The sequence below is a fragment of the Ananas comosus genome, linkage group 10 (genome assembly GCF_001540865.1).
Source record: "Ananas comosus cultivar F153 linkage group 10, ASM154086v1, whole genome shotgun sequence".
In the NCBI taxonomy this organism is placed as follows: Eukaryota; Viridiplantae; Streptophyta; class Magnoliopsida; order Poales; family Bromeliaceae; genus Ananas; species Ananas comosus.
Genome location: NC_033630.1, coordinates 11,415,148 through 11,487,236, shown reverse-complemented (window position 1 = coordinate 11,487,236; position 72,089 = coordinate 11,415,148). Strand labels below are relative to the sequence as shown.

Here is a 72,089-nt window from a genome sequence, read left to right as displayed (position 1 = left end):
CGAGCTGGATTGCTGGTACTAGACATGGTATCTATTTATCTGGAGGATTTATTTTTATAGAGTTTCTACTTAATTTGTTTGTATAGCCTTTTTCAAACAATGGAGGTGGTTTCAAATCCCTCACATGCACCCTTTTTTTAAATCATTAGTTAATAAGATCTAAAATTAACTTCAAGCATTGAAAAGTTTCTAAACTGGTGATGTGATGGTTTAAGATTTCTACTGCCATTGTGGGGCATCAGATTCAGAGGAGATGAGTTTTAAAACATTGTCAGATTTTTTTTTTTTATTTTATAATAAAACAAAGTATCAAATTGATTATATTTGGATGTCGCATTTTCAAATTAAGCCTTAATGTTGTCCATCTCTTCAAATTTCTAGCCATTGTTAATAGGCCTAAGCTGAATCGAGGCAGAAGGGCTGAGATATGTTCGAATCGCAGTTTGCGACGCGGCAGAAGGGCTGAGATTTGTTTTTAGGCTTTCAAAGATCTCTAGTTTGCCTTCATGCTTGTCTGGCGCTGCTTCTGCTTTTAGATGCCATTGCTTTTATTTCAGTGTTTAGCAAAATGGAATGCACTAGAGCTTCCATTATGACGGATAAGAAAACAACATTTTGAGGTTCACAAGCAAAAGCTCTACGTTAGAGCTTTTGATTTTGCGGCAGAGAAAAGCTCATAGCGAATTACATATATTGTTTCTTCTAATAATATTACACTCTACAAAAGGGCCAAACATATCGGGCCCTTTGCCTCATTCCAACAAGGCTCAAAGCATGAATATAGATTCAAATATGTTAGCTATTAATTTACTTGATTAGGTGACTATTATCATTACTGTACCTAAAGCTTCTTAGGCATCTTCTCATTTGTCTCTAACTATTTTGCTCATATCTAACTATTTTTAGTTGTTTTACTTACAACCAAACACCCTTAGTACTTGCCACGGAAAACTAAATGATATTAAGCTGTAAAATCAGTTGCGCACTTGAAAACTTCTGCTTCTGTTATAAGGACGATTTGTTGGAAGGATTCTATATAGTACTTCTCTTAATAGTGTTACTCAAACAGTACTTTATCGAACAATACTATACCAAAAGCAAAATCGCACATGAAAAAAATACGAATTGATGTTAGGCCTATAATTTCAGGTACTGTTTGGTTCGGGTATAAGCAAGAACTAGCTATTATAGGGATAGGTACAAGTATGGGGATAAGAAAAACAGTGTTTGGATGAAAAATGGGTTGTTCCCGGGGATAAGAACAATTTTAGATAGTTTTATATAGAAAATGAAGGTGTTAGTGGGAATAACCGAGAACTACTATTCTCGGATAAAAAATTAGCATTTGGATATAAAGGGAGGATAAGGACCTATTCCTATTCCTATCCCCTAGCCAAACGCTGCCTGTGACAAGGTATAGCTTGCTTGTAATTTTAGAGCATATTTGGCTCTGTCGCAGGCTGCAGTATTATTTGATAAAGTGTTGGTGTCTGTGTAGTGTTATAAGAAAAAGCAATACATCAAAATATCCTTGATAGATTCTTTCTCGAGCATCGAATTGGAGTTTTTACTTTTAAGGCTCAGATCCGGTTGTTGCATTTTGTTGCTGCAAAAGCTGTAATTTATTGTTCACTTTACCAAATATTGCTGTTGCTGAAAATAAAAGCAGAGACTGGGCCAAACATATGCTCTGACCATATGCCTTTGTATTAAATAGTGAATAATTATCAATTCAAAAATTCAAATTTGCCTCAATTAATCCAAAACTCAATAGTATTTTTTTTTATTTTCTTATGTGATGTTATTTATTATGTACTAGATCTGCAGGTGCCAGAGTGGCCAATACAGTACTCATTTACAAAAGATGCAGGACATGTAGACACAGTAGTAATTGTCTCCCTTAAAATTCTATCTTTAAGTAATGCAGTAGAATTATGTAAATTAAATAAAATTGTTCAGTAAACTATTAATTTTGATAGTACAAGAAAAATAAGGGCATGCTTGGTTTCTTGAAAAATAGTAGAAAACTATTTTCTGAAGAAAATATTTTTTTGTGAATTTTTTTTTTTGTTTCTGTTGTTTGGTTCGATGGAAAAGAAAAATACTTTTTTATATATGCGTGTTTGATTGGTAAGAAAAAAAATAATAAATAATTTTTTATTTCTATTTCATTTGTTTTGTTAGTTGAAAATTTTGATATATAAATGCCTTCTACAGAAGAAAGGTGAGATTATCAATCTTTTAAAATTTAACATAATACTCACAAACTATTTATAATATAAATAATAAATAATAAAATAAAAATAAATTTAACTATATTTTGGTATAGGTAATATAATTTGACAAAAGAAATGGAGATGATGGAGATTACAAATAGAAGAAAGAGATGGCTCTTCCATGTACACACACATATATATATATATATATAGGCTATTATACTATTTATTGTACCGGGGCTCCGGTACTATAGTCTTATTTTCGATTTTAGGTTATTCAAATTAATCATCCATATCATCAAATATGATCTAGGGTATATTAAGTTTTTAAAAATAAAATTTTAACTTTTTTCGACATCGTTTACTTAGTAAGTAAATCATGTCAAAATGAACGGTTGAAATTGAGTAATCTTTAAAATTTGAGGATAAAGCTTTTAAATTCAAGATCAAGAATGTTGATCTTCATCTAGTTAGTTTAAAGTATTTTCTATCAAAATTTGAATAAATTTAGATTCTTCTACACCGTTAAATTATAAACTCGTCATACTAGCCATTGAAAATTGACAATTTTGAAATGATTTGATTATAAAGTAAACTTTGTCGAAAAAATATAAAATTTTATTCTTAAAAACTTCAAATGGATTGTTGATTTAAGCATTCTAAGGTTGAAAACGAGACTATAATACTGCCCCCCTACGATTGAGTGAGTTATTAGTTTAATAGTATAATCTAACGGGTGAAAATGATCAAAGGCAGAGATCTAACGGTAAAAAATTTACAAGCACCAAGTGCTTGGTACTTTTACAAGCACCATAGCCGGACTCTATATATATATATATATAGTATAGGGAGATAAAAATGGCGGTGAGAGATGGTGGAAATAACAAATTTAGTGGTATACATACACTAATATAGTAGAATTTTTTTTTCCCACTTTAACTCCTTAAAACGTTAATTTGTAAGAAAAAAGTTTTCGTTTTCCTAAAAAAAAAAGAAAGACGAGAAGAAAATTTTTTCGTGAAATATAAAAATATATATTTTTTAAATTTATTTTTTCTGCGAATCAAACACACGAAATTTTTTTTTCCAGCCTGAGAAATGTTTTCTGGAGTATTTTCCAAAAAACCAAATAGACCCTAAGAGATATATTGTATCTAACTTTTTCATTTAATTTTTTTTTTAGTTGCGAATTGGATGGAGGTTAAGATATGAAATAATGTGATATATACCTTATTCTAATAAAGTTTTATAATTTAATTAATCAATTATTTAAATTTTAAGAACCATTTGAAACCATAATAAAATGCAAAAGAGTAATTGATACCATTTTTATGTAAATAAGATATGGCCTAAGATGTGTAGTTTTTTTTTTTCTTAATTATAATTTGTTAAAGTTGTGGGGGCAAAAACATGTAGTTAAAGGGGCTTTGTGTATATTTACCTGATTAATTTCTCAAGAAAATGATACCTTTACATTCTACATAGAGATATGTATCTTAATTCTCAAAATTAAAGATTCATATTTTTTTTTAAATTTAGTGAAAAAAATTAATAAAACAAATGAATAAATATTAGTGCTCTAAAAATTGGGTCAAATAAGGATCTGAATATATTACTGGATGAAAAGTCACAGATTGAACCAGTGATAATAGCACGAAGTTATAAATATTTAATTATTATTTTTATTTTTATTATATAGATAGATAGAATACGTATACATTATTTTAGTATTATATTTGATTATAAAATATTAATTTTTAAATCAGTTTAAATAGATATAAATTTTTATATTTTTCTTTTTATAAGGCTAATTTATGCTAATTAAAAATAAAAATCAGGTAATTAATCAGATTTTAAGATGTTGAATTTTAATATGACTTGATAAAAAAAATCTCCATTGGTTTGATTAAAATTGAACCTGTTCATCGGTTCAATAGTTGAACCATTATTTTGAACTGTCCAAAATAATTTTCAACTTATCTATAATTTTAAAAAATTAAATAAAATTATTTTATAGACTCGATCGAGTGGCGATCGGAACCATCGAAGTGGCCGATTTAATTTAGTTTTAAAATTATTGATAAATATAAATGTGAAAACAATAATATATAAAATTTACACGAATTTCTATGACGCAAAAGGACAAAGAATCATAAGTCCTTGTCACACACACACATTTTTTATGAAACAACCGTTGTACTCTAAAAGCTTAAGCTGTTAGAGAACGGTATTTAAACATTTTTATATTTAACACTCACCCTCACGTCTGGGCTCGAGACTTTTTAATCGGCCCATGACGTGGGCATGAATTAAATGGGAGGAAATTAATATGCTAGGAGCCTGACGTGACTCGAACTCAGGACCTCCTGCTCTGATACCATATGAAACAACCGTTGTACTCTAAAAGTTTAAGCTGTTAGAGAACGGTGTTTAAACATTTTTATATTTAACATTTTTATGGTTTTTTTTTGTTTCTTTTTTCTTTTTTTTTTTCTTGTTTTTTTTTTTACAAGAAATTGTAATTAAGTGGAGACCACAACTTTAGTTATATTTAACGTTTAATGAACTTTGGGTGTATATAAACTATTAAAAGTAACCCCACTTTAGCTAGGATTAGCTTTGTTGCTTTAGATAGAGTTTGCTTTAGTTTCAATGTGTGGTAAAGGATATATAATTTGTTGGATAAGATAAACTTTTTTAACAATAAGCTTGTTCGCGTGTGTACGCACGTGTGCGCCTGTGCATGCGTGTGTTGTTGTTTTGATATAAAACTTGGGATTCTCTGTTCGCTGTCATATATTAATTTTATCTCTATCCAATAATTCGTTAAATATGTTTTAATATTTATGTCTAAAAATAGTTTTTAAATTTTAGATTTAGAATTACAATGCTTAAATGGAAATATAAGTGACACGTAGTTGTTAACAACGCATCACTGGAAAGCACCCTACTGAAGTTTTTTTCGTTGTTTAGATGTAACATTGTTCATAATATTATTGTGTGAAATCAATCTTTTGAATAATATGACAACAAAATTGATACTAAGCCCTTTTCATCATAAGCCGTTTCCTTTTCGAAAAAGTTCTGAATCTAGCTAAGTTTAATTTTTGAATTCATTATTTTATTTGGATATTTTTGCCTATTTTTTATTTTGAGAGAAAAGTGGCATATTATCTATTTCGTTCTTTTTTTTTAGAAATGAACGTAGTTAGAAATGTGAACAATTAGGTTTCAAACTTGAGACTTTGAGTACCAAACATTTGGCTTAAATAGCGTTAGGGACGGTCAGTGTATATTTGGTCAGGAAATATGAAATAATACCGACCGTACCTAACGCATCTAGCTAAAGCTTGAGGGTTGATATTTGAGATTTCAAATTCAAATCTTAGCAGCTTTGCATTGCTTGCTAAGTTTATTCCTAAAAAAGAAAGGACTTATCCAATCTTCATCCTATACATCAGGAGTGTGAGTTAAGATTGGTCGTAGGCCATGTCCTTGAAAAGAAAAGCACAGACAGCTCCAATTCGAGCACACCTTTTTCTCTGATGTATAGAAATAAAAAATTCAAGTTTTCTGCGCATCTAAAATCCAACCTCCGTGCCTTCACATAGTATGGGTTGCCTACTGAATGTTTCAATAAAATAACAGCGGAACCAACTATCCTTAGAGCAGGTGGCTGCTGGCTATTTATTATTGGCTAATATAGGTCTGACTTTCTGGCTCGTGACAATAGATCCAGGTGATTATTAAGTAAAATTGAGTGAGCCTAATAACTTGAGCGGTCTGCGGTCCACAATAGATTTAACATTAAGAGGTCCAACAATAGACCTAACGTTCAGACGGGTTTAGTTAAGTCAAAACTTGTGAAGCACTGTGGTTAAGCCATTAAGTACGATGGGTGTGTTTTTCCGATGAGACATGCTTTTGGGATCGTTGGCTAATGTTTACGATCCACAGTGGTAAAAAGTTTAATAGTTGATACCCGAGGTTCCATATTCAAAGCCTAATTGTTTTACATTTTCAGATAAGTTCATTTCTCAAAAAGTAATAATAATAAACGAAACAGATAGTATACTATCTCTCTCTCTCCCTCTCTCTAAAAAAAGAAAAACCATACAGAAAAAGCGGTCTACGGTGGACCAGGTCTAGGGAATAATTCCTACACTGTTTTGTAGATGGATGACCTACCACCAACAACCAAATTAAGGGCCCCTCTCCTTTTGATTCCAAACCCCACTAACCCTAGCTGTACCCAATAATGAACCCACAAGCCAAATCACAAGACATCCATTGATACTAAAAACTTAGGGCATATACCTTGTGGTGGCCAATAACCATCCAAGTAAAATTCTTCACATGTCACATCCACATGATGAATATAAAAGTTTGGTATAGTTACATAGGTTTGGTATAATTGGGTCATCAGAAATAAATGATGCAGAAGGAGTCTCAAGTGAATTGATAAGAGACGGAGTCATAGTGAGGCTCACAGTCGCCATGGCCCCTCCTCAACCTTTAAAAATTACATTTAAGTTCTTTATATCAAAAATTAAAGTATTACAAATTTTAGTTTTAGGGGAGCTAATTTATTATTTTTTTCTAATAAAACTCATGTTCCAATCTTTTTCTGAACCCTTCGGTCCTTTTCCTTCAGCTCTTATAGTTTTGTTCATTCTTGAGCACATTTTCGTTGCTGTCACTAGCAATTAATAGATGGCTAGTGAACTTGACAAATCCTTTTTCTTATTATCTGAGGTCGAATTTTTTTCCGCCAAACCTAAATCTTGCCCCTGGTATAGGGGTTGATTCTCTTTCAAGTGATGCTAATTGTTTGAATCGAGCTATTTGAAAAAGACCGAACAATTTATTTGTGATTGAAAGCAACTAGCGATTTCGCATTGTAGCAATATATATATATATATATATATATATATATATATATATATATATATATATATATATATCAAGCGAAGAAGCTTATATCGACTTCCTATTACATGTCTCATAATGAAAGTATATAAGTTTGGTACGATTAAGCCATCAATCAGAAGTAAATGATCGATATGTAGGAGTTGCGAGCGACAGAAAAGAAAAATCAGGCGGGGGAGATGGAAGAGTAAGCATGCGGTGATATTGATGTTGTTTAGGTATTTGTACATTTCAGATAGAAGTGTTATTTTAGCAAAACTATTTGATGAAGGCCCAATAGTTTAATTTTATCGAAAATTAATAACCTAATGACTCTATATTACAACGCGAAACAAAAGGACTAAGTCTCCTTATATCATGGCACTATTTTAATGATTAGTTCACAAATATTTGGTCTAACTACTTAAACACTTTGCTTAATCAATGAAGATCTCAATTAAATTTTGCAAAAAGAAAAAAAAAAAACCCATATCTACTAAAAATTTCTAGTGAAAAAAAATGATTGGAGTCAAAATGTTGTACTAGGTAAAGAATTAAGTTAATTGATTCAAGTTTGGTTAGTTAAATTAAATAATGTTCCATTTGGCACGACCGCTTGTACTCGGTATTATAGATGATGTTTCATGCACCACTACAACAAATCTTACATTTAAGGACACTTTAAATAACAACTAGCGATGCTTTAAAGTGTCGGTAAGAATAACCTCGACGTTTGTAAAAGCGTGGAGTAAGGAATATTTTTAAGTAAATATATTGGGATAAATAATATACCGATACTTTAATATAAATTAAGGTGAAAAATTTCTATTAATATTTGATAAAAATATGTTTATTAGCAATGCTTAATCATGGTGTCGGCATATGTCAAAAATTGAAGACACTAGAATAGAGCGTCGTCTAAAACATATTTTGTTGTAGTGATGGCTGTTACATTATATGTGTACATTGGATTAATTAAATTAAATAACACACATTTACTATACTTAAATAGGAGTAAAGTAACCCTTAAATAATATGTTATGTTATTCGAGGGGAATAAGCTCACTTTTTCTCTTTAATTAAGCTTGTGTGTCCAATAACAAAGACAGAGTCACATATAAGACATAGTCAATGACTAGGGAGTTCCAAACAGTTATTAATTACAAGCCACTTTATTAATATAACATTATTATATGTGTCGATCATTTGGCCCTTTTTTTATTAGCAATAATTGCCGGTATACCCCTCAAAAATTTAAAAATATCTAATTTATTCCTACCTTTTTTTTTTATTTTCAATATACACTGATCATATGTTTCTCCGCTATTCAAAAACACTCCTATAGTTACCATCCGTTAATCTATCTCGGGTTAAAAGTGAGTTAAATATTTACCAGAGTTAAAAAAAATTAAAATAGCTATTTTGACCTTAACTTAAGGACAAATATATAAGAAAAGTTGGTGACGGTAGAGGGGTATATTTGTAAAGACTAAAAATTAAAAATCAGATAAGAAAAGTTGATGATGGTAGGAGAGTATATTTGAAAGGATAAAATAGTAATTTTACAGAGATAACAGCTATTGCAGAATTTAACTGTAGGTATATATTTGAAAAAACTTGAAACGTAAAAAAGGTATTTTTAATATTAGCGTTCTAAGAGGGGTAAATCAGAAAGTCGGAAATTTTTAGGGAGTATACAAGCAATTGCCCTTTTATTATGTACCACTAAGTTCTTTATAAACTTATAAACTTACAACAAACATGGATTATTTGTTCAATTAGTATCTAAAGTAGGACATAGTAATATCCATAATCACGTACTTTCTCCCTTTAATTAAGTCAAAATAAGTTGGATTGGTGTGTATATATATATATATATATATATAGGCTAATGCTGCTATCCTATTAATAGGATAGGAGCACTTGTCCTATCAAGTTGTTCTTGATGATCGAGATTCCGAATCGATGATCGGAGCCGTTGAAGTTGATCTAGAGTATTTGAAATATCTAGAAACTAAATTTCATAAATTTTGATAATAGTTTATATGGTGATCAAAGTGTTGTAAAATCGACAATTTTTGACGGCCTATATGAGCCGTTTGCTTGTTTAACGGTGTAGAGCAATCCAAATTGCTTGAATTTTTGATAGAAAATTCTTTATACTATTTAGATAATGTTTGATAACTCTGATTACGAACTGAGAAAGTCTAACCTTTATTTTAAGAAGATTATTCATTTATGACCATTCATTTTTCAACTCTTAAGATGAATTTGATAGTAATTTTTAAATGTTACAAAATTTGGTTTCTAAACATTTCTAATTGTGTAGATCAACTTTAACGGTGCCGATTATCAATTTGAAGTTCCGATCATTCAAATCGACTTGATAGGACAATGGTCCCAATCCTATTAATAGGATAGTAGCCGGACCTCTCTATATATAATATATATATATTATATATATAGAGCAGGACTGCTGTGCTTTCCGTGCTCCTGAGCCATTTCGATGATGGAATTTTCGAATCGACGATCGGCTCCGTAGACTTGATCTAGCGCATTTGAAGTTTCTAGAAAATATATTTGCGATTTTTCGATATTCATTATCCTAGTGATCGAAAGAATTCAAAATCCATAATTTTTAATGGTTGATATCTGCCGTTTTCAAGTTTAACGGTGTAGAAGTATTCAAATTAGATGAAATTTGATTAGAAAATTCTTTATACTATCTACAACAAGATCTATATTTCTGATCGAAAATTTTAGTGCTATATCATCACTTTTATAGATTTTATTTTCAGCCGTTAAAAATTATTGATTTTGAATCCTTTCGATTGCTAGGTAAATGATATCGAAAAATCGCAAAATTATTTTCTAGAAACTTTAAATACGCTAGATCAAGTTTAACGGAGCCGATCGTCGATTCAAAAACTCCATCATCGAAAACGGCTCAGGAGCACGGAGTCCTCCGTGCTCCTGAGAGCACAGCAGTCCTGCTCTCTCTCTCTCTCTCTCTCTCTCTCTCTCTCTCTCTCCTCTCTCTCTCTCTCTCTCTATATAGTATTAATTATATATATATATATATATATAAGGGAAATTCAAATACCCCCTTGTGGTTTCACTTTTTTTCACTTTAGTACCCTATGGTTTAAAGTGTATCAAGTTAGTACCTTATGGTTTTGCACTTTTTCACTCTAGTACCCTGTGGTTTAAAGTGTATCAAGTTAGTATCCTGTGGTTTCGCACTTTCTCACTTTAGTACCCTGTGGTTTTTATACAGGGCACTAACTTCATACAAAAATAAAACTATAAGGTACTAACTTGATACAAAAATAAAATCAGAGTACTAACTTGATACACTTTAAACCACAGAATACTAAAGTGAGAAAGTGAGAAACCATATAGTACTAATTTGATACACTTTAAACTACAGAATACTAAAATAAAAAATACGAAACCATATGAGAAGCTTTTGAAGTTTTTTCTATAAATAATTACACGTCCAAACTGTATATTCTGTAAAAATATTATTTAAGTAGAATTATTTGAAAAAAAAAAATTATATGTCTTTAATTACGTAAACTCTGTTCGGTATCTGTCACAGCAGAAGAAGCAAAAGTCTTCTAGTTTCGCTGCTACGCCACTACGACAAAACTATTTTGGTTTACGCACACATTTGACCTTTTTAAGCTTCTAGTATTAGGAATATTTTAGTAGGTTAGGTAGGTAAGCTGAGTAACAATTTTGAGTTCTTGTGGAAACTTCTTTCTTTTCTTTTCTTTTCAAATCCGTATGCATCGACAAATACACTGTAACGTTCCAGTAGTTCCATATTAAATGAAAAAATAATTCTATTTAGAATATATATGAGACCTATATGCTAATAATAATAACTGGATTTAAGTATTTTGAATCGTTGGTTTGGATCTGGAGCTAACGAATTATTATTATTTGCGAGTTGTTGGTGGCTTCATAGAAATTTCCTATTTTTCATAAATTTTGCACGAAGACTGATGTTCAATTCCCATACTTCGCAGGTCCTGTTAATTTGGATTTTAGCATAAGTTATTTAAAAATAACTTATTTTTTATTAAAGTTTTATTAAAATTTTCTAATATGATAATAAATAAGGAGTTTGATTTTTTTGCATCTTCAAAGATTTTACTATTATGATTTGATATAACATCATATTTTACCTATAAAATAATTTATTTTATTTTGAACAAATTCAAATCTCATATTTTATTTTAAACAATTGATCACACTTCTTATCAACTAAACATTTAAAATTTTTAAGTAAATTAAAGAGATATATGGAATAAGATATTTATACATCTAAATATTGTAAAGTATTTTCAAGATTGAATATTAGTAAAAAGAAGTACACATGAAAAATGAGTTTAAAATAAAGCATGCCTAGCTAGATACTTCTTGGTTAGCAACCACATGCCAAGTACTCCCATATTTAATGTGTTAATATATATATATATATATATATATATATATATATATATAGAATTGAGCTAGAATACTTTTAGGAGCACCAATCTCTTGGTGCTTCTAAGTTTTTAGCCCTTGGATCACTCCTTGATTACTAATAGCCCTTGGATCAAACACTATTCCACCTATCACCATCATCCCAACCATACATCTCTCCATCCAAAGGCTAAAAACTCAAAAGCACCACTCACATGGTGCTTTTAGGAGTATTCTAGCTCAACTTTCTCTTTCTCTCTCTATATTTATATATAGTGTGAGGCTACTATGCTTTTGGAAGCACGGAGCCTTCCGTGCTTCTAGATCGTTTTCGATGTTCGGACTTTCGAATCGACGATCGGTTTCGTTAGAGTTGATCTAGAGTATTTGAAGTATCTAGAAAATAAATTTTGTGATTTTTTGATATCATTTGCCTAGTGATCGAAGGGACTTAAAATCAATAATTTTAATGGCCGTGGTGAGCCGTTTGCAAGTTTAACGGTGTAGAAATATCCAAATCATATGAAATTTTGATAGAAATTCTTTATACCGTATAAAACAAGATCAATAACTTTGATATAAAATTTTAATATCATATCATCATATTTTGTAAAATTTTTATTTTCAGCTGTTGGTTTTGAGCGACTTCAATCACTAGCCAAATGATATCGAAAAATTGCAAAATTTATTTTCTAAATACTTCAAATACTCTAGATCAAGTCTAACGGAGGCGATCGTCGATTCGAAAGTCCGAACATCAAAAACAACTTGGAAGCACGGAGCGCTCCGTGCTTCCAGAAGCATACCAAACGCACTCTACATATATATAGATATATATATAGAGTAGGGCTACTATACTCTTATAAGTATAGAGCCCTTCGTACTCATAAGTTGTTTTCGATGATGGAGCTTCCGAATCGAAGATCGACTCTGTTAAATATGATTTAGAGTATTTGAAACCTCTGGAAAATAAATTTCGTAATTTTTCGAAATCATAAAAAAGTCTATCAAGCGGGTATAAAATAAACAGTCAAAATTGAACGACATCATAAAAATGGATGATCGGATTCTTTAATTTAAGATCGGAGTTATTGATCTTTATCTAGGTAGTAAATAGAATTTTCTACCTATTCCAATTCTTTTACACTGTTAAACTAGCCAGTATCCCGCACCGGCCGTTAAAAATTGTCAATTTTGTGACCTTTTGATCGTAAGGTAAATGATGTCGAAAAATTATGAAATTTGATTTCTAGAAGTTTTAAATGCTCTAAATAATATTTAACGGTATGGATTGTCGATTCGGAAGCTCTATCATTGAAAACAACTTATGAGTATGAGGACGATCGTACTCATAAGAGTATAGTAGTCGGACTCTATATGTATATATATAGTATAGTAGCCAGACTCTATATAATTTCTAACTTGAATTTTTTGAATTATTGCAATTGAGTTTTATAATCTAATTTAATAAGCAAAATATTGAAAAATTATTGATGTAAAAACTAATGTAAAGTATTGTAATTGATGCTTTCATAATAATTAATATGTTACTTTACTTCATCACTAATTATCATTGCTCAGCGAATTAAATTAAGTTGTACAACTTAATTAAAATGATGAAAAATTTGAAATACCACCCCTGTGGTTTCACATTTTCTCACTTTAGTATCATATGATTTAAAGTGTATCAATTTAGTAGTCTGTGATTTTATTTTATTTTTATTATCTATTTTACTTTTTTTTTTTTCGTTAAATCAGTGACAAAGTTAAAACTAAAGTGTACTAAAGTGAATATTCGATAAATCTAGATGGGTATCTGAAATTTTTTATATATAATTTAACGAAATATTAACGGAGTAGCTGACGAAAAGAAAAAAATGAAACCACAGTGTACTAATTAACTTGATACACTTTAAACCAAATGGTACTAAAGTGAGAAAGTGCGAAACTACAGGAGTGATATTTAAAAATTTACCTTTAAAATAATTCAATAAATTCGAATCAAAAATTTATTATAAATTAAAATTTGAGAAATAAAATATCACGCGTCTCATATTTTTTAGGGATCAAAAAGTTAATTTATCCTATAATGGTCACATATTGGTACATGGTTAATTTGGCAGTGGTTCTAACTTAGTCAACCATGAAATGAGAACAGCAAACTTAGCCAACTTTAGGCTGCTACCCCCCACATTCCCATTAATAATGGACCCAACTTAGTTGTAAGATTCAAAGGCTTGAAAGTGGTAGCTTAAAACAAATAGAGAGAGAGAGCAAATAGAAGAGAGAGAGAGAGAGAGAGAGAGAGAGAGGCTAAAGGCAGGTGGAAAGAGAGTGAGAGGGAGAGAGAGAGAGAGCAAAGTGAAGAGAGAGAGAGAGGTAAAGGGGAGGAGAGAAAGAGAGAGAGAGGGAGAAAGGGAAGAAGAAAGAGAGAGAGAGAGAGAGAGAGAGGGGCAAAGAGAAGAAGAGAGAGAGGGGAAAGGGAAGGAGGGAGAGGGAGAGAGAGGCAAAGGGAAGAAGAGAGAGAGGGGAAAGGGAAGGAGGGAGAGAGAGAGAGAGGCAAAGGGAAGGGGAAGATCTAGAGAGAGAGAGAGAGAGAGCTAAAGGAAGGAGGAAAGAGATAGAAAACCAAGGGGGAGAGAAAGATCTAGAGAGAGAGAGAGAGAGAGAGAGAGAGAGAGAGAGAGAACACACAAAGGGAAGGAACCAAGAAAGAGAGAGCAAAGGAAAGCTAGGAAGAAAGAAAACAAGAGAGAGAGAGAGAGAGAGAGAGAGAGGCAAAGGATGAAGTCCCAAAGGAACCATGCAAGGGGTGGAGATCATCACTCAAGAAGGATAGGGAATATGATCATCATAGCATCCATGCTCCTCTCCCTTTGTGCCCTCTCCTTCATCAAGGCTCGATTTTGCTCCACCCCTTATGGTATGCATATACATACATCCACATACATACACATACATATTCCTATTATTATTATTATTATTATTATTCTATGATAATTCACTTTTCTCATCACTCTCATGTTAAGCATTATCATTACCATTATCATTATTATTATAATTAGGAAAATCAAAAGGGCCTTTGAAATTTGAGGTAGAGATGGAGGAGAGTTTAATGATGGTCACAGATGATGATCAGAGAAAAATTTCTGAATCAGCAATAAAAGGTTAGTGATCTTCATTAATTAATTAATTCCCCGTCTCCTTATACATGAACAATAATTTATTTTTTAAAAAAACTTTTTTTTTTTTTAACCCTAAAAATTAAATTTGTTTGCAATGCTCTGCTATTTCTACCTCAATTTCATCATAATTTGGCTTAATACATCAAATGCATCCACAGTTTTAATCTCTTCACCAAAAATTCCCAAAAGTTAGGAAAATTTGTTGTAAAATTTGCTAATTAATTGTGTTATAAATTTCCCCAAAATAATTCCCCCCCCCCCAAAAAAAATACTTCAAGATAATTCCTACAAAATTATCCAAATTTTACTGCGATTTCTACACCAAATAAATGACAAAAAATTGTTAGCAGTACTACGAAATCAAGCCTATTATACTTCTCAAAAATAAAATTCTACAAAATATATAACTCCCAAATTTTTCTGTAAATATCTCTAGTTTTTTTTTTTTTTTTTTTTGTGGTTCACAGAGGATGTGGACTTAGAAAAATTAGCTAAATTAACCTCAATTTATTTACTGAAAACAATCATAGTTCCAATAATTGGCAAAATTGGTGCAAAAATTATAATCATTACTACAAAATCAAAACTACTTTCCAGTAAAGCAAAAAATAAAATTTACAGATAACTCATTCAATTTTTTCTAAACTATTCTAATTATCATTATTTTTTTTTTCTCAACCTCTTTTTCTTCACCCAAAAAATATCCAAAAAAATGGAAAAAAGCAAAATAATAATAACACCCACAATTTTTTTTTCCCCTCACCAAAAAATCCCAGAAAAAAAGCAAAATTGCTACAAAAAACTACAAATAAACCCCTAAATTTTATTTAATCTTTAAAAAAAAGAACAAAATTTCTCTCACAGAATACGAGGAGATCAAAAAAATAGAAACCAAATCCAAGAGCGAGAACAACAACAACTTCAACATCATCGATGAGGTTGGTGAGGAGGAGGAGGACGACGACTCGGGCGAGGCCACGTGCCACGCGACGAGCCGCCGCTCCGACACGTGCGACGCGCGTGGCGACGTGCGCGTCGCGGGCCGGTCGAAGACCGTCCACGTGCGCCCGCTGCGCCGGGCGCAGCGCATCAAGCCGTACGCCCGCAAGCACGACGCAGTCGCGTTCCGCCACGTCAGCGAGTGGGCCCTCCTCCCCTTCCCGCGCGGCCAATCGCCGCCGCCCCCGCCCCCGCCCCCGCCCGCGTGCACCGTGAACCAGTCCGTGCCCGCGTTCCTGTTCTCCACCGGCGGGTTCACGGGGAACCTGTTCCACGACTACACCGACGTCCTCGTCCCGATCTTCATCTCCGCGTACCAATTCCGCGGCGCCGTGCAGTTCCTCGTCACCGACGTGAAGCCGTGGTGGATCCACAAGTTCGAGAAGATCCTCAAGCAGTTGACGAACTTCGACATCGTCGACGTCGACGCCGACGAAGAAGTCCGCTGCTTCCCCCGCCTCGTCGCCGGTCCCGCCTTCCACAAGGAGCTCGGCGTCAACGCCTCGAAGACGCCCGGCGGGTACTCCGTCGTCGAGTTCCGAAAGGTTGTGCTCTACTCTGCTCTGATACCATGTTAAATAATAATAACGGATGAAAAACTTACAGAACTTAAACTGTTCTGGAAGTTTTGAATTTGGTAATTATAAATTTACTAAAGTAAATAGTTGGCAATTCAAATTTTGAATGATTCATGCTCAGATAAGTAATGTATATTTATATCTAAATAGTACGAAAGTTTAAGAAACTAGGTCGGAATACTATCAACAGGACTAAATTATTGGTGCTATTAGATTTTTGGCTTTTAGATGTAACAGCGAAAACTTCGATAGCATCAAATGCTTGGTGCTATGGATAATATCCTAGCCGGACTCAAATTTAAGATATCAGAGAATGATGTTTTTAATATTTATATTGGACGGGCAGATGCTGCGGGAGGCGTTTGGATTGGAGAGGGCGGCGGCGGTGCCGGGAGGGGACCGGTGGGACATCCGGCGGAAGCCGCGGCTGCTGATCATATCGCGGAAGAACACGCGGATGTTCCTGAACGAGCGGGCGATGGTGGAGATGGCGACGAGCCTCGGGTTCGACGTCCGGATCGGCGAGCCCGACGTGAACACCGACGTCGGCCAGTTCGCGCGGCTCGTCAACTCCGCCGACGTAATGCTCGGCGTGCACGGCGCCGGCCTCACCAACATGGTCTTCCTCCCCGCAGGCGCCGTCCTCATTCAGGTACCTGCGCTTGTCTGCATCATTCATTCATTCATTCATTCATTCCTGAGTTGTTTTCTATCATATCAATTTTAGGGCTGTAAAATCGCGACCTGCTGCCTACCCAAATAAAAGGGATAGCGGGCCAAAAAAGACTTTCCTAATTTATTATAGGGTCATACTTGAAATGTGGATTATTTTGAATTGACAAAATTTCGGTCCGTTGAACTTTGACTTCAAAATTTAAATTAATTATTTACTATAATGAATGAATTATATTACTTATAATATGTAAAGATGACCGATTCATTCAAATTTTAAAGCAAATTAAAAGATTGGAGGGTTGAATCAAAATTTTTAAAAATTGAGCAGCTGATTCAAAATGGTTTCAGATGAGTTATATACATATTTTTTTAAAAAAAAGTATAGTGAAAAGTTCCCCAATAATGTCTATATATATCAAAGGACTATAGATGGAGGGCATTTTATCCTATTTTTTTATCTTAAAATTATTGTTATTTAAAGTTGAAGTTGTTAGAGAACGATGTTTTAACATTTTTTTTTTGTACTGGTCGACGCAGGTGGTGCCGTTTGGGGGGTTAGAGTGGCTAACAATGGGAACATTTGGTAACGCGACTAAGGATATGGAGATCAACTACATGGAGTACAAGATCAAGTTGGATGAGACCACATTGAGGGAGCAATACCCTAAAAATCACCCAGTGTTGAAGAACCCATGCTCCATCCACAAGCAAGGGTGGACCGCCATTAAAACAGCTTACTTAGATAAGCAAAATGTGAGGCCTCATTTGGGTAGGCTCAAAAAGACCCTGTTACAGGCTCTGAAGCTCCTACCCCATTCTCACATGCACTAGAATAAATTATATAATAATAATATAATATATAGGAGTACTGGTTGGTGTGTGGTGGTGGTGGTGGATATAATTGGACCATGAGCTCCCTCTTTTACTTTATTTATTATTTTTTTATTTTGGTTTTTGATGATTTAAAATTTTAAAATTTAAATTTTCATTTGATTTGGTATATTGGAGAATAAACAGTTAAGTGTGTAAGTGTAAATTTAAACATTCATTCCAGTACAATGCCATCAAGCAGATATTTGATTCCGAAATTTTGGTAGCGCTCGTAAATTTAATGCAGTACAAAATAAAAGGAGGGAGATGTAAAAGAGATAAATATATCTTTTTTTCTTTTTTTTATCATATGAAATTGGAAATTTACTTTTTTAAAGAGTTGTACTCTCATTACTACATGTAACTCATCAAAGAAATAGAACTTTTTGTTTGAGTGCGCAATAATTTGGGCCAAGTCAAGTTACTTTTTCTCTCCTTTTAATTGAATGAATCTGGTTGAGTGCATGGTTGGGTGATCCTATCAAAATATGGACCACACAAATTAAAAAGGCAAAAAGAAAAAGGTTGTGGAAAACATTGTCTTCATTACCTTCTCATTGGAATAAAGGGAGGGTGAATTGAGAAAGATCTAGGAACTTCACACATCATTTTTTTTCCCCCTTCCCTTTTGCCAAATGAGGACTTTACACATGATTAAGAAAGATATGGTCTTAGGAGCTTAATGCAATAGAGACGTGTAACGATTCAATTCGTTAGTACTAAGAATTCTAAGTCGGGTTGTTATTATTAGTATTAAAGTTTTTGGTCCTCCGTTCAGACCCTAACTTTATCATCAGGTCTCATCGTTTAGTCCAAGATCATAAGGCGATATGAGATGAATCTCGCTCGTTCCCATCAGGTCCCATTTTCTAATTCAAAATCATCAGATGATGTGATTCATGGCATACTTCTGCTAGCCCAAACTCACTAGTAGCACTAATAACTCGTTAGCCAAAACCGCGGATGAAAATATTTAAATCCACTTGTTATTACCGGAGTTTCTGGTCCTTTTATTTTTAATTATAATTTATTTTTTATCCGATTTGAAATTATTGAGTATTACATTAAAACTAAAGACAGATCATAATCATTTTTTATTTAGTTAATATAATGCTCAATTAGAGAATATTTCACACGATCTTAAGAATATAAATTTGAATAAAATTTGGGCACTAAACCAAAATTAAACTAAAAAGGCTTGATATCAACAAGCAATCTCATAAATCTAAATTAATTGGATCATATATATTGGCTGAAATTAGAAAATCAACAAGAAATTAACAATTTGCCTATAATTTTTTGGTGACAATTATTGTTTAGACCTGGTCCACTCGTGGTCCACTCACCACCTACTTTTTTGTAATCATCCAGAGATCATCATCATCACCATCATTTATTATTATTATTAAGATGGTACGTAATTTTAATTTTAATTTTTTTTTTTTTTTTTTTTGTAACATGTATGTAAAATGATTTTTGATGTAACATTACTCGAATTTAATGTCTCTATGTAAGGTTTGAAACTAGTTTTTGCACGCCACAATAATGATTAATTATATTTATATCCATAAATAATGATAACTTAACTTAGAAATTATTATCGACAAATGCATTAAACCTAATTGACATTTACATAATGAATTTAATAACATTTTATGTCCAATCAAAAGCTTAATTATATCATTTTAACATCCAATCAAAAGCATGTGGAAATAGATGCAATTCACATGAAATTGTGCCGGGATAAACGGAAAATTTCAATATTTTCATGGAAACGGACCAATTATGGAAAACTCCCAACAAAGTAGACAAAAAAAAAAGGGGAAAAAGAAAGAAAAAAAAAAGAAAAACAGGGAGAACTCTATTATTTGGAAAATAACCTTTAATTTTCCTTGATGTTAAAAGGCCGTAATATATATATATATATATATATTATATAATATATATATATAATATATATATATATATATATTATATAGAGTTGAGCTAGAATATCTCTCGATAGTAAACAGGCGTTTTACTATCGAGTTGTTTTCGATGATAGAGGCTTCCAATTGACGCTCGGCTCCGTTGAACATGATCTATACCACTTGAAGGTTTACAAAATCAAATTCAAATTTTTCTTTGCCATCATTTGCCTAATGATCAAAAGGTATATATATATATATATATATATATATATATATATATATAAAATTTAAGGTAGTAGTGTTGTTTTTGAACAAGCAAGTAACGCCAACTTGTAATTAGGTAAACCAATTAGTTTAATTCGCACATGTTAGTAATTGTAGAGTATTTCAAAAAGAAAACAAAACAAGTTGGTAATTGTTTCTTTCATGAGGAAAAAAAAAGTAAAAATATAAATAATTTATCTGAATTATAAACTATTTTGAGTCAGCGATCCAATCTTCCAAAATTTGATTTTACTATTTAACCTTTCAATTTATTTCGTTTGAGTTAATCAACGATATTTTGACCTAAAAATTCGAATGTTTCGTGGCATGTTTGGTTCGAACTATGGAATCGGAATGGAATTTATTGATTCCGATAGTTGCCGTTTGTTTTATAGGAATCGGATTCCGATTCCCATTCCACTCCGGAATGGGAATAGCCAAATCCATTTATGATCCAATCCTGCTTTAAATCCCGGATTGGCTCATTCCAAAGTAAACTATTTAAAATTCTCTTTCATCAACACCTACCTCCTCTCCTTTCATCACTTTCCTCTCTCTTAATCAAAACTATCCCTCAAAAATTTTAAATTTTCATTCTGATTCTCATTCCAATAATGAATCAAACATTTTTGGATGATTCGTCATTCTATTTTCCATTCCAAAGCAATCTAATTCCATTTCTCATTTCTATTCCAATCATGAACCAAACATGCCCAGTTTAGTTAGTATATTAAAGTAAGTAACTAATTTAAATTTTATAGTTAAAGACTGAATTCAAATAAAGAGAGAAATTAAAATTTTGCTAATTCAAAATGATCCAAAGTTTAGTAAGTTCTTTATGTTATTACTAGATCTAAAAGAAAAGGATACAGATCGATTATTAATAGTATCATTATTAAGGTGTGATGAACGATTTAAATTGAACCTTCAAATTAATTAACCTTTTTTTTTCATTTCTTAACGCGCTTTGAATTTGTGGAAGTTGTTCAATAAAATATCCTTGATTAATTTGGATCTAGTTTCATTTTATGTGAAATTTGAGTGTTTGAAGCATATTTGTCAAGTTAAAATTTTTGCTAATTAGGCTACTATATAATAGTTATGTGTCAAAAAAAATATTGCAAAGGTTATTGGAATTTCAACTAACTATGACATTGTTAGGTAGGCATCTCAATTGTCATCTAGTAGATGATGAATCGATCTATGAACTTCATAAAATAAAAAGAAAGAAACAAAAAAAGAAAAGGACATGGTGGGAAAATGTTAAGTAGGAAAAATGGCAAATTTCATAAAAGGACATATATGTACTTGTAATATATAATGTTTTGGACAAGGCCATTTGTAAGACAACAGGATAATTGTGAGTAGAGCTAGAATACTCTCAAAAGCACTAATGGGTTGATGTTTTTGAGTTTTTAGCCCTTGGATGGAGAGATGTAGGGTTGAGATGATGGTGGTAGGTGGAATAGTGTTTGATCCAAGGGGTATTAGTAATTGGGGAGTAGATCCAAGGGCTAGAAACTTAGAAGCACCAATGAGTTGGTGCTTCTAAAAGTATTCTAGCTCTACTTGGATAATTGTTATGCCAAAGTGCGTAATTAGTCGCCACCTGCAAAATTCATGGGAATGAGTCTCCAGTTCGAATCGTGCTTTTACATTGAAAATACGAGTACATATGTGGGCTGGCTACAAGTATAATTATAAATAAAAGATAAAAATGTATGAAATTTATCTGAACTATATATGACCTATTTTGATCCAACTATATATCCAACTTTGATAAAAAATCTTGATTTTGTTATCTACTCTTTTAATTCATTTGACTCCAATCAAGTAATGACTCTTAACTTTAAAATTTGAATATTAATTTCATCGTTCCCTTCGGGTCTAATTAGTATATTTATATAAGTTATGCAACTACATATATATACTTTCATTGAAAAATTGTAATGAGCCTAAAATTTATACTAAAAGACTCATCAACTTTTAAAATATTGAATAGTTGAATCAAAATGGGCGAAAGTTTCGAAAGTTATATTGATAACTATAAATTCTTTGTTAGTTTGGATAACCAGTGTGGTAAATATATATGAAAAGAAGTGCCATGTTAAAATGATCTTAATTAATTAAGCCCTATTTTTTGAATACCTTGAGAAATGGACAAGGGATTTTGCTTTTTAGCAGCTTAAAGTAAGTGGTTCACTGATCTCATGGCATGGAGATGACCATCTTATTGTCTTCTTCCTTGTGTCCAATTTTGAAACTATTTAAAATGGTGGGGTTTATAAAGCATTAGATTCGCATACTATATATTGTCCTTATTTATTAATAATATTCCATGCATTGGTTGTTTTTGCTGTGTCCTTATCAATATATCATCAAATTTAGGCCCCGTTTGGATACCTCTAAAAACGTAGCATAGTTAAACTATGCTACGCTGGTAGGAAAATAATCCTATGAAGCGTTTGGAAGAAAAAAAAATTACGTAATTTTTGGAGTATAGTTATACTATACTCCAAAAAATGGAGTAAACTTACAATCCACTTTAACCAAAGGAAAAAAATTCCACCATTTTGGGCTCCCAAAGATGTATCAATTTCTAAATTTTAAATTTTAACATAAAATTTTAAATTTCAAATTTTAAAATTTCAAAATTTATTTTTAATTTTGATTTCAAATTTCAAATTTCAATAAATTTCAAATTTTGAAATTTCAAATTCCAAATATCAAATTTCAAATTTAAAACAGAAAATCTAATTTAATTTTTAAATTTAAAATTTAAAATTTATAAATATGTAAATTTATAAATTATTAAAATTTTAATTATACATTTTTTAAATTTCAAAATTTAAAATTTTAAAATTTAATTTTATATTTTGAATTTCTATTTTTAATTTTTAAAATTTTATTTTAAAATTTTGAATTTTGAATTTTAATGTTTAAAATTTTATTTTTAAATTTTGAATTTTGAATTTTAATGTTTAAAATTTTATTTTTAAATTTTGAATTTTGAATTTTAATGTTTAAAATTTTATTTTTAAATTTTGAATTTTGAATTTTAATGTTTAAAATTTTATTTTTAAATTTTGAATTTTGAATTTTAATGTTTAAAATTTTATTTTTAAATTTTGAATTTTGAATTTTAATGTTTAAAATTTTATTTTTAAATTTTGAATTTTGAATTTTAATGTTTAAAATTTTATTTTTAAATTTTGAATTTTGAATTTTAATGTTTAAAATTTTATTTTTAAATTTTGAATTTTGAATTTTAATGTTTAAAATTTTATTTTTAAATTTTGAATTTTGAATTTTAATGTTTAAAATTTTATTTTTAAATTTTGAATTTTGAATTTTAATGTTTAAAATTTTATTTTTAAATTTTGAATTTTGAATTGTGAATTTTGAATTTTGAATTTTAAAATTTTAGAAATTTAATTGTTATAAATACTGTGGAATTGTATGATTTGTATCCAAACAGCTTAAAAATGAAACTGTGGAATTTTTTTATAGTTACAGGATTCTGTATTTCATTTAGGCCAAAACCATAGAATAAAAAGTCCATGGAGTTTTTTAGCTATGCATCCAAACAGGGCCTTAGTGTATTTTTCTATGCTTTTATTCTCTTAGTTTCCAACAATGTGCAAGGGATTGGCTACAAAAGATAATTAATTCAATATACAATTGGAATTCAATTAATAATGCTGTTAATTCTTCAATCTCTCAGGTACGTAATTATTTCATCAAAAAATTAATTGAAATAAAAGTTTCAAATTAGAGCTTATATGATTGATCTGATCGATCTGCTTCTCTCCCACCCTATGTGAAATATAAAAGCTTTTCGTTTAGCAGATTTTTATCTCTCGGAAAGAAACTAGAGCCAAAACAAATAGGTGCATCAAACAAAAGATTTGTTATATATTATTATATATTTTATTTTTGAAACTATAATGTGTATATAGGTCTTAAAGGAGAGATCCGATGAACACTATGCCAAGGCCCACAATCAAATCTCTCTTTAGAATTATATAATGCCCTAATCTTTGTTATACTTAGCCATGCACCACTAAAGTGAATCAATAGTAGTAATAAAGTTTTAGAAGTAGTGTGAACTAGTTTGATGCCCTACAACATCATAGTTGTAGAGAATGATCATTGTAAAGTTAGGAGGAAAAGAATTTTTTAGGGAACAATATCTTTATCATCTTCAATATGCTTTTTGATAGAGGTGAGAGCTAAGAAATGTTAATATTCCAAACTTTGTTCACACTTTACTTTTCTTTACTCCATTGTTGGCCAATGCCAAGATTCCCATGTCACAAATTTACTCTCTCTCTCCCTCTCTCTCTCCTCTTCCTTTCATGGCTTTTGAGGAGACAAAGAAGAAAAAGGACACATGGTCCACCATCAAATCTCTCTTTAGAATTGTGTAATGTCCTAACATTTGTTATACTAGGCCATGCAATACTAAAGTGAATCAATAACAGTAATAAAGCTTTAGTGTGACTAATCATTGTAGAGTTCAGAGGAAAAGAATTTTTTAAGGTTTAATATCTTTTGCACCTTATTCAATATGCTTTTTTGATACAATTAAGAAATGTTAATATTCCAAACTTTGTTCACACTTTGCTTTTCTTTCCTCTATTGTTGGCCAATGCCAAGATTCCCTTGTCACAAATTCTCTCTCTCTCTCTCTCTTAGGGATGTCAATGGGTATGGATATCCAAAATTTTATTTGAACTTGAATTCGAATAAAATTAATATATCCGATGCTAAATGGATATGGATTCGGATATGGATATTAAAAATAGAAACCCGACAGATATGAATTCGGATATAGATTTTGACTGCATCTGACCCGAACCCGAACCCGACCCGAACCCGAATTTATTTTGTATTATATATAATATATATATATATATATATATATATATATATATATAAATTTGATGTTATATTTGAATTTGTATTTTAAAAGTTTAGATTTAATATAATATATTTTGAAATATTGAAAAAAGAAATAATTGTTTCGGATTCAAATTTTCAGGTTCGGGTTCAGGTTCGGGTTTTAGATTTTTGGTCGGGTTCGGGTTTGAATATGGATTTTTAAAATCCGTCAGGTTCGGGTCTCGGATTTGGGGTCGGATTCGGGTTCGGGTTTTTAAAAATTCACCCCGAATCCGACCCGTTGACATCTCTACTTTCTCTCAAGGAGACAAAGTAGGGACAGCACACATGGCCCATAGGACCATGCATGCAACTAAAAACAGCTAGTTAGTCACATAACATTATTATAGACATGGTATGTTTAAACCCTAACATTCACAAATGACCACCTATTTGTCTCTATTGGATGGTGCATTGGAGCCCTCATGTTTGACTAGGACCCAAGCTCTCCTGGAAATTGACACCTCACCTATTAGTAGTTATTAAAGTGGCTTTATATTTTCATATATAAGAGGGAGAATAGGACAAGGGATCAACCTAACAAATTGACTCAACTTGGCTAACATATGGTTCAAAGTCCATCAAACATTTGATAACAATACCTACCCTAACAAGTGGCGTCAAAGCTGAAAGTTTTTTGATTCTGGACTACTCGTCTAAGTAGTGAGATGCGATCGAGTTGGTGGCTCTTACGAATTAATATGACGCATTCACATAGCGGAATCATGAGACACGATATGACGGTTTGTTGCACCCAAAAGAATTAAGCCCGAGAGACGCGGGTTAGATCCATGGTCTCAGATGGTTGGTGCATTCAATAATGCTAGGTCTGAAGGCACAGATCAGGTGTATGGGCTCAGATGAATTTCCGAGTAGCACATATTAAAGCGCATGTACTCCGATGAGTTGGATTAACAGTGACTCATAAAAAGAACTTGAAAGACATGTTTTTGAGAAGGCCATAAAATGGCAACTCAGTCCCGTGCTTAGAGAGTGGAAGATAGAGAAGAATGTTAAGAATTCAAATATATATAGTCCTACATTAGATAATCAAAAAAGAGTAAAAATGCTGATGTATACTAACGGATGTAAATCTAAAATGCTTAAGCCTTAGGTTGAATGAGTTTCATTAGATAAGTCACATTCTTAAGCTCATATGGGTCTCAACTGGCTTCAAAATAAGCTAACAAAAAACGGTGCTTTTACTATATATGATACCATATTACTTGAAAAATCGATTTAGTAAGAAACAGATCCAAAAATATACATTTTATTAAGTTAATTAAAATTTATGTTTTCGAGATTACAGTGTATATATATATATATATAGACATGGTGTATGCAATAGTGTTTCCCACATTGGTTAGGGAACATCTCATGTGTGCCTTGTGACCTTACCCATGCTTCTTATTTATTTATTCCATGGCCTATACAAAAATCACAATATATATTTATATTATGAAGCCCCCATTAATATATTTTTCCTGGAACTCCTGTTTTTGACAATGTCTTTTTTAAGTTTTAAGTCAAATTTATACATCATCACATACAACAACAACATAAATTAATTGATCATTTATTCTTGTAACGTCGGTGGGGTTTTTATATTCTTTTCTTGTTGTGCGCATTCAATGTGACCATCTTCTGAGAAATTAATAATTAATAATTTTAATTTGGCAAAATTATAAGAAGATACCCTCGACTATCGACGATTTTGAAATATACCCTTCAACCATTAAATTGTTTAAAACTTAATTCACTACTAAAATCACTCATTCCTAAGCATTTTTTCTTTATATATAAAACATGTTGTGTTCGTGCAAAATGTAAAAAGGGAAAACTTCAAAAACCCCCCATGGTTTCGCACTTTCTCACTTTAGTACCTTGTGGTTTAAAATGTATCAATTTGGTGTCTTGTGGTTTCATTTTTCTCTTTTTATTATCAATTTAACTATTTTTTTTTTCTTAAATCAGTGATAAAGTTAAAATTAAAGGGTACTAAAGTGAATATTTGATAAACCTAGCTAGGTGGGTATTTGAAGTTTTTTGTAATAATTTAATGAAATATTAACGAAAAAGCTGTCACGCGAAAAGATAAAAATGAAACCACAGGGCACCAAATTGATACACTTTAAACCACAGAATGCTAAAGTGAGAAAGTGCGAAACCACGAGGGGCTTTTTGAAGTTTTCCCATGTAAAAATGGTGAGGTTAATTTATAAAGTAATGTTAAAAATGGTATAGCTTGATGTTTAATTTTGTGCGCAAGATGATGTTCGCAACATTAGTATAATTAAGAATCTGTAAAGCTACACATAAAAAAAAAAATCGATTTTATAACTTCTTTTAAAATTTAAAAGAAATTAAAATGCTTTCTTTTAAATTATTTTTCTCTATCAACAAGTGAAGAAATGTGTCATTTTTATTTATTTTCGAACCTTTTGATTATGAGATAATTTAGTCCAAAGTTAATTGTAAACTTGTTAAATATGTCTCAAACACTGAATATTATATTTAATAGAAATTAAAATGCTTTCTTTTAAATTATTTTTCTCTATAGTTTTCTGAAGAAATGTGTCATTTTTATTTATTTTCGAACCTTTTGATTATGAGATAATTTAGTCCAAAGTTAATTGTAAACTTGTTAAATATGTCTCAAACACTGAATATTATATTTAATGATATGAACCGTCAAAAAAGTATATAATTAATTTGTGTCTATAAAACAATTGATTTATGAATACGAAGCCCATCATCTTCAGAAAACTATAATAATTCAATCATGCTCACAACTGTTTAGTTCCTAAAAAAGTATGGAAAAAAATTTTCACCAAAAGGAGTTTTTCATAAAAAAAAACTATTTTTTAGTTTTCGGTCCATTTGAATCTAAGGAAAATAAGTTTTTATGAATTTTTTTCATATTATATAGAAAACTATTGTTTTCGTTTTTCTAAGAAAAAAAAAATCAAAAAACAAAAATGCTAGTTTTCCATGAAATATGATTTTTTTTTTTCAAAAAAGCTTTTTTTTTTTCAAACCAAATGGGAAAAAGGAGTTTTTTATAAAAAAGAATTTAGAAAAAAAATTTCCACGCTTTTTTGAGGAATAGAACAGTAACTTAATAATACGACTTACTGTAAGACTAACCATCACTATTTAGATCAGTTGGTCGTTATCAAGAATTTTTTTAGTCAGAGATTTGAACTCCCAATGCGCGTTTCTTGTGTGTGTTTTTTGTTTTTATATGTGTATGTTAATACCCAGAAGTTTCTCACTACAAGACACCCTAAAACCTGTACCATGTTTTTTTTTTTTTTTTTTTTTTTTTTTTTTTTTTTTTTTTTTTTGGTGCAAAATGAGAGCTCAAGCCCCCACCTTGCGGATAGACTCCCTTAATAACAAATCATAATGCATTAAAAAAAAAATCATTTATACGGTCCGCGAATAGATCTTGTGTGTGTGTTTTTTTTTTAGAGATAGATAGCACGTTACCCGCTTCGTTTATTTTATTTAGAAATAAATTTATTTGAAAATATGAATCAACTAGGATTCGAACTCAGAACCTCGGATACCAACCACCAAGCCCTTTGCCACTTGTACTAGCGATAGTCGGTTTAGCAATTAGAATTACATTTGGAACTTTTCTAACATAATATTTTATAGAGGATAAAATAAGAAAAACAGACTGAAACTTCGTTTAGGATTGCGGATTTGCGGGATGATGAAAAAATATTAAGTTTGTTTTCATATGTAATATAGCGTTTTGCATATCAAAATTAGTCGATTACGGTATATTTTCTGCTATTTTATCAGAAAACGTAGTAGTATATTTCTGTATATTTTTTTATCCTAATTTTATTTTACATATTAGCATTAGGTGAGCCTTTTAATGCCAAACAGGTCCTGAGTACTTTTCTTATCGAGCAGAGTAAAAGTGGAAAGTTCCAACCAATTGCAGCCTCAAGGACAAGTCAAAATTCTCCTTGTTCTAAAATGAATTCAAAATGAACATTTTATATCTTTAAAATATGAAACACTCATCTGAAACTATTGTTCTACCAACTTAAGCTTTTTGAAATATATTTGAGATCGTATTATATTGTGAAGTAACAAATATATTCAAAACTGCTGAATATTATTCGAAAATTTGTACCATAGTAGTTTAAGCTTTTAAAAAAAAGAATGACCTGTACCAGAGCCTACTCTATTTGTTATTTTTTTTTTTCCTCTGCTTGATTAATTTGGTTAGCACTTAGGATTCACAATTTTTATATTAAAAACTAATTGATTTAAATTTAACTCTATAAATTCCAAACAGGTAAGTGCAAATGCAACACATATATAAAATTAAGCACCATTTTGCAAAGAGCGCCCTTCTTTTCGGAGTCTATTCTATCGGAACTCCTTTGTTTAGATTCATAAGAAGTAGTAGACAAACAAAAGGAAAAATGGATTACTCCTTCCACTTTTTTGAAATCTTATTATTCATTTCACTTGAACTATCTAAATTGTTATAGGTATGTTTGGTTCCAAACAGGGTGTTCATCACCTAAAAGCAAAATTTTACACCATAGGTCACATCATCACTTTTGTGATCTAATAACAAGGTCAATAACCAACTAATATTTTTTTGAAAGGAAAAATAAACTAAGTCTACAAATTATAATTCTTTTTATCTACTCAATTTGGTGAGATGATTTAGTGCCTCCACAAGAACACCCTTAAATCTCCACACATCAAGCTTCACATTTTGGTCCCACAAGAACACCTTGCTAACTTCTACAAACCCTTTCTTGTGTATCAAAAAGGGATTTGTAAACACCACATGGTCTCTAGGATACTTCTCTATTAAACTACTCTCTTCTATTGAAATGCTATATTGTATGTACTTTAGCCCCATGGATCTTGATGGATCTCCAAAATCCAAGTTACCAATCCACTCTAGCCCGCCCCACGGCACAATTTGAATTAGAATCGCATTCGGAGGGAGGAACACTGAATTCGTGAGCCCCGCGCCATGCACACCCATCATCACGTCGCATGAGTTCACGATCTTCGCGAATTTCCCCACATCGTCACCGACGTCGACTTCGTCAATCACCACTTCAAACCCTAGCTCTTCTGCCATTCGAATAATTTCAACCATGTTTGTGAACTTCCTTACTCTCTTCCTAGCTATGATAAGAAGCCTTGGCTTCTTACTACCATCCCCTACTAGCTTAGTCGTCGACTCTCGTTCTAGTGAGTAAGTTGAACGCATGAATCGATTGAAGTCGACCATCGAATAGTTGTTCGGAGCCAGCAAAGGATTGATAGTGAATTCGTCATAAGCTCGGAGACCAACGATCACGCGACTAAAACAATGAACTTAATCATCTGCATCGAAATCGATAAAAGGGTAGCGCGTGAGAGCTTCTAGAACTTTTCGATACTTATTGACCCACCAAACATGAATTCCGGTCATTAGGAATTGCACATCGCGATCGAATTGTCGAGCGGTCGTGAAGAGAGGGACGAGCACGTCGGTGAAGTCGTGGAAGAGGTTTCCGGTGTAGCCTTTGATCGCGAAGATGAGGCCCGTGGATTTGTGGTTCTTGGTGCATTGAGGGGCATCTTTGCTTGACCTAACAACAAGTGTTCGAACATTTTGTAGGCAATGCTCATTCCCCTTTCGAGCATACGGCCTAATTGTCCACGATCTTTTCCTCGCAGAGCGACCGGGTTTGACATATATGATCGACGAAGAATTCGCATGAATCCTTACATCACCTTCGATCTCACAAACATCTGCTCTCGGCAATGAAAAATCACACAACGGCTTTGTCCTCCGTTTCTTCGCTCTCGCAGTATCTTCACATCAAGAGAAAACATTTAACATCACTTAACAAAATATAATGTAATTAAGTAATTGAGACACACTTGCACTTTCAACACTCAACTATCACTTTCAAGTTTTCAAATGCTTCAATTTCAACCTAGCTTGCATTTTATTGAGATTCAAATAGGTCTAAAACTTTGGTTTATTTTATCAAATTTTGATTTTGCACTTTGTGATATTCCTTATTAGGACTAGATAAAATTGTAATTTATCGACCAATTTTTTTAATCCATGTGATTCTTTTCCTTTAAAAGTGTAACCAATGTAATAATCTTTCCAATGTTTTGAGCATATTAGACGCGAGTAAATGCAAAGTTAACACTGAAGCAATTGATAATGTGGAATTGTAATTTGTAGTGATTGATCACTTCGGTGAAAATACAGAGTGGTATTTGTAATTTACCCTAATATTAAAGCATTACAAGGAAAATTTCATAGTAACATACATAATTTGTTGGAATTAGTTGTTTCTTTTTTCTCAGTTGCTCCAATCAAAGCCCTAATGTCTCCTTCCATTTTGCTTATCTCCCTACTACCTGATAATTAATAATATGAAAATAAATAAATAAATAAATTGCATTATAAATTTATCATTATTTTTTAAAAAACATAAGAGCATCTCACAATACCTGAATGCTTGGAGAAAATTGCTTCTCTTTTAATTGGATCATTAGTGGTTCGATTCGAAATCGTCGGGAGCATAACATTTTCATTTGATGTGCTCTCACTTGTAACCCTAATTTCACTCCCATTAGCTGCACATATGCATGTGGAAAAGTATTAATTAGTTCTTTAAATTTGAATAATTCAAATTCAAACATGAAATTAATATATGCTTGATGTAAATTGGTCAATTACCTAGTTGATGAGAATTTACGATCCGTTCCTTTCGAATCGTACCGTCGTTTGCGTGATTCGAATTCGTCGGAAGAGTAGTGATTCCAACATTTGGGACCTCCTCCTCACTTTTTTGCTCACCTTCATTAATGTCCCCTTGTAACATTGAAAAAGACTTGGTAATTAAGTATCTATTTAGATATTAAGAACTTAAAATTGTAGCAAACATTCTATGTAAGAGCATTACATTTCGACTAATCATTTGTTTTTTTTCTTTTGAGGTAAAAATATCAATAATTTAGATCATGAGAAACATACCGAATTCGCGCGAATTTATAAGTTGAGCTTCATCATCATCCAATACTAGTCTCGTCAAACTCACTGTCACACCAATCACATAAAAGAAACTAAAGTTGAATATAGATAATGAAATGCATTATACATACATATATACAAAAATGTCACTCTAAAATTGTGATATTTAGAGCATACATTTGGAGAAAAGAAATGCATCAGGTTTTGGAACCACAATCAAGGCCAATGTGATCAGGAAAACGCCGATTACGGTCGCGCGAAACCGAAATTTCTGCGACTCGATTCGGAGGTTTTGAAGCAACCTAGCTTTATCCCTCTTTTTCATTGTGAAAAAAGGCTATTGAGATCTCTCTAATAGAGAGCTTGCAATTTTTTCTCTACATGATTAATTGAGGAGGAGGAGGAGGAGGTGATTATCAAGGGAGGAAGAAGCATCTGCTTTGGGACAATTTCACTATTCTCTATTATAAACTTTTCATATTTTTGGGATAATTTACTGTGCCCTAGTTTAGGGTTCTACATGTGCACATGGTTGTAGGAAGGGATTACTGATTAGAACCAGTGGTCCCCATCTTGATCCATGCTATACATGCACCCCTAAAAAAAGGCATATGATGTACCTCCACTCATCCTACGAATGAGTTTTACTAGTTATATCGATGTGATTAATAAAATTTAACCTACTCTAGAATGGATGGGTGAACATCTACCCATTTTTAGGGGTGCTACTAATAGTATCGATGTGATTAGTAAAATTTAACCTACTCTAGAATGGATGGGTGAACATCTACCCCTTTTTAGGGGTGCTACTAATAGTATAACAGTTTGGCTCTATACAAATGAGTTTTACTAGTTATATCGATGTGATTAGTAAAATTTAACCTACTCTAGAATGGATGGGTGAACATCTACCCATTTTTAGGGGTGCTACTAATAGTATAACAGTTTGGNGCCTTTTTTTTTTTTTTTTTCTCTATTCAAGCTTGGCTCATTTAATTTTAATCTGAGTTCGAATAAGCTGAATATCAAGCCGAACGCCAGCCGAACAGGAGCCGACTTGCTCATTTGCTAGCCCTACACGCTGATGGCGTGGAGGCCACTCATACTCACCTGAATTAATTGGCGTAAATTACAGGATTTTGTTTGGTGCCACCAACAACGCTGAGCGTTAAACGTGTTCATCCGAATTCAAAATTAAACGGAGCTGATTTAACTGACGCTAAACATGTATGATATCTCGCGTTCGGATATAATTTTTTATGTGCACCCGATCTGGTTGAATCCAATTCAAACCAAACCCAAATCGATTTTACATTAAATATAAAAAAAAATTTAAAATTTGTCATATTTAGATTCGAATATGATATGTTTTGAAATTTGATAAATAGAAATAATTTCTTTTGGGTTCAGATTTCGATATTTTTGTCATGTTTTTATTTTTAGGGTTAATTTCATACAGATCCCTACAAATATGGTGAATAGCAGATATATTCCTGCAAAGTTCAATTTTCATAAGTTATCCCTGCAAAAATTATAATGTATTCAGATATGTCCCTACTTTTAATCTCCGTTAGAGAAATCTAGTTAACCATAGTTAAGTATCTTAACTATGGTCAGTTAATAAGATAAAAAAACATTTTTACCCCTCTTCATCTTCCTCTCCTGCTTCTTCTTCTTCCTCTTCTTCTTCATCTTTCTCTCCTGCTTCTTCTTCTTCTTATTTTTCTTCGTATCCTCATTTTCCTCCTCCTTTTCTCCTTCTTTTTCTTCTTCTTCTTCTTCTTCTTCTTTGTCGTCGTCGATGATCCGATCGTCGTTGTCGTTGTGGTGTGGGCGTGGGCTGTTGTCACCGGCGCTTCCGACGGCATCGGCAGCGCCGTGACCCCGACAAGCTCCGCAACCCCGTTGGCCGCAACCCTGGCAAACTCCGCAAGGTCGCCGTCGCCGTCGCCGTCGCCGCCGCCGCATGCTCCCACAATCGAAAGAGGAAGAGAAAGAGGGCAAGGGCAAGGGCAAGTGCAAGGACAAAATAGTCATTTCACATCTCTGCTGTTAAAAAATTTACAATTTTCTAACTGATACTAATCAGAGGGACATATCTGAATACATAAGGATTTTTGTAGGAATAACTTATGAAAGTTGAACTTTGTAGGAATATATTTGCTATTCAATATGTTTGCGGGGACCTGTATGAAATTAACCCTTTTTTTTATTATATGAATTTTCAAAATGCGACGTATTCAAAAAGTCTGGTTCAGTTCGGATTGTTGAAAAGTAGCGCCGAGTTCAACCTGTTGACATTCCTATACATGATGGAACGGAGTTTTTCTGTCGGCAAAAACAAATATACAAGGCTAAATTACACAAATCCTCTTATAAACATCCACTTTTATACTTTGTCGTCTACTTTCTAAAATTTTCTATTTTGTCTTCTTATAAAATTTAAATTGTAGAATTTAACTGGATATCATTACTATTCCATCACTATTTCGTGACCAACTAAAAAAAGGAGTAAATTACACTTTTTGCCCTCAAACTATAATGCCTGCGACGCTTAAGTTTTCAAACTTTAATTCGTTAAAATTTTTAGTTCGAACTATAAAGCACGTGACATTTTAGTTCTCAAACTTTAGTTGTAACTAATCGTCCCTAGCGTAAGTGGCAAAGAGTTTGGTGATTGATATTTGAGGTCCTAAATTCGAAGCGTAGTTTATTCATATTTTCAGCTAATTTTTTGCTCGAACTATGAGGCTTGTAATATTTTAGTTCTCGAACTTTCTGAATTATAATAATATTCTATTTGATGATACAATATAATAATTAAAATGCTACATTACTTCGATTTTACTAATTCATCAATATTCATTCAAAGAAATTAAGTTGTGAAACTTGATTGTAATAAATCAAAAAGTTTGAGAACTAAAGTGTCACATGTCTTATAGCTCGAGCCGAAAATTATAATTAATTAAAGTTCGAGAATTAAAGTATAGCGTGCCTCATAATTCGAGCCAGAAAAATTATAACGAATTAGAGTTTGAGGACTAAAATGCTATGCGCATCATAGTTTGAGGACCAAATGTGTATTTTATCCAAAAATTTAAAAAATCTATATTTTTTCCTCTTAATTATTTTTTTTCTATATATATCAACCGGGTCCAATCTCATGCAATGCACGAATCCACAGTTACATAATTTAATCATCTTCAATTAATGATGCAAATGGGGCGGATCCTGTGCTGGTTTCTTTGAGGATCGTGGCGGATTTGGGACTGATTAATTTTGTCAGCATTTTTTTTTTTTCTCACTTACTGCTCTATTTGGAGCGGACCCAAGCGGGAACAATTTTTTCGTAGATTGTAGAATAAGAAACAGTCTGCCGCCGCCGCCGCCTTGTGCTCTATTTTCTTAGCAGATCAAGATGAATCCAAGAAAGAAAAGAAAGGGATTCGTTGTCGCCCACTCCATTTCCTTAGTGGATCGGGACTGATCCGGAATATTTTTTAAATTATTTTTTACTTTTTATTACTGTCACATTCGAAGCGGGTCGAGACGGGAGGTCCATCAATCCAGATCCATTTACACCCCTTTCTTGCAATGCCAAGTTACTACATTAAAAGAGCCATGTCCTTTTCTGTTTCTGAGATGTCACGGATTTGTTCCCCCACAAGTTTCCTGGTTGTGCATTAATTGACCTCCTGGGCCATTGTTAACATTAAACATTAAAAAAAAAAAAGAAGAGAAAAATCTATGATGCAGGACCGTTTAGAATTTTCTAGAATTACTTAAAAATACGAATTGAGCGATTCTTAAAAATCAAACTACAAACAATAAATGATAAATTTGGAATTCGAAAACTTAAATGAGAGAACGATTCAAAAAGATTACTTCTTGGAGTTTCCGTAGGATTGGATCCATCGCAAGCATGCAGACGAGTTAGTTTAATTTCTTTCGTTCGTCGGATCTTACCCGCTTTGCTAGAATTTCTAAAATAGTAGAAAGAAATTAGAGTTAGGGTTTACGAAACGAGAGGGTAATGATAATGGAAATTAGGGTTTAGGAATAACCGCGAAGAAAGAAAATTTGTAGGATTCAATAACAAGTTGCTTACACGGAATAGATTTGATCCCAATCTCGATTAGTTGGTTGTAGCGGCGGCGGCGGATCGTCGAAAAAGAAATATCCTTCAAATTATTGTTATTGTTGACACTGCGTTAGAGTATATAAATATTTTCTATTAGATGAAGTGTTATCTGGCTAGTGCTTTTAGAAACATCGTATATCAAAGTGTTATCAAACACGATCTTTTACATAGAATTTCATTTCTGATTCGTGCTACAGAAAAAATACGGAACTTTTTTTTCTTTGTTAGTACTCTGCGGAGGGTGACTGTTGTTAAACACAGAAGTAGAAGCGATGCCAAACAAGCACTTAAAGCAGTGATTCGACAGCGAATCATCTGCTTCGCAACTTTGTACTGAAACATTTGTGCACAATAACTAAAAACTTGCCTTAAAATAAACCAGTAATGATTTTTCTGCAGCTGTTGTGAGCCTAAAATTGCAGTTATTATTGAGAGATCAAAAAGTTTTTATGAAGAATTAGCAAAAAGACATTAGCTCTTCTGCTGATCACAGCAATGTTCTGAGATCGTTTTCCCTTAAAAAGTTCTGTTAAGCAAAATTTCATGAAAAAAAATCCAAAATTAAAGATCACAGAACTAATGTTTTTACTCTCACTAAACTTAAATTACAACTGAATTTGTAATTACAACAGTGCAAAGGCCCTCTTGAGCAATATTCAATCTGAACTCAAAACCTGTATATGTCGATTTATATGAAAAGCGCTAAAATCGGTGTGATTCTCACATCATAAGAGAAAAGATATGGGAGTCACAAAATTTCCGCGGTTCTCAGATGCTAACAATGAATCTCCCTTTGCAAAGAAAATAGAAAATTAACAATGATCTATGCACAAAAAGAATACAATTAATTCTCTACATAAAAAAGTTTTAAAAATCAATAAAAGAACAACTGTCTCCGTGCCCCCGTAACTTCTTTTGCTCTGAAGAAGATTAAACATCCGGCCGTTCACTCAAAGAATACAGTCTCTGCCAACTTTACTAGCAGTCAGTGCGATGCGCGAATATCGAATATCGTTTTACGTTTTGAAGGATTCTACTACTCTTGGAGAAGGTCAATAGCTTCCAACAAAGTAGGCCTAAACCTCCTCAAGTTGATCTTCACATCTTGTGCCATGATCACCTCACTCAGAGCTTTCCAACCCTGCCCATGGATTGCCATGGGGTTCCTGAACACAATGTGGTTCCGCGGATACTTCTTCATCAAACTACTCTCCTCTTTCGCAATGTAGTACTCCAGGTACTTCAGCTTCATCTCCCGCGCCGGCTTCCCGTAAAAGTTTTCTGCCATCCATTCCATCTTTCCCCACGGGACTATCTGAATCACGACCGCCCCCGGCGGCAGAAAGATTTCGTTCGCCAGTCCCGCACCGTGGACCGCCAGAAGCACGTCGCAGTAGTTCACCACCTGCGCGAACCGCCGCACGTCCGCGCGCGCCTCCGAGATGATCACCTCGAATCCTAGCTCCTCCGACATCGCCGCCACCTGGCGTATGTTCGTCAGCTTCCGCGTCCCAGTCCTCGAGATCACCAACATTCGCGGTCTCTTCCTGTGCTGCTCGCCGAGGACCGACGGCGCGGCCCTCCTGAGCGAGAACGCGCCGCGCAGGAATTCGGTGAAGTCGGGCATCGAGTAGCCCCTCGGATTCCGTGTCGGGTGGTGATTGATGATCAGGTCCCTGTCTCTTATCAATCCTAAAAACGCGTGCCGAAAGCAGTGGACACTTTCGTCGGTATCGAAGTTGATAGTCTCGTAGCGCGAGAGCTTCTTCAGGACCGGCTCGTACTTGCGCAGGAACCGCTTGTCGTAATTCGCGACGACAAACTGCACTTCTCCTCCGAACTGCCGCGAAGTCATGAAGAGAGGGATCAGCACGTCGGCCACGTCGTGGAAGAAGTTTCCGGTGTAACCGGAGACGGAGAAGACCACCACGGGTACGTCATGAATCGCGGTGCAACTGGGTGTTTCGTGATCGGCATTCACTGGTTTCAAGATCACTTCGCGGACTTTGGGGATGAGATAGTCGTCGTTTCGCGCATACGGGTATATCCGACGCTCCTCTTCAATTCCTTCTGACGAAGTCACGAAGAACACGGAAGAATTCTTCGGGCTAATCCGAACATCTCCGGTCATTTCGCAGAATACCGGCCTCGCATACGGAAAACCCTCATCTATGCTCTTATCATCACAAGTGATCTTACTCTCAGGCTTGATGGTTCGAAAATTTTGAACTGCGGAAAATGTACATGCGAGTAAACAACTAACACTAGTAATTAAGCTTAGGAGCTGTATACAAATCTAAATACAGTGTTTGGTTTGATGCGTTTGAATCTAACTACAGTTAAAACTGCATGAAAAGGCCCAACAGTAGCAGTTGGAACTGCGCCAAAATTGGCCACAGTTCCAAATACAATAATTAGAGAGTACCCCCAATATACAAGAATATGCATTTTATCACCTAGATGATATAGTATCTGTGCTCAATGTAAATTATTGTCTCATTCATAGGGAACAGAGTGCAATTTTGGTTTAATTTGGGGGCAAACTAAATATACCGCCACTAAATTTGGCAACTGGAAAAAATACTCTGTTAAACAAACAATGCATTGGCATTTTTACCTATTTGTGAGGTGTTACTCTTTGAGGAGTCCTCCACAATTCCAATATCTTCATCTGCAAGTAAATATGAACCCAGAATCAGAATCTGAAACATTTATTTTCAGATACTGAAATCAGGTAATTTGGAAATTAATTACCTGATGTTGTAGCACTAATATCTGAAGAATCTTTTGTTGCAGAAGAAGAATCAGAATCAGATTCCCTAGAGGGTGTAATCTCCTCCTCCTGCTGCACAAAATCATCCTCTTCGACAGTGCCCGATTCGCTCTCAATAGTTTCATTTTTCATTCCAATCTCTACACAACACACTCTGATTAAAAACATCTGAATCTTTAAAATTCAGCAACATTTTAAAAGGACCATGTTCTTATCATACCTCTTTCATCGATCGGAGCCGCAGAAGCCTCATCTGTCACTGAAATTGTAGTAGTATTTGCTGCAAAACCAATCAAATAAATTAGAAAAAAGAAACATCGGCATGGCTTGTTGGATCATTGGCGCTAACCATTAATTACAAAAGTTCGAGCCGTTAGAAATATACAATCAATGCACTTAAAGCGTATGGTTGGCCTTTTGCTGGCCCTTTTAAGCCAATAATTAAGTGAATGGTTGGCCTCCGGCCAACAATCTCTCCTAACACCCGTACAAATTCGCAGCATACGGAAATCGAATCCGTGAATTTTGACTCTCTTATCAGATTGTTGACATTAATCATTAATCCCTAAAGTTCTAGCCGTTAAAAATATACAATCAATTCACTTAAAACGTACGGATACAGCGCCCACAGGTCTCGATTGTGACTTGGTCCAACCAATCTTACACTATTTCGAACATGACTCAGCCCAATCCAGTCCCACACCACTTTTAACCTGACCTTTTGCCACAGGACAGGATGCCGACCCTTTCGAGCCAACATGGCTAAGTACTAGGAAAAGAAGAAGAAGAAGAAGAAGAAGAAGAAAACTTACTAAAATTCGGCAGATCTTCGCTGTCGAAGAACTTCAACAGAGAGGCATAGGTGAGTAAACCCAAAAGACATGCCGAAACCAATCCGATGCCGATCTTTTTCGGCTCGATTTTACTGAAACTCTTCACTGATTTTGCATCTTGCTTTGTTGGTTTCCTCTCCCTTGCAAGAAGCTTCAGTCTTCTGCTGTATGCAGCAGAAGCCATTCTATTTTCCTGCAGCAGATTGAAGATGAAGTTTGCTGTCAAATTGCAACATCTGAATGAAGCTCCCAGAAAAAGCAGGAACAAAGATGGACAAACAAACCAGTACCCACTTGCCTTATTTTTTTATGATGATAATTTGAATTTGCACTGATTTTGAAATCTGAGTTGGCCCAGTGGTGTATTATTGAACTGTTAGGTGAGAGAGAGAGAGCTACAGAGAGAGAGAGATGGGGAAAGCACATGGAAATTGCAGTGGGTTTTTTGGGTCTATTTTTGTTAAGCAAAAGAGAGAGAGAGAGAGAGAGAGAGAGAGAGAAGGGGAAAGTTTTGATTCTTTTGAACAAGATGTGGAAGAGGAAATGGTTGTTGAGAGAGAGAGAGAGAGAGAGAGAGAGAGAGAGAGAGGAGAAACTCCAAAAATATATGTGATGTGGAGCAATAATAATATGTCAAATGTCAATGTAGTGTGGGGCCCACATGATAAGGATATTTTTTTTCCTTTTTTTATAATATCTACCCTATTTTTAAAAATTTTAAAAATACCTAATATATTTCTGCTGGACCAAAGTAATTTCATTGATTTTCAAAAATTTCTTCTAATATTTTCAAATCTCAGATATTTAAAATTTAAATGGGTATTTTAATAATTTTAAGATAAATTTAAAAATTTTGAAAAGTAGCCTAGGGTAAATAAGCAACAGCTTTTCACTTTTGGTCATCAAGCTTCTAGTAGGCTGGTAATACTTCAATTATTAACTTTTAATTTATTACGAGTTTTGGCTCAAACTTTTAAAATTTAAGTCATACAAGTCAAATTTAGTAGATCTAGTAATAATGAGCCTCTAATGCGATAGTAACATGTTAGTGCCGTACGCATCATCGAAATATCAGTATTTAACCAAATAAATTAAACTGTAAGACTAATTTATGATAAGTTAAAAATTTTAAATAAAAAATTATAATAAGTTAATTAAAATTTGAGTACCAAAATATCACTTATCTCGAACATTGGGAACCAAAGCTGCAATTTACCATGTTTTTTTATTTCTTTATTTTTTATTTTTTATTTTTTTTTATTAGGGCATAGCTTTTAAGAAGGTTTTTGTTGTTCCCAAGAATCTCCATCAGGGTCTCTTTCATGTGGGAGGTGGTTGCAATGCATTCCAGGAAATTAAATGAGGCCCACCTTGTTCCTAACCCACAGCTACTTAAATGATATTAATTAACTAGGAGGGGTTTTTTTTACATTTATACCCCTATAAAAAGTCATGCAAGTTAGAATAATTCCTACATTATCCCAAAATTGCAAGTTAATTTTCATACTTTAGTACTGCACTTTTCCATATATTACACGTTGACTTTTCTACAAAATTGCCAAATTATAAGGGAAAAAAATAGATTATTAATGCAAGCTAGAATGATTAGCAAGATTGTTCAAAAGACTAAACTGTAATATTAGACAGAAAAGGTAACGCCGAAACTTATAGGAGATGCAGAGATAAAACAAACAAGACCAGATAAATACTCAGTCCACCATAATATCCATCATGTTGAACTTGAGCACACTTACCACTACGCAGAATCTACTGATACAATGGTCGAGCAATAATTTTCTCTTACAGAAAGTCTACCTGAGAAATCAGAGTAAGATAAAAAGAAATCTTTTTTTCTTAATAAAAAGTAGAAAATTCAGCTCAACTTATCTTATTTTTTCATCAAAAATTATTACACACACACACACATATATATATATATATATATATATATATATATATATATATATATATATATATATATATATATATATGCTCACAAAAGATCTTCAATTCTTCTGTGCATTAACTCACTCTTAATTTTTATATAAAAACTAAAAAAAACATACCGGAATACTAAGACAGACACATTATTTTAAACTACCATAATTCTTTTCAAGAAAACAAAAGAATAATTTATAGAAAAATTAGGGAACACATTTATTTCGAAACTAATATTTTTTAAGTGTTATTAAGTGAGTAATGGCTACATCTATTAATTTCAAGGACGGTGTCAAAAAGGAGAAACTAACCCATGGGATACTTTTGGGTACAAATTAGAATAGAGGGACTTGTAGGGGTATATGTGTAATGACAAGTAGGTCAATTATTGAGGCAAAGTCTCTGCCTCCCTGGACTGCAAAGATGCAGAAATCTGGAAACCCATTTGACCAGCTAACCAAAATTGAAACAAGGGTTGAATTTTCTTCTTTTTTTTTTTACTTAAAAAGTATTAAAATTATAAAAATAGTTTTTTAAAAAATTATTTAATTACAAAATTAGTGTTATGCGGTGAATGATTCACCGCTTTTAAATGTAATCAACTGTTTACCACTTTCTGAAAATATAAAAATTATTTTTACTATTTAATATTATACATTTTTGGAGCTTATAGAAATATATATATATATTTTCAGAAAGTGCAAATATATATATATATATAATTATATATTTTTGGAGCTTCAAATTTATAATATATTATATATATATATATATATAATATATATAACTGCCTTAAGTCTAAGTTTATAAATAAAAATTTTGAATATGTATGTTTAAATTAAAGAAATATTTATATGATTAGTTGCCGCCAAATCCCCACATGGGTTTGCCACTAGGGTGGAAACGAACCCGAGCTCGAGCGAGCTTAATGTCTAGCTCCAAATCGGCTTGTAAATTAATTCGAGCCATAAATGTAGGCTCGAAAAGCTCGGCTTAATTAATTCGAGCCGAGCTGAAGCGAGAGCGCTAATTTCGAGTCGAAGCCGAAGCCTCGAGCTTCAACACGACCCGATTGAATATTTCAACTATATATAATCAATCAATTTAATTTTTTATAAGAACAATCGTAAGCCTACAATTTGAGTGCAAATGTCCAATAGTTCAAAAAACAAATTTAATTATAAGAAATTGAAGTGCTAGGGTGACTTCTTGACTAAGATATAGGTCTAGAGAGAGAGAGAGAGAGAGAGAGGAGAGAGAGAGAGAGAGAGAGAGAGAAAAAAAAAGTAAGGGATTGTGAAAAATTGAATGTATCACTTTGATGGTTATGTGCAACAGTGACCCAAGTCCGAAAAAAGAAGTGTGTTATGTAAATTTAGAGTTGGGCTCAATTGCACGGTTGTACTTGTTGGGTTTATTTTATCGGCCAACAATAATGGCCCAAATTAAATTAAAGCCTATATATAATTAAAATACATTATATATATATATATATTCGAGCTTTTCGAGCTTTTCGAGCCTAATTCGAACGAGCTGAGTAATACTCAAGCTCGGCTTGAAATGAATTTCGAGCCTTTTATTTTGTTCAAGCTCGGCTCATTTAATTTCGAGTCGAGCTCGAGCGAGCCAAATATCGAGCCGAACACGAGTCGAACGCGAGCCGGCTCGCTCGTTTGCCAGCCCTAGTTGCCACAAGAGTTTGGTTTCCATTTGTACTCTCTCTCTCTCTCTCTCTCTCTCTCTCTCTCAAGCATGTGGCCCATGTAAAGTGAAATATGAAAAAGTTGATTATTTGTTGCAAAATAAAAAAAAAATGGAAATTTGGATGTGAAACTAACATTAAGGATATGCAAAAAAAAGAAAAAGAAAAAGAAAAAGAAAACAACTTAAAAAGAAGGAAAAAATATACAAACACACCCTCTAAAACTTTCAAGCGTTCGCAAATACGTATATAAATTAGTAATTTTGAGAATTCACGTCTGGACTCGACATTTTTTAGTCGGTTAATGACGTGGGCTTGAATTAAATGAGAGAAAATTAATATGCCAGGAGTCTGGCATGACTTAAACTCACGATCTCCTACTCTGATATCATGTGAAACAACTGTTGTACTCTAAAAGCTTAACCTATTAGAGAACGGTGTTTAAATATTTTTATATTTAATATAAACTTTATCCAATAATTTAAAAGGTCATATTTTTTTAGAGAACTTACTGACTAAATATCCATTCTTGGCAAATGTTTTGCATATTATTAAAACCTATCTTTTTTGTTATACTGCTTGGAAAAAAAAAATAAAAATGGAAGATAGATTCGACTTATTCTTTAAAATTTATATTTTATTTTATTTGTGAAAAGAAAAGAAGTATTCATGAGATATCTACAAGACATGCTTCTAGCACAGTTGTTTAATAGTAACTCAATTTGCTTGACAGAATAAGCCAAGTGAATTATTTGATAAAGTTATGAATCTGATTGCCAAACTTAAAAGTTCAGGGGGTGATTTGTCAAAAGTCTAAGAGTTTAGGGATGCAAATGGATCCGGGTTGGTGGAGCTCCGCCCCGATCCGCCCCGAATGGGGTGGTAGGTGGGAACAAAAAATATAGAAAAATATAACCCGTCCTGAATCCGCCCCGATCCGCCAAGTAAATGGAGCGGGAGGCGGGAGACTCTTTTCTTCCTTCAATCTACCTCGATCCGTTAAAAATCCGCTCCCGCCCCGATCCGCCCCGAATGGAGTGGTAAGTGGGAGCCAAAAATAAAATGAAAAGTAACCCGCCCCGAATCCGCCCGGCCCAGATAAGAAATGGAGCGGGAGGTGGGGGAACTCTCCCGCCCCCGGATCCGCCCCGTTTGCATCCCTATAAGAGTTAGAGCGTGCCTATTCATATATCGCTAAAAAAATTAAAAACTAAATTAACTACCCATACACCTTTTACATGCTCGTCTATACTACGTAAAATCAAGAATAAACTTCAAATACCATTTTTGTGGTTTCGTACTTTCTTTTTTTAGTATCATGTAATTTAAAATGTATCAAGCTAGTGTCATATGATTTTATTTTTATCTTTTCGTTAGCTTTTCCGTTAATATTTCGTTAAATTATATATGAAAAACTTCAGATACCAATCTAGACTTATCGAATATTTACTTTAGCACCCTTTAGTTTTAACTTTGTCACTGATTTAACGAAAAAAATTAATGAAATTGATAATAAAAAGATAAAAAAAAAACCACAAGACACTAAACTGATATACTTTAAACCATAAGGTACTACAGTTAGAAAGTGTGAAACCAAAGTAGTGGTTTTTGAAATTTTCTCTAAAATCAATTTACATGTGACACATCAGCAGCTTCTGAAAATAGCATTTGAGAGCACTCATAGTCCCCACCCTTTCGTTTGATATGCTAAGCTTTTTCTCCGCAAAGTCCAACAAAACTTAAACATTGAAAATTCTATTTTCAGTATGAAAAATACTTTTTGTACCTTTTACATGTTAGTCTATGCTGCACAAACCAATCTACATGTGATTAGGGGTGTAAACGAGCCGAACACGAGCGAGCTGGGGTCGGCTCGTGTTCGGCTCCGAACACGAGCTGGCCAACGAATAATAAATTAAAAAAGATTAGATTAAATATATATAAAAAATAAATTTATAAAACCTTATCCATTAGACTTTTATCTAATAGTTGAAATTTTACATATAAATGAGTCTTTTTATAATTAAGCTCGTATTTATATTTTTATTTTGTTAAAACTTAAATAATAAAAATATATATTATATATAATTATTTATTTATATATAAAAATATAAATTAAATAAATTATATAAATATAAAATATATGTATTCGAGCTGTTATCGAGCCGAACACGAGCGAGCTGACCCTAGCTCATATTCGGCTCGTTTATTAAACGAGCTGAAAAATCCTGCTCGTATTCCACCCCTACATGTGATGCATCAGTAGCTCCTAAAAATAGCATTTGGGAGCACCCATAGTGGTGCCCCTTTTTTTTCATTATACCAACTTTTTCTACGCAAGGTCACCAGCAAATTTAAACCTTAAAAATTATGTTTTTTAGTAGGAAAAATATTTTTTGCACCTTCTACGTGCTAGTCGATGATACACAAAATCAATCTACATATGACACATCAGCAGCTCCCGAAAATATCAATTGAGTGCACTCCTAGTCGAACCCTTTCCATTTGATTATACCAAACTTTTGTTAGAACAAATACCACACAAAAAATCTGAGTGTGATTTAAATCTAACTAAATTTTATTATGAAAATAAATAAATCAACTTACAGATAAACGCAAATATCCAAATAATGATTTTAATTGATCCGGAAGCGTGCGAAGCACTGCCCTAAGGCGTATTCCTGTCTTTCGTGCGGGATTAACCCGAAACACCGCCCCAAGATACGACCGGAATTCCTCCTCCTACGAGCACGAACGCGGAAGAGGTTGACGGAGACTCTTTCAACACCCGATGATAAACGAATCAAATCAAATGGATTAAAACAATAGAAAAAATTAAACAACTCGTAATAGTCTTTTCTCTTTCTCTCTCAAAATTGCTTTCTCATTGTCACCATGAACTGATGAACAGTGAAGCCCTTTTATAATGAATAGAGGGTCAAAGATCGATCGTTACACAGTGGAACGTTGGGAGACTTGAACGCCCGCCTGTGGAACGGTCGTCCGCTTCTCGTGCGTGCGCGCGAGCGGAGTGGGAGCGCGCGTAACGGTGCACGCGAGGCGCAAGCCAAAACGTCCGCAATAATAAAAACTTAAGTTAATTAATAATAAAAATAATAAATTAATGAATTAAAAAGTAAAATAATTATTGGAAAATTTTTGAAATTTTCACCAACAATTTTTTTCTACACGAAGTCCAGTAAATTTGAACCTTGAAAATTATTTTTTTCAGCATGAAAAATACTTTTTGTTCCGTTATGTACTAGTCTATACTGTATAAATTAATCTATGATGTGACGTATCAGCAACTCCTGAAAATAGCATTTGAGAGCACCGGTTGTCGAACCCTTTCAATTTGATTGTACCAAACTATTTCTGCACAAAGAGATTGTTTTTTCGTGTGTGATAGGTCACTAAACATTGTCACAATCAATCTTAATTAATCATCGGCGTCGTCATGGGAAGAACCTTTTGCAAAATCATGATCATGTAAAGTGAACAAATCTTTATTAAAGAAAGAGGACCGGCAAAAAGCAAAGTGTAGAATCAAATGCTGCGGCTTTTTTGTTTGGCCAGTTAGTTTGCCTAACTTCCCTACCCAGTGAGAGTGACTAGCTAGATCTGGTAAATCGGCGGATTGGATAACTTGCGGATGGGTAATTATACTCAGCAGATTATTTGAGCATGAATAAAATTTATTCGTAAATTTTTAAATAGCTAACATCTTTATCCATACTCCCCCGCAGGTGGGCGAGTGGGCACACGTACGCGCACAAACACACACACGGCAGACACACACACATATGTCTGTGTTTTAAAAGCGTAACATAACTCATTATTTAAAATATTATAACATACAATAAAAATATTTAAAGTTTTAAAATAAAAAAATTCATAATATAAAGACACGTGATAATTAAGAAATTAGAGTTATAAATTTTAGAATGAATAAATAAAAAAAAAATATTTTAATTAAGAAAATGTATTTTGAATATCGAAGGATAAATTTAAAATTTTTCAATAGTACGTATATAGTAAAGAAGTGTTTAATCATGCACATTCATCCTTGAGGAATGTTATTGAACGATCATTTGGTGTACTTAAAGCACGGTGGCGTATATTACAAATGATGCAAGGTTATCCAGTGCCAACTCAATCAAAAATAGTGTCTGCAACTATGACACTTCATAACTTTATTAGGATGAGTTCAACGCAAGATGAAGAGTTCAACAAATGTGATCAAGATATAAATTATATGCCGAACATTGAAGAAGATGAAAGCAGTACAAGTAGTTCGACACAGACTTATAGTGGAGTAACAGATGATTACATCATGATCCAAACTCGTGATCGTATTGCTGCATCATTGATGAGTACATTTAGATAAATTGTTATCCTAATGGATATTTATCATTAAGATGGTTTTGTTATATTAAATAATTATTAATAACTTGAAATATTGGTATGTGATATTAGTTAGTTTTAAAAAATAACTAATGTTAAACAGCATTACAAAATCACTTTAGCAAAAAAATTTGCCAAACAGCTTTCTAAAATCACTTCAGCACAATCACTTTTCTATCAGACTCAGCCAACCGCTCTACAGTTTTTAACAGAAATCACTTTCCAAACTAAAATCATTTATGCAGAAATCATTTTTCTAGAAGCTAGGCCAAACGGGCCCTAAGAGGCATATAAGCAAAAGCCCCCCAAAACTTATGTAAATAAATCTCGTCACCGCGTGAATAATCCGACTTTGATTTCAAATGAATTAAAACATCAATAACAAAATTCACAATATAAATTTTGTTTTATTAGTTGTAATTCGAATTTGTCAAGCAAAAAAAATTGTTGTTGCTCAAGCAAGATGCATATCCAATATTTCCCAAAAAAGAACTCTTTAACTTGATATCCTTTTACAAAAAAAAATTAATAATAATAAATAGTAACTGTAATTAGCTAATAATCCAAAAAAAGAAAAAAAGAACATGAAGTGAAAATTGAAACCAATATGCTAAATTTGAACTTCTCTTTTGTGTGGTGCAATAACCCCCCTATTCTTTGAGGAGATCAATGGCTTTCAATAGAGTGGGAGCAAACCTATTCACATCAAGCTTTATATCCTGCTTTCCAAGATAAAATTCCCCAACCTTTTCCCATCCACTCCTGTGGATTGCCATTGGATCTTTGATGATAGGATGATCCTTCCCAAACATGTCCATCAGTGTACTCTCCTCAGCGCTTATGCTGTACTCGACGTACTTCAGCTGCATGTCGATCGCAGGCTCGCCGAAATCGATCTTCGCCATGTGCTCGAGCTTCCCGTAGGGGACTACTTGGATCATAACCGCGTTCGTCGGCAGGAAAACGCAGTTCGTCAGGCCGGCCCCGTGGACGCCTACCATGACGTCGCACGAGTTCACGACCTTCGCGAATTCCGCGATGTTCACGTTGAACTTCGCGTCCACGACCTCGACCTCGAACCCTAGCCTCTCTGCGGACTTCACGATTTCCTCCACATTGGTGAATCTCCGACTGAGCCCCCTCGCGATGAGCAGCAGCCTCGGCTTCTTGCTGCCGACGTTCTCGCGCAGCTTGATCGGATAGTCCCTATCCAAAGAATAGGCTATCCTCATGAACTTTCGGAAATCGACCATGGATAGTCCGTTCGGAGCCCGCGAGGGCTCGATGCTGAACTCCTTGTGGCTTCTGATCCCGACGATCATGCGCGGGTAGCACCGAATCTGCAAATCCTTATCTAGGTCGATAATGTCGTACCGTGACAGCTGCTTGAGGATCATGTGGTACTTGCCAATCCACCAACCCTGAATGTTGGTGATGAGAAATTGAACCTCTCCGTCGAATTGTCGAGCCTCGATGAAGAGCGGAATTATAACATCGGTGAAGTCGTGCCAGTAGTTGCCCGTGAGGCCGCCGAGGTAGAAAACTACGGCAGGAATGCTCTGCCTGACAGAACAAGCAGGGGCTTCCTGCGGGCCGTGCAGCTGCTTCACACTGACTTCCTTGATACCATTCATGAACTTTCGCGAGTACGGTTTGATCTTCCATTCATGGGGCTCCGGATTGGAGACAGGGTAGGGAGGGACGAACAGGATAGAGGAGGAGATCCCGTGCGTCCGAATGTCGCCTTCCATGTCGCACACGTCCGATCGCGGATCGGCCGTGTCGCATAACGGCTTGTTCTGAGGCGGCCGCTGCCGATTCTCCGTCCCTCCGCCTGCTTCAATTGCCAAAATTAATCATATTACAACTATTCAAGTTTAATACGAGAGTTTCAAGTACCGCTCATTCGTTTAGCAGGTATTGCATTTTCCTATGCCAAATGTTATAGACACGCCACGCATGCGCATTAAGAATCGAACTCTTACGCACCGAATTGCTTGACCTCGGTTTCGTCCTTCTTCTCAGGCTGTTGGTTCGGATGCTCGGTTCCTCCGCCTGCATCAAAGATCACAAATCTTAGTTCGATTTTTGTCGCTAATTGAATATGTTTTTTTTCTTTTACTGTTGGATTGAAATCGCGAAAGCAAACCCGCGTACCGAATTGCTTGGAATCGTTTTCTTCCTTCTTCTCGGGTTCGTGGCCTGAATATCGCAAGATCATAAAACATAATTCGAGATGTGTTACTGATTGAACTACGAAAATTATCGGATTGAAGTTAGAAGGAAATCATGAAATTGCACACCAAATTGCTTGGAATCAACTCCATCTTTCTTTTCAGCATCTTCAGGCTCCTTGTGGTTCTCATGATCTTCTATTCTTCTATCATTCTCTGATATTACCAAAATCAATTTGTATGAACAGTTACAATTCAATTTCAATCATTAGGATTATATATAATTCAAGTCAAATTTACATATATTGATTACCTGTGTTCTTATTGTCCTCTTCACCATGAAAATCCACAGCAGGTGTTGGTTTCTCCTCCAGTTTAATCCCATCATCCTTCTTCAGAGCATCTGTTTCCTGCTCCTTTGGATTCATTTGCGCCGAAACCGCCGGCGAAGTTCGCAAAAGTGCTGCATAAATACATGAAAAATAATAAAAGAAAAGGAGAAACCAATGAGTAACAAAGAATTCAATGAACAATATATATATGTTTCCTCTTCTTTTTCTTGCTTTTTGAGTGATTTATAGGTGATTGTACATAATAAATTTTAGAGAAAGAAAGAGACTTAATTTACCATTAGGGGGCCTAGTTGAGAACTGCTCAAAAACTGTGAAATATGTGAGGATGACCAAGAAGAACCCAAACAGAGCAAAGCCAACATGGCTCTGAGATAAAGCCCTGCTTATGGTTTTCACCACCTTCACCTCCCCCATCCCCCTCTCTCTCTCTCTCTCTATTCCCTTCTCTTTCTCTTACTTCACCTCTCTCTTTCTCTCTCTACTCTCTCTCTCTCTCTCTTAGGGTTTGCACCTTAAGGAACCAAAACCACCATGGGAAGGAGCTTCAAAGAAGCCTCCTCAGGGATTCTTTATTGGGGTTGATTGATGTTACTGTTTTTGTCTATGTTAAAAGAAGCTAAAATTTGTAGGTAAACCATCTTGGTATTGTTGAATAAAAAAAAATTAAAACTACTATTCTTTTGATAATTTATTAAGTTTTTAGAGGTAAATTACTATTTTATATTCTTTAATTTGGTATAAGAGTAGGAGACCCAGATGTAAAAGTTTGACGGTGTAAAAGGATCAAAGTGTGAACAACACAAACATTTAGAGAGTTTTTTGTTGTTTAGTTTTAAATTTATTAATTAAAAATAGCACTAGCCATGTGTTATAAGGTGAATGAAATGAAGTGAACCTCTCTGATTTAGTCCAACGGTTTCTTTTTCCTCACCTAATAATACGAACAACTAGGGAATAGAAAAATTATTGGGTGCACCGGGTGCACCGCTACATCTGTGCACCACGGAAACACCAACTAATCTCCATCATATCTTTCATTTTAATCTTTTCTATTCGGACAGTTACAGAATTACTTTCTTCAAACCCACTTCGCATGCAATAGGTACCGTGGGTAGAAAAATATTGTGCATAAGGCGGTTCCACCATGCATTCGGAGGAGGACATATTTGAGCCATTTTAATGCATGCAGTGGAAATACATTCCACCACACATCCGTTGGGGGATTACTCTGTGCAAGATTCGAGTTGTGAAAAAGCTAGATGCTATTTCTACTTAAAAGTTCAACTGTAGGAATTGAATTCAGAGACGAAATAGAATAGAAATTTTAGATAGGTGATCATCTATTACGTGGGATTTAAGTTGTGAAAGAATCGAATATTATACTGTTTTTACGTACCGAAAAGTTCAACAGTAAAAATTGAAATTAGAAAAGTAATGAAAAAGAGATATAGATGGATGATCATCCGATGCACAGGATTCAAGTTGTAAATAGAACCGAATGCTATTTCTACTGAAAAGTACAGCCGTAAGAATTGAATTTAGAACCGAAATAGAAAAGAAATTTTAGATGGGTGATCATCCCGTGCGTAAGATCCAAGTTGTGAAAGAACCGAATGACGTTTCTACTGAAAAGTTCAATAATAGGAATCGAAATCAGTGTGGAAATGAAAAAGAGAGCTACAATATTAATTTGCGGTGCATGGATATACAAATGCACTTGGTGCAACCATTATTAGTACATCATTTTTGGTTATAATGAGCTATCAAAGATAAAAAGAGGATGCAAGAAAGAGTGCAAGAAGACTCATTCTTTTGTCTTTTGTCCATTGGAGAGGGAGACTTTTTGGATGTTTGGTTGGCAGCTCAAGTACAATGAGAAGAGATGAAATATTCTCACATTGAAATCTGGGGCTCTAAAATGGTCTCTGATCAATAATAAGTGTTTAATATTCCACAAGCATCCAACTATGACCACTTCCTCCATGGACTTTAGCATCACAAATACTAATTTCTTATTCATGTTTAGGGCACTTCCTTGGGGAGTAGGTGGGGAATGACATGAATAGATTGTATAGATTACATTAAATCAATCTGTATGTATTTGTATGTATTTTGTGGATAGTAAGTACTAATCAACTATCTCAAAAATGCGTACTAATAGTAAGGACACATCCATCGCATACACTTAAAGGCTCAACCACTAGGCTCATGGATTTCAACTTGATTCAACTCATTTAGATGTTACGTCTATTGTGAACCGCAGTTCTACTCAACTTATTAGGCCCATCCAACTCAACTTATTAGTGTCCTCAATCTATTGTTACGGGGCAAAAAGTTGAATATATTTTAACCAAATAATAAATAGCCGACATATTTATCATTAGTAATAGAGTAAAGTACAGAAAACTATTCTATAAATATTTACTTTTGTATTTTACACTCCTGTAATACTATTATAATTTCGTTACTCTTCCATATATATAAAATTATATGGTATAATCGAGAAATTATTAATATGCTCATTTAATCCTTAGAAATGATGAAAAAAGAAAAGTCAGTTAGTTGATAGTCGGCAATCAATTGCAAAAGTTATTTACTCCGAGAGAAAATATAAAGTTTTTATGCATTCATATCATTTCTAAGGATATAATAGGTATTTCAGTAAGTTTCGTAACTATAATATACAATTTGTACACGAAATTGCGATAAAAATCTGTAATAGTGCCGAATTAAGTGCTACAATTCTAAATTTTAAGAGGACGAAATAAAATTTTTAAAAAGACATGGGAATAAAAGAGAAATTAAGTATGGTTTCTAAAAGACCAGGTGTATAAATACATTCCATTCAGAATCCGACTTACATAATATATTCAACAATTTTTAAAATACTTATATGTTTAAAATTATAAATTTTGGACCTCTATTTCTCACAAACGAGAGATTCTTTCCCTCCATATATTGTTGATTATTGCGACTACTACTTGATGTCTTATTAATAAATTGTCAAATATTTTACATTCTTATACGTAAATATTTTGGATGGTGCAGAATGTATCTATCAAATTACATTATGGTTTTAAGACATGAATCATTGAAACTTGCATTGGATTTATTAAAAAGGAGGTGGGAGCACTTAAAAAAAAAAAAAAAAAGGAAAAACTTCAAATACCACGCCTGTAGTTTCGTACTTTCTCACTTAACTACCCCATGATTTAAAGTATATCAATTTGGTATCCTCTGGTTTCATTTTTCTCTTTTTATTATTAATTCCACTATTTTTTTTTTCGTTAAATCAATGCAAAGTTAAAACTAAATGATACTAAAGTGAATATTCTATTAACCTAGGTGGGGTATCTGAAGCTTTTTGTATATAATTTAATAAAATATTAACGAAAAAGCTGACGAAAAGATAAAATGAAATCACATGGTATACACTTTAAACCACATGATACTAAAGTAAGAAAGTGTGAAGCCACAGAGATGGTATTTGAAATTTATATCCTTAAAAAAAAAAGGAAAAATTATTGCTCAAGATCACATGCTACCATGTTAGTTTGTATTGCTACCATGTTAGTTTGTATAGAAGGAATATATACCTTACATATAAAATGCATGACATAAAATTACTTTAATATCCCTAACTAAAATTTAGGGACAATTTCATCACTACCCCTCTCAAATATATAAATATTGCAAATACCCCTGCGAACTTAAAAATATCATGCATATCCCTTCAAATGTAGAAAATTATCATGATTTCCCTCCACTCTCTTAATGGATTGTTATTTTGCCATGATTAAAGTTTAGTTAAATAAGAATTAAGTTGTAAAATAACAACTTATCCCTAAAAAGTTCGGGTGGTATTTTTGATAGCAAATAATTAAGGGGCAATAAATTTAGTTTAATTTATTTAGTATTAATGTATAAGTTTTTCAAACTTATATACTTTATATAAAAAAATTATGAATTAAAATTATTATTATATCTTTTATAATTAATCGGCAATATCTTAGATTTAATATTTTCTTATATGTCTTATTAAAAAAAAAAAGAAATTATGTGTATAATATTAAAAAGAGTTTTACAATTATAACTACCAAAAATTTATCATTTAAATTAAATATTTATATAAATACTTCATAGTATGTACTTATGTATGTTATACTCCAAAAGAGTCTCACACTAACAATCCTATAAATATTACTATTTAAATTTATTATTTTTTATTACTATATGCGGTTCTTTTATGCATAAGCCCATACAGATTAAGCGTTTACACAAATATATAATGTATAAAATATATTTTGTATCTATATAACTAAGTAAAATTAGTTATAAATTATACGCGTTGAGGGTTTAATATAATTACTTATAATATTTTTTTCTTTTTTCTTGAAAAAAATAAAATTATAGTATCAAATAATATTTAATAGCTACGATAATTTGATTACAATTGATGCGTGTTAGTTCAACTGTGTTGTACAATTTAATGTTAATTAATCCAGGTCAGGTCATGATCGAGAGTACTGAGTACCTAATAAATTTAAAAATTAAAAGCGCAATCTTAGGCCCTGTTCACTTTATTATTTTTTTATTATGATTTAGACTTTTTCACCATTTATAACATCAACTAATAACCGTTTTCATTTAAAGAGTAATGAACGGCTAACATAAAGTTTATTTAAATTATTTTTTTAGTATGATTTGAGAGGGTTTTTTTTTTTTTTTTTTTTTTTTTTTTTTTTTTTTTTTTTTTTGAGAAAAGATAGCATACTACCGCTTCATTCAACTAGGGAGTGAACTTAGTTACAAATTGAGACATCCAAGACCCCGAGAGAAAAGAAAGAGGAAAATATAAAAGCCAAACTCAAGTACAAGAGAAAAACAAAAGAAAGACAAAAGAAAAAAGAAAAGAAGAAAAGGGAAAGAAAAACAAAAACAACACAGATCAACTACATGAGCGATTCCACGAGTCTCTAAGCACTCTGATCTCCATAAACAGACTCCCCAGCGCCCATCTTGATTACTGAAAAATTCGTTTGTTGCGCTCCAACCATAATACCCACCACGTTGCAGCGATGGTCAACATTTCTATATCCCCATGTGCGCCCTTTTTGGCACTACTCTTTTTCCAAACTCCTTCGCGGAAGGGCGATTGTTAAAGAGTAGTTTATTAGGTAGCAAACCTTTCAGTAAAGCTGTGGTGTAGGTGCAGCCAGAGAAGAGATGATCCGCAGTCTCCTTTTCGTCTAGACATAAAACACAATTTTTATTTCCATTCCAGCCCCTTTTGAGAAGGTTGTCCCTGGTGAGCACCTTATTTTTCAGCACAAGCCAAACGAAGATCTAGACTTTAAGAGGGAATCTGATCTTCCATAGACGTACGGAACTGTCAACTCTGACTCCACTGTCCATAAGGAATTTATATACCGAGTTGATCGAGAACGTTTCGGAATGTGTCCACCTCCATCTTACTTCGTCCTGTGAATTACTTGGAGAAATCGTAACAAGTAACTCCTTGAAGTTCGAAAGTTGGTCGCAGTCTCTCGGGGTCGAAGGGGTGAATCCTGACAAAATCTTATGCCACTTCCACCCATTTCTCCCCCAGCACTCCTTCACTTTGGAGTTTTTCGAAGTGGTCTTATCAAAGATACACGGATATAAAATTCGCAGTGGAGCTCGATCGCACCAGATATCAATCCAGAAATTAACCATTTGACCATTCCCAATTGTGAAAGAGATACCACATTTGAAGACCTCCCTGGTCGTTAGAACACTCTTCCACCAAAAAGAGTTAGGTTTTTTTTTAAAAAAAAAAGAAAAACATCATTCTTTTTAGTTGAAAAAATTTTAGAATGCACCGATTATATTGCTGATATAGCGTCTCCAGCCAATTAGATTGTTTCCTTTGGATTACCAATCCTTTTATGGTTAATAAAAAAATATTTTTTTTGTACTTCTCTCTGGTGCATGGCTGTCGTCAGCTCATGCCGTAAGGTGTTGGGTTAAGTCCCGCAACGAGCGCAACCCTCGTGTTTAGTTGTCACTATTGAGTTTGGAATCCTGAACAGACTGGCGGTGATAAGCTGGAGGAAGGTGAGGATGACATCAAGTCATCATTCCTCTTATGCCCTGGACGATATACGCGCTACAATGGACGGGACAAAGGGTCGCGATCCCACAAGGGTGAGCTAACTCCAAAAACCCATCCTCAGTTCGGATTGCAGGCTGCAACTCGCCTGCATGAAGTCGGAATCGCTAGTAATCGCCGGTCAGCGATACGGCGATGAATTTGTTCCCAGACCATGTACACATCGCCCCTCACACTATGGGCGCTAGCCATAGCTTTGCTTCCGCTATCCCAATCATGATTTTCCTACTCTAGTGGTAAAGTAAGGGCCTTGCTTTTTTGGGAAAGCTATGGGTGAGGAAGTATTCGAATTTCCGACACTGTGGTTCGTAGCTGCGTGCTCTAATCCTCTGAGCTACAAGCCCCAACCCGTCTCCACTGGATCTGTTTTCGGGAGTACCCTGAATAAGAAATTTCTTTACGTGTCCAATTTCTAACGGATCAAGATATATATCCATTTACTCCGGTATAAATAGTAGCTATTTGCTTTTCCACCATGAGAGGGTTTGATTGGGATTATTTAAGCAACTCACATAATCATTGACCTCTTGCCAATTGATTTTGAGTAGTTTTATCGAAAGATATATATGATTGGCTGGTTATTGATGATGTGGTGTAAGTGTTACACACTAGACTTCCTCCTTTGGTTGAGAGTTCATGTCATAACTTCAAAAACAAAAAAAAGGATAAAATACCAAAAAAAAAAAAAAATCTATTTAAATATCTTTTTTTTTTTTTCTCCTTTGACTTTCAGCATCCTATATTCTATAAGAAATATAGAATAACAAAATTTTAAAAATATTTTCAAGAAGTTAGGAGAGGGCGAAATAACAAAATTACCTTTATTCTATAAGAAAAAAAATAACAAAATTACCTTTATTCTATAAGAAACAATAAAATTTTAATATATTTATGTTATTTTCAAAAGCATTTACGCTATAAATTATAAGAAATGAACAGAATTGTGACGAAAACCTAGCGGAGGGGGTCCAAATGCATTAACTTGAAATTTGAAAATAGTAAAATGTAGATTTTAAAAGTAAGGAAGAAAAAGTAAAAAATCAGATATTTAGAGAACGATTTTTCAGATTTTATTCAGAAATAAAATGAAAATACTAAACAATCTTAATGGACACAACATAATGTTACTCTTTTTTCAGATTTTATTCAGAAATNAAATGAAAATACTAAACAATCTTAATGGACACAACATAATGTTACTCTTTTTTCAGATTTTATTCAGAAATAAAATGAAAATACTAAACAATCTTAATAGACACAACATAATGTTACTCTTTTCCCCATACATTATTTTAGTACTTCTAGTGCCGGTTTATGAGGTCAAAGATTCGAGCCTCTAGTTTTACATTTTCTCGTTTATTAATGGGGCAGAGTCCTTTGGACCTACCAAAAAAAACAAACAAAAAAAAACAAAACTTAGATTTCTATGTAAAAAATCTTCTCTATGAAAATTTTCTGTGTGTTTTGTTATGAAGATTAAGTCAATAACATATCCATTGAAGCACATCCAAAGTTAAGAAGATTAGAAGCATGCTTGTTTTGATCAAATTAAGCCAGGGTTGAAGTGGTTGAGTTTTTGTAACCAGAGTTCGCGGGTGTTTGGACGAAATTGCAGAGCTCGAGTTTCGTATGGCCTATGCGGTTCTTAGGCTTGAATCTGTCTCACCAAACAGAGAGTTTGTGCATGGCGTAAACTCGTGACTTCGCACTCAATGCGCGTGAACTCAGGCTCTGCTGTACAGATGGAACATGCCAACTTCGAAGGGGTGTAGCACGAACCAAGATGAGTTAAAAATGCAACGTATCTAGTAAAACTCATCCAATCTGAAGTTAAATCGATAGATTTCGGACCAATAATCTATCTAAAATTTAAAACTTTAGCTCTTAATTAATTCGTATTCCATTGGAGACTATATATATGAGCAAGCAAACTTAAGCATAGAGGGTGTTTGATTCTTCAGAAATAATCTCAGCAAGCAATTTTCTAGCTAAACAAAATATTTATTTATTTAAAAAAGTACTTTTTTTAGAAAAATAATTTTCAATTTTTACGGAAAAGTTCTCTTTTTGTTTTTCAAGTTTTTCATCTGTAAAACGAAAAATAAAGAAAAAAATATCTTGTATAAAAACACTTTTATTTTTGGAAAAATAGTTTTTTCTAATTTTTTGAGGAATTAATACCCACTTCGACTAGCTCGCACTTATTTGCGTCAATCCAAGTTGACAACATAAAATGTAGATGCAAATAATGTGGAATATGTTTATTATAGAAAATTTATGTAGCAAAATTAAGCATTAGCTTATCATACAAAGAATAATTACAAATTTTATACTAATATAATTATTCTTAGCAACATTATTTACTTAGCAGTTTCACCGACCGTCCCTAGAGCAAGTGGCAAAGGGCTTGGTGGTTGGTATCCGAGACCCAAGTTCGAATCATAGTTGATTCACACTTCCAGCTAAGTTTATTTCTAAATGAAATAAACAAAGCGCGGGTAGCATGCTACCTATTTCTCAAAAAAAAAAAAAAAAAAAAAAACAACAGTTTCTATGTGAAACAAATAGAAACAATAATCTTTAGCTCTCACGTTCCTCAAGTACTCGGAATAAATCCTTCAATAATTTGTTCACGACTAACGCAAGTTCAACTCTCAATTAAATGAACAGGCTCAAGCTCGAGCTAGCTTGTCAGATCATTGGCGTGAGCCAATTCACTCAAAGTATACGAATGTTGACTTAAATGGGTCAGCATCCTGCCCTGTGACGGAAGGTCATATTGGGCTGAATTATATTTGAAATGACGTGAAGCTGGGTGGGTCGAGCCATGTTTGAAGTGGCGTGAGGCTGGTTGGGCCGAGTCACATCGAGACCCGTGGACACTGTATCTGTACGCTTTGAGTGAATTAGTTGTGTATTTCTAACTGCTCAAGTTTTTGGGATTAATGGTTAGCGCCAACAATCCGACAACGAACACAGCGTGTACAGATCTCGATTGTGACTCGATTCCATCAGTCTCTCACTAGTTCGAACATGACTCGATCCAATCCGACCTCTCTCCATTTCGAATGAAATGCTAGACCTTTTAAGCTAATGAATTATACATGAGCTGAGCTTGAGCTCATAACTTAGCTCGCTCATGTTCCGCTCGTTTACACCTCTAACAAATATCGGCAAAAGAGGTACTTAAATTGGAGGCTTCTACTGGCTCATTGATGCTTCTTTTCGTACCCCTGTTAGCTACAAGTCGTAGGGTACTTGGATTCTTTAAAGAAATATGCAAGTGCTTGTTCTTGGATTCTTCAAGAGTCAATTATAAATGATAATGAACGGCTTCTTGTCCTTTTGGTAGGCATTATTTGCGCCTCAGTAGATTAAATTAATTATCGTTATTTCAACATTTGAGGTGCGCACGGTCTTTGTTTTAATACAGTCTGTTCGTTAAGAATTTAGTCATGTACAGATATTTTCAAAGTTTTATTCATAATCTTATCAATGTTTTCTGATTGCTTACGCTGCAGACGACTTTATTTGTTAATGAAAAGTACTCAACGCCTTTTGCTCCATCTTCGTTAGCCGCTCATCACTGCGGCCCTCTTTAGGTTAGAGGTGTACAACTTGCTAGACTCGAGTGAATTCTCATCGAAAGATATAAGGTATCGTGTTGTCGGATAAAATATTATCTAAAACAAAAAAACGTTGTAGTAAAATTATGTTAATAGATTCTCTAAAGCAAAAGTAAATAATTAAATAAATTAGAGGTCTGCTCTACGGTCTCGGAATCTTATTTTTCATTACCACTACAGTAGAAACACTAAACTTTCTATTTTTGTCATATACGCTGCTCGAGATGATTATCGTCAAATATAAAAGCAGAAGCTGGACCAAACAGATAGTATTTACCTAAAGAGGCCCAATAGTCCTTATGCTTTTATTTTCGTATCTTGTGCTAATCCAACAGTCATAAATGCTTTGGGCTTCTGTATGGTTCAAGATAACTTGGGCTTTACGAAAACGTAAGAGCCTGTTAATGCTTAATTAGTGGGCTGTTGATGGGCCCATAGTGAATTACTAACATGGGAATCCCAATTGACCTTGGGAATTCTAGCAAAAGAGATACAAAAAAAAAAAAAGAAAAGACTAAATTATAGAAAATCCCCATCTAAATATTCACTTTTTTATTTTTTGTTTTTAACTTAAAAAAATCTATATTCTACCCTCTCACTATTTCAAGTTGTTGCATTTAGCCCCCCTCTATCAGGATTTCATCACTATTCCGTCCATTTCTTACAATTTATATCGAAAACACTCTTCAAAATGACAGAAATATATTAAAAAATTATATTTTTTTTCTTATGGAAGAAATAAGGGTAATTTAGTCATTTTGCCCTCTCCATTGAACGCCGTACCCTCCTAAATTTTTTTTAAAAAATTTAAGCAGATAAAATGTAGATTTTTAAAAGTCAGAAAGAAAAATTTTCTTATGGAAGAAGCATGACTATATCGCTCAACACCTGATTGACGCGGCCTGCTCATTCCATTCAATTGCATTACCAAGTATGTGTTGGAAATCTGGTACTCGTCCCGGTACCGGATCTCGTGAATCCGCAACCCGCTCCGATACCGACTGCTGTGGATCCGGTATCGATTGTTAGGATTCCGCAACGGAAGCGTCAAATCTGATTTTTACCATAAACCAGTCTCCTCAGCAAAAGCTGATACAATCATAAAAGAGAGAAAAAATCAAAACAGAAAATATGCGGGTAAAATAAGATTCAATTAAATAAGAGAAGATTACACCTGACTCCTCTTCTGCAACAGAGTAGCTACAACCCTAGCCCTCTTTTTGAATCTCTCCTACCTTTCTCTCGTCTTCTATAAACCCACAAAGAAGACCTCTCCGCGTGCACTCGTGCACAAGGTGCACTAAAATAACTCTCTCTCTCTCTTTTTCTCTCTGGTACGACACCCCAATGGTTCTAGCCGTACTACTCTCAAAAAAGAGAGCCATAATACCTATTTATAATGCTCAACTTAAAACGTACCCCAATCCTAATATATTTAGGATTCATACTTTAATTAATATCTAAATCTATCTTAATCAATCTCTAATAGATTTAAATATTAATTCTTATCCAAATAGGATTTAACTACAAATCTAACCAAATCCTAATATTCTCCACCTTGGTTTGATTTGTAATTTTCAACCGCTACACGAGCTCACCATGCAAGTTCCACCTTGAGCTTGTCTCCTCCGCTCGATGTCGCCGCATCCGTCGCTTCGCCTCGAGTGACTGCACCTCCGCGAACTTTCGGAACCCAGACCGTCTTCGCTCCCGTTTTGACTGTGCTCCCGTTCAGAACGTATAAGTTCCCACGCTTGTTCGCCTCGCATACGACCCGATCTCGTTTTCGGACACTCATAGCTCCACCTGAAGCTGAAATATTGCAACCCTTCGAGTCCAATGCGCCTAACGAGATCAAATTCTGCTTCAATCGAGAAACGTGCCGCACACCTGTCAGCGTCCTCACGACCCCATCGTGCATTCGGATTTTCACCATGCCGACTCCCAATACTTTGCACGCTGTCCCGTTCCCCATCAGCGCCTTTCCACCTTTGATCGCCTTATAGGTGGCAAAAGACTCCTTCTCCTGGCATACGTGAAAAGAACACGCCGAATCGAGCACCAATGCATCGTCCGAAATTTTCGCACCTCCGGTCGCCACATACAGCACATCAGAATCGATCATCTCCGACTCTGCTGTCTGCGCCGTCGCTGATACCGTCTCGTCCTGGTTCACGACAGTTTGCTCCTTCTGTCACTTTAACTCCTTCAGATCATCCTGAAGTTTTTGACAATTGCGCTTGATATGCCCCTTCCTGTGACAGTAAAAGCATTCTACCTCAGATAGCGGTTTCTTCTGTCGATATCCGGTCGCCGATATTCTCGCCTCTTTCTTCGCAGTCACCACCAGTCCTACATCCTGACTTTGCGTGCCGGACCCCTGAGTCATCTTCCGCATCTCGTTCGAGAGAAGCGCCGCCGTGACCGCCTCCACGCTTATGGACTCTTTGCCATAAAGCAACGTGGTCACCAAATGCTCATATGTCGTCGGTAGCGAAGATAGTAGGATCAACACCTTGTCTTCGTCATCCAGATTGACTCCGATGCTGGTCAACTGGGCCACCACCTTGTTGAACTCATTTAGATGATCATGTAGGCTCGCCGCTTCTTGCATCCGCAACGTAAACAGTCGCTGCTTCAGATACAATCTGTTCGTCAGGGATTTGGTCATGTACAGATCTTACAATTTCTTCCACAATTTCGCCGGTGTCGTCTCACCGGCTACATTGTAAAGAACCTCAATTGCTAATGATAGATGAAGCGTACTCAGCGCCTTCCGCTCCATTTTCGTCCATGCCGCATCCGTGACCTCCGCCGGCTTCGCCTCCTTCTCGTTCAACGTCTCGTCCAACTCTTGTTGTACGAGGATTGCTCGTACTTTAATTTGCCATAATCCGAAATTGTTATTGCCGTCGAACTTCTCGATTTCGAATTTCGTGGTCATCTCCGTCGATCTCTCCCGCAGATCGGTAACCTGGCTCTGATACCACTTGTTGGAAATCCGGTACTCGCCCTGGTACCGGATCTCGTGAATCCGCAACCCGCTCCGATACCGACTGCTGTGGATCCGGTATCGATTGTTGGGATTCCGCAACGGAAGCGTCGAATCGGGTTTTTACCATAAACCCGTCTCCTCAGCAAAAGCTGATACAATCATAAAAGAGAGAAAAAATCAAAACAGAAAATATGCGGGTAAAATAATATTCAATTAAATAAGAGAATATTACACCTGACTCCTCTTCTGCAACAGAGTAGCTACAACCCTAGCCCTTTTTTTGAATCTCTCCTACCTTTCTCTCGTCTTCTATAAACCGACAAAGAAGACCTCTCCGCGTGCACCCGTACACAAGGTGCACTAAAATAACTCTCTCTCTTTTTCTCTCTCTGGTACGACACCCTAATGGTTCCAGCCGTACTACTCTCAAAAAAGAGAGCCATAATGCCTATTTATAATGCTCAACTTAAAACATACCCCAATCCTAATATATTTAGGATTCATACTTTAATTAATATCTAAATCTATCTTAATCAATCTCTAATAGATTTAAATATTAATCTTAATCTAGTTAGGTTTATTCTCTAATTAATATTTAAATCTTAATTTATCTCAAACAGATTTAAATATTAATTCTTATCCAAATAGAATTTAACTACAAATCTAACCAAATCCTAACAGTATGTGCTACAAGCTAGTATAACTTTCAAGTACAACGACTCGCACAAAAATATTTAAAACATAATATGACTATTTTTGTTCTATTTGGGTGTCGCATAAAAATCACAAGAACTTTTCCCATGGTAAGTGAAGCATAGATTTCAATATTATTAAATAGGAGAGCAATATTGTAGCATGGTAAACATGTGATATGGTCCTCACAAGCAAAAGAGGTACATTACAAGCCCAATTTATATGGCTCTTAGGAGTCAGTAGTAGTACCTGTCTCATTCATTTGGTGGAAGCCACTTTATGGCTGTAAAGACCAATTAGTCCCCACATCATTAGTAGGGACATGAAATGCAACAGTGTGAGTAAATAATTGGTGAAATGTATAGTGACCCCCCAACTATAGAACTCTTTGGAAAAGCTCCCTTAACTTTTTACTTTTTTAGTGAATTGATTGATTCTAGTTAATTAAATTAAAACCTTAGCTTATCTTGTGTGGAGCCACGTTTCACCCACAATAGTCATCAATCAGAGAGGCGCGCTTTGCCTGTTGTATAATCCTGACTCAGCTAAGATTCATCTCATATTTCTGATTGATGATTGGCTCTGATATCAACTATGATACCTCACTTTTAAGGGATCATTCATCCTAAAACTATTTAATCTTTTGGGCTTAGCCACCGACCAACATACTATAGTCGAATTAAGAGATTTCGACCTATCATATCTTATATATATAGGACTATTTCGAATGCTAGTGTGTCCCGTTCATCGTTTATTTAATCAAATTTAATAATTTTAATTATTTTTTACTAAATAAGATCTCCATCAATATCACAACCTATTGTTTTTTTTTTTTTTGAGAGAAAAGTAGCATGCTATCCGTTTCATTTATTTTATTTAGAAATAAACTTAGCTGGAAATGTGAATCAACTAGGATTCGAACTTGGGTCTCGGGTACCAACCACAAAACCCTTTTGCCACTTGCGCTAGAGACGGTCGGTAAGCTAGAAAGGTCTCAGGGATTTGTTCTAAATCTTGGTGCTTTACTTCCTGGCTATCAAACTTCATTATTATTCATTTTTGGCCTTCGTCGCAAATAATGCGATATTTTGTTGCTATTCAGCAAATTTAGATTACTTTTAAACTTTTAAAGCCAAATTAGCATGATGAATATATAGTTCTGAATCATTGACACCATTTCTAAAGTATGTAACCGCATTTCAAAAGTATGTGTCGGATCGTTGGCACTAACCATTAATTCTAAAAGCTCGAACTGTCAGTAATACGCAATCAATTCACTTATAGCATATAGATACAGCACCCACGGGTCTCGATTGTGATTCGGTCCAACCAGCCTCATGCCACTACGAACATGACTTGGCCCAACAATCCCCCCTCAAGCATCTGCACACATTTGCAGCCTGATACCACTTGTCGAATCGTTGGCGCTAACCATTAATCCCAAAAACTCGAGCTGTTAGAAATATGTAACCAATTCACTTAAAGCGTACAGATATAGCGCCCACAGGTCTCGAATGTGATTTGATCCAAATAGCATCACGCCACTTCGAATATGACTTGGCCAACCAAGCCTCACGCCATTTCGAACCTGACTCGGCCCAACATGGCAGCCCGCCATAGGGTAGGATACGAGCTCATTTAAGCCAACAGTATGATCATATCATTCTAGCAAATTAGAGAAAATAGTGGACTTCGGTGCAAAAGGGTCACTTTAATTGCAATATGGGATCCAGATATTCTAATGACTAAGGTGCTGATATTATTTCCACCTAATTATTTTCTGATAATTTGTTAATACCATTTCATGAATTGTCGATCGATTTAGACTTTTCTGCGTCGGCAAAATTTGCATAGCTTAAGTGAGGAAAATAATTAATTCAATTAGCACAAAAGTTCACAAAAAGGGGAGAGTGAAAATGATGTGCACAACCTAACTAGTTAATGTAACTAATGATCAAAAAAATTGTTCTCATCTAAGTTTTACATCAAATTACAGTTCTTTGAGAACTTCACCTTTTTGCTTTACTACAACAAATTAATGTGTTTCTATGAATTGTGCACTACACAATTGAGATGTTTCTTTTCACCCTCATGGGCAACAAATGAATACTTTGTATATATATATAGAGAAAAAAATTTGCATTAGACTCTATATATATATATAAACAAAACATACCTATATAGTGAAGTTACTCTCTACTATGTGTATGGACAAGCTCAAGAGCTCTCTCTAAAACAGGCTTAAACCTCCTCAGATCCAAATTCACATCTTGCTTATCCAGGAACACTTCCTTCAAAGCATTCCAACCTTGCTTGCGAATCGAACCGGGATCTTTAAACACGGAGTGATTTCGCATGTACTGTCCTATAACAGTGCTCTCCTCTTCGCTGATACTATACTCCAAGTACTTCAACTTCATTTCCTTTGATGGTTCTTCGAAGCAGATCCTCGCGGCCCAGTTTAGTCCCCCCCAGGGGACTATCTGGATCAAAACCGCGTTCGTCGGGAGGAAAACGATGTTCGTTAGGCCCGCTCCGTGAACACCCATCATCACGTCGCATGAGTTCACGACTCGCGAGAATTGAGCCAAATCTGCTTGACCCTCTGATACCACCACTTCGTAGCCCATTTCCGTCGCCAAGTGAACTATATCCTTTGTGTTCACGAATTTTCTCGTCTCCTCCCTTGTGATGATCAGCAACCTTGGCCTTTTAGTTCCGACCACCGAGTCTCTCTTGAGCGAATATACGCGCCGCATGAATCTCACAAAGTCGACCATTGAATAGCCCTTAGGCGACGGAGAAGGGTCGACGCTGAGGTCGGCGTGGCGTCTCAAACCGACGATGGCACGAGGGAAGCAAAGAACTCTGTCGTCCTTATCGAGGTTGATCACGTCGTACCGCGAGAGATTCTTGAATATCGGAAGGAACCTGTTCATCCACTTGGGCCTAAAATCCGTGACGAGAAACCGGACCTCCCGGTTAAAGTCGTAAGAAGTTTCAAAGAGAGGGACGAGCACGTCGGTGAAGGCGTGGAAGTAATTCTTCGTGTAACCGCGAACCGAGAACACGATAGCAGGCTCGTGATGACGATCGGTGCATCGAGGGGCGTCTTCGAGAGAATTCAATGATCTCAATGTCAATTCCCCAACATTCCTCATGGCTTCTTTATCCGACTTGCGCGGATAAGGTTTGATCCACCATGTTTCATCTCCACACGGATCGTATATTTCTCGCGAATCGACTAAAAAAATGGATGAGTTTTTCCCCAGGATTCTCACATCTCCTTCGATTTCGCATATATCTGTTCTACTGCTCGAGAAATTGCACATCAGCTTCTTCCCGAGAATCGAATCTTCGCTTCTTTCATCTTCAAACAAAAGAAAGAAAAACAAATAGTTATTATTTACTCTATCGAAAGCAATACACTGGTTCATGATAGCTCAGATTCAGCATAACTAAAGGTTTAAAAACTAAACTACATCATTAGGAATTGTAAATGTAATAACAAAAATTCTAGTAAAGATGAGGAACATGATTTCCATTGTTTGTAGCTAATTTTTCACTTACCGAATTGCTGAGAACAAACTATATCTTCGACTCGATGATTCGAAGGGGATGCACTCAAAGCAGATGATGATGTTGAATTCACTGCACAAGATGATATTAAGAGGTGACACAACTGGAAAATTGAGGCGAAAAAACTGCGAATTAATCAATCCTCAGAAAAAATGAAGAACTTACGCAACGAAACTACGTCGAACTTGAACACCGAAACATATATCAATGAGACTAGAAGACACCCCGTGCCGATCGCGAAACCGACCTTTTGCAGCTCAATCCTGCTGAAGAACCTCAGGAGCTTCATTTCATGCCCCATTTTCATAAAAGGAATTATGCATGGCTCTAAGCTTATAGCTGGTGTAGTGGAGCTCACACAGTGAAGTGTTCATTTTTTGTAGTTGACCCAGTGAACATGCTTAGGCCCTACTGTATGTGCTCTTAATTTGGGAGTGATCTTAGATAGATAGATTGAGAGATAGAGAGAGAGAGAGAGAGTATTTGCTTGAGTTGCTTGTTTTACACTGGGGAGCTTAAACCACAAGGGTGCTAGATTGAAATGGCATGTGGTCCTGTGGTAGTTTGGATGTCAGATTCTTAATTAGGGGTTGGCATGTGGTTGTGTGGTGGTTTGGGTGTCAAATTCTTCACCTAATATTTTGTCTATGAGCTACTATGATTGTTGTTGAGCACTAATCGCTTGAAAAATAGAATTAAAAGAATGTTGGAGTAGTTTGTCGGATCAATGAGGCTAATCGTTAATCCTAAAAGTTCAAACTGTTAAAAATACACAGCTGATTCATTTAAAACGTACAGATGTAACATCCACGAGTCTTGATTATGACTCAGTCCAACCAGTCTGACGCCATTTCCAAGATGACTCTGCTCAACCCGATCTTTTACCATTTTGAACATGACTGGACCTAAACCGGCCTCCCATCATAAGACAAGATACCGGCCTCTTTAAACTAACATAGTGATCCATCCAAAATACTAAACCCAGTTATTCGTATTACAGTCCCTAATTCTTATATTTTTATTCATAATTTATTTCTTTTCGATGGGGGACTATTGGGATGCGACAATTGGAATTGATTTTTGGTTCAAGTTCCCTTGCGAAGTTGGCTAATTAGCTTCATCTATTCGACAGTCGCTTCAATAAATCAATATCTTTGCAAAATTTCTGAGGTAAAAATGTGTGGAACTAATCCGTACTATGGACCATTTGGAATTTGGTTATCCAACCTTTCAATTTGTTTGATTTGAATCGATTAACGACACTTTAATTTTAAATTTTAAGCTAATTATTTATTTTAATAAACTTACAGTTGTGAGAATTATATGAAATATACTAATAAAATCTATAAAGATAACGACACATTCAAATTTTAAAGTCAAAGTGCTGCTAACTAACTCAAATCACACGAGTGAAAAGTTAGATAAGAAAATTAAAATTTTAAAAGATTGAATAGCTAAATCCAAATAGTTTCAAATATGTTTCATATGTTTCTAATCAAAATTTTCATTTTGTCGCAGTTTGTATAAAACTTGAGTGGTACCTCTGGCCCAATACCACAAATTAAAGAGCCCAATAGTCCTTATCATTTGATTGTCATATCATAGGCTGATTCAATGGCCATAAACGTTTTGGGCTTTAGTGTAGATCAAAACAATCTTAATATACCAAGATGTTAAGCCCATTAACATTAGTGGGCTCTTAATGGGCCCAAAGTCATACCAAAAAAAAAAGGGAGTCCCAAATATTTACTTTGAGAATTCTAGCCCAAAATAATAATAATAATAATAATAATAATAATAATAAGGGTAAATTTCAAATACTACCCCTGTGATTTCGCACTTTCTCACTATAGTACCCTGTGGTTTAAAGTGTATCAAGTTAGTACCCTGTGGTTTCATTTTTCACTTTTCATCAGCTTTTCGTTAATATTTCGTTAAATTATATACAAAAAACTTTAGATACCCCACCTAGGTTTATCGAATATTCACTTTAGTACCCTTTAATTTTAACTTTGTCACTAATTTAACGAAAAAAAATTAGTGGAATCGATAATAAAAAGATAAAAATGAAACCACATGGTACTAAATTTATACACTTTAAACCGCAGGATACTAAAGTGAGAAAGTGTGAAACCATAGGAGTGGTATTCGAAGTTTTCCCTAATAATAATAACATGTCATAACAAAGTTAGATTATTATAAGCTAGTATTTGGAAAGAATTATATTTTATTATGTAATTATGCCATATAGTGGAGCCTACAAAAATTTATTTAATTAGGGTATCATAAGTAAGTTGTTTATTAATTCTTGTATGATAAAAGGTAATGATGTAATTATACCATATAGTGGAGGGGCCTACAAAAAATTTAGGATATCATAACAAGGTTTGATTATTAATTAAAAGGTAAATCTAAAAACCTAGTACCAATAAAGGGCGTTACCATACATTTTGATGCTATATAGTGGATGCATGAATGACTATTTCAATGCAAAGTTATTATATATATGTCTAATTAAATTTATTTTAGTCATTTTTGTATGCTTTTTCAACATTAATCATTTTAATTCTAGCATATAAAATAGTAAAAAAAAGTACAAATGTTTATGGTAAATTTATTAATAATTATTCTTAAAACTAGTAAAATTGTGGGTGTTACTAAATTAATGAAAAATTCAACAAGTTGATTTTGTAAAGACCAAAAAAAAATGTTGAATTTTTATATTATTAATTTCGAATCCCAAAAACTAAAGAAGCAAAATGGCACAAAAAACTTGCCACATGGAGGAGGTGTTATCGAAAAAAGCAAAGCGACACCACAAAAAACAAAAAATCCACTTTCTCTCCTCCCGAAACCTGATTGGACCAAAAAAAAAGGTTCAATTTCATAAATATCCCTTCCAAAATTTAAAATATTATGCATGTCCTTACAAAGTTTAAAATATCACATGCGCCCATATAAATATAAAAAATTATCATTAATGCTCCTACCGTTAGTTATATTAGATTTACCATAATTATTAAATGACTAAAGATGGACTAACTTTTAAAATGACCTATTTACTCTCAATTATCTCTCTAATAAAAATATATGGAGACCCCTCAACTATTTGCGGTTTTGAAACAGCTCCGTCAACTTTTATTTTTTTAGTTGATATCCCATTAACTTTTAGTTTTTTAAAAAATTAACTAATTTTAGTGTATGAAAAATAAAAATTTTATCTAGTTTTTTTTATGATTTCACCAAATCCAGTGGCTCTATTTATTTTAACTATGTATAAAAAATTAAATAAAAGTACATGTTGAGGATTTTTTCGATCTTTCTCTAATTTTGGAAGCTTAAAAGTTTTGTAACCAAAATTATTTTCAATAATTTTATCTGCATTAAATGCATTAAAAACTTAAATATAATATATTTAAGCTTTTGAGCAAAAGTCTCTTTTTTTCAATTGATAAAAAAAAGCATGCATATTGATATAGTTATGTGATTTATTTTTGATTAAATAGGAAAAAAATAAAATATATATTTTATTTCAAACTACTATTACTGATTAGGAATGTGAATTGATACAGGTACACAATTTTATCTGAACTCAATTTTGAATGGGATGAGCTTAATGGACGCTGAGTAGGGATAGTTTCAGTTATAGATACAAAAAAAATGAACTCTCATCGTATTCAAATTTAGTTATGATTTTGGTCTATATCCAAATCGAATCTGAACCAAAATCCGAACCCAAAAACAAAACCAAAATCATATAAAAACACACTATATATAAAATACAATTTTTAATATATTATTTAATAATTAATTTAACATTTATACATTAAATAGTCAAATTTAGATTTACAAAAATTATCTTGAAATACCTATTAGTATTTCTATTATTGATAAGGGATAAAGGGTAAATATGGTATTTTGAAAATTTAACTCTATTTCAGATGAATTTTAACAGACATTAACTAGTAGAGGGCATTTGTAATAATTTTTAACATTATTGGAGGGCATTCATGATATTATCAATTTTAGAAGGATATTGATAAAATTAACAATTTCTAGAATGGCATCTATGAAATTATCCCAAAAAAATATGCCACCACTAAAATGGTACCAAAAAGCTAAATGAGAAAAAATTGAGGAGAATTGAGGAGTGGGAGAGAAACGCATTTGAATAAAAAAAAATAAATAAAAAAAAAGCCAATTTGCATAAAAAATACTAGTTTTGATATTTTGTAAAAATAAGCCCAATTTTACATATTCGAATCAAATTTTTAGAGATTTGGTCAAAATATTCTTATTCTCTTTTTGCTCTCCCTTTTTTTTTTTTTTTCTCTCTCATTCTTTTTTTCTTTCTCTTCGAAGAGGTTGGCGGAGGCGAAGGCGGCCCGCCTCGTCTCTGTCCCGCTTGATCTAAGATAGAATCTTTTCTTTCTTTCTTTTTTAGTTTACAAAATGACTTTACTAGAATATTCCAATAGTACTACATGGATAAAAAAGAGTTCTAATTACAAATATAAAAGATTGTAAACTCTAATAATAATAACTGAGTTTAAGCATTTTGGTTGATGGTTTGAGTCCAATAGGTTATTATTGTTAGTGGACTAGATCGTTATATTTGGTATCAAATCATGTATCAGCCAGAAGTATTTAAAATCTCTCATGGTCTGTATGTCTA

At 34.0% G+C, this 72,089-nt stretch overlaps 4 protein-coding genes and 1 pseudogene across 9 annotated transcripts; 1 reads left to right on the top strand and 4 right to left on the bottom strand.

The window, feature by feature from the left end:
- LOC109715936 lies at positions 14,101–18,122 on the top strand. 2 transcript variants are annotated; one of them, XM_020241159.1, is made up of 5 exons: positions 14,101–14,520; positions 14,663–14,764; positions 15,647–16,326; positions 16,706–17,011; positions 17,572–18,122. In XM_020241159.1, exons 1-5 carry the CDS (start codon positions 14,382–14,384, stop codon positions 17,863–17,865), a joined length of 1,521 nt encoding a protein of 506 aa, XP_020096748.1. In that variant the 5' UTR covers positions 14,101–14,381; the 3' UTR covers positions 17,866–18,122. The 2 variants fall into 2 exon arrangements, with proteins under 2 accessions (XP_020096748.1, XP_020096749.1); XM_020241160.1 differs by lacking the exon at positions 14,663–14,764.
- Positions 29,545–32,643, bottom strand: LOC109716124 (annotated as a pseudogene).
- LOC109716462 lies at positions 36,762–40,369 on the bottom strand. Of its 3 annotated transcripts, none has more exons than XM_020241929.1 (6): positions 40,090–40,369; positions 39,779–39,992; positions 39,187–39,246; positions 38,948–39,106; positions 38,811–38,864; positions 36,762–38,422 (listed from the first exon to the last, which is right to left on the bottom strand). In XM_020241929.1, exons 2-6 carry the CDS (start codon positions 39,981–39,983, stop codon positions 37,230–37,232), a joined length of 1,671 nt encoding a protein of 556 aa, XP_020097518.1. In that variant the 5' UTR covers positions 39,984–39,992; positions 40,090–40,369; the 3' UTR covers positions 36,762–37,229. The 3 variants fall into 3 exon arrangements, with proteins under 3 accessions (XP_020097518.1, XP_020097516.1, XP_020097517.1); XM_020241927.1 differs by having other exon boundaries at positions 40,094–40,369; XM_020241928.1 differs by having other exon boundaries at positions 40,098–40,369.
- LOC109716728 (protein O-linked-mannose beta-1,4-N-acetylglucosaminyltransferase 2-like) lies at positions 48,308–51,034 on the bottom strand. Of its 3 annotated transcripts, none has more exons than XM_020242283.1 (6): positions 50,646–51,034; positions 50,331–50,480; positions 50,147–50,233; positions 50,001–50,045; positions 49,833–49,898; positions 48,308–49,680 (listed from the first exon to the last, which is right to left on the bottom strand). In XM_020242283.1, exons 1-6 carry the CDS (start codon positions 50,782–50,784, stop codon positions 48,494–48,496), a joined length of 1,674 nt encoding a protein of 557 aa, XP_020097872.1. In that variant the 5' UTR covers positions 50,785–51,034; the 3' UTR covers positions 48,308–48,493. The 3 variants fall into 3 exon arrangements, with proteins under 3 accessions (XP_020097872.1, XP_020097873.1, XP_020097874.1); XM_020242284.1 differs by having other exon boundaries at positions 48,308–49,677; positions 50,646–51,031; XM_020242285.1 differs by lacking the exon at positions 49,833–49,898 and having other exon boundaries at positions 48,308–49,677.
- LOC109716883 (EGF domain-specific O-linked N-acetylglucosamine transferase-like) lies at positions 65,774–67,947 on the bottom strand. The gene is made up of 3 exons (XM_020242483.1): positions 67,580–67,947; positions 67,406–67,486; positions 65,774–67,205 (listed from the first exon to the last, which is right to left on the bottom strand). Exons 1-3 carry the CDS (start codon positions 67,719–67,721, stop codon positions 66,025–66,027), a joined length of 1,404 nt encoding a protein of 467 aa, XP_020098072.1. The 5' UTR covers positions 67,722–67,947; the 3' UTR covers positions 65,774–66,024.

What these genes read in the sequence shown, in the direction of transcription:
- LOC109715936 (XM_020241159.1), top strand. Translation starts at nt 14,382, where the DNA reads ATGAAGTCCCAAAGGAACCATGCAAGGGGTGGAGATCATCACTCAAGA. An exon ending in TTCTGAATCAGCAATAAAAG is followed by an intron (nt 14,765 to 15,646) that starts GTTAGTGATCTT and finishes TTTCTCTCACAG; the next exon opens with AATACGAGGAGATCAAAAAA. An exon ending in CAGGCGCCGTCCTCATTCAG is followed by an intron (nt 17,012 to 17,571) that starts GTACCTGCGCTT and finishes TGGTCGACGCAG; the next exon opens with GTGGTGCCGTTTGGGGGGTT.
- LOC109716462 (XM_020241927.1), bottom strand. Translation starts at nt 40,225, where the DNA reads ATGTGCTTTCCCCATCTCTCTCTCTCTGTAGCTCTCTCTCTCTCACCT. An exon ending in CGAAGATCTGCCGAATTTTA is followed by an intron (nt 39,247 to 39,778) that starts GTAAGTTTTCTT and finishes TTGGTTTTGCAG; the next exon opens with CAAATACTACTACAATTTCA. An exon ending in GGCTCCGATCGATGAAAGAG is followed by an intron (nt 39,107 to 39,186) that starts GTATGATAAGAA and finishes TGTGTTGTGTAG; the next exon opens with AGATTGGAATGAAAAATGAA.
- LOC109716728 (XM_020242283.1), bottom strand. Translation starts at nt 50,784, where the DNA reads ATGGGGGAGGTGAAGGTGGTGAAAACCATAAGCAGGGCTTTATCTCAG. An exon ending in AGAGGACAATAAGAACACAG is followed by an intron (nt 50,234 to 50,330) that starts GTAATCAATATA and finishes TGGTAATATCAG; the next exon opens with AGAATGATAGAAGAATAGAA. An exon ending in AAACGATTCCAAGCAATTCG is followed by an intron (nt 49,899 to 50,000) that starts GTACGCGGGTTT and finishes TCTTTGATGCAG; the next exon opens with GCGGAGGAACCGAGCATCCG.
- LOC109716883 (XM_020242483.1), bottom strand. Translation starts at nt 67,721, where the DNA reads ATGAAAATGGGGCATGAAATGAAGCTCCTGAGGTTCTTCAGCAGGATT. An exon ending in GTTCGACGTAGTTTCGTTGC is followed by an intron (nt 67,487 to 67,579) that starts GTAAGTTCTTCA and finishes CATCTTGTGCAG; the next exon opens with TGAATTCAACATCATCATCT. An exon ending in AGTTTGTTCTCAGCAATTCG is followed by an intron (nt 67,206 to 67,405) that starts GTAAGTGAAAAA and finishes TTTTGTTTGAAG; the next exon opens with ATGAAAGAAGCGAAGATTCG.